The sequence below is a fragment of the Rhinatrema bivittatum genome, chromosome 1, assembly GCF_901001135.1.
Source record: "Rhinatrema bivittatum chromosome 1, aRhiBiv1.1, whole genome shotgun sequence".
Lineage (NCBI taxonomy): Eukaryota > Metazoa > Chordata > Amphibia > Gymnophiona > Rhinatrematidae > Rhinatrema > Rhinatrema bivittatum.
Window position 1 is genome coordinate 488,640,310 of NC_042615.1, and position 72,089 is coordinate 488,712,398.

The 72,089-nt window shown below is 44.9% G+C and overlaps 1 protein-coding gene across 5 annotated transcripts; it reads right to left on the bottom strand.

Annotated features, from left to right (window-relative positions):
• Positions 1 to 12,971: 12,971 nt before the first annotated feature.
• On the bottom strand, positions 12,972 to 52,913 carry MAGIX (MAGI family member, X-linked). Of its 5 annotated transcripts, XM_029608125.1 has the most exons (7): positions 52,609 to 52,913; positions 51,791 to 51,994; positions 51,302 to 51,393; positions 24,115 to 24,276; positions 21,175 to 21,313; positions 20,803 to 20,893; positions 20,173 to 20,308 (listed from the first exon to the last, which is right to left on the bottom strand). In XM_029608125.1, coding segments are annotated over exons 1-7 (738 nt in total). In that variant the 5' UTR covers positions 52,658 to 52,913; the 3' UTR covers positions 20,173 to 20,307. The 5 variants fall into 5 exon arrangements, with proteins under 5 accessions (XP_029463953.1, XP_029463976.1, XP_029463972.1 ...); XM_029608093.1 differs by lacking the exon at positions 20,803 to 20,893 and having other exon boundaries at positions 12,972 to 20,308; positions 52,609 to 52,903; XM_029608116.1 differs by lacking the exons at positions 20,803 to 20,893; positions 52,609 to 52,913 and adding an exon at positions 52,178 to 52,412 and having other exon boundaries at positions 12,972 to 20,308.
• Between the last annotated feature and the right edge of the window lie 19,176 nt (positions 52,914 to 72,089).

Here is a 72,089-nt window from a genome sequence, read left to right on the forward strand (position 1 = left end):
TTCTTTCCCTCCACAGGCCTGTTTTGTGACTCCTTCAGTCTCTCAGATCCAGATAACTTTATTGGCATGTCAATTTTACATGTGTCGCCAAAATAATAAACGTCATTAATTAATAATTCATTTAAAAATATATATCCTGGGATCACGTGATGTGGTGAGTCAGGAGGATGCGTCTCTCCTCGGCTCCAGGGACCTGCTCCAACAATCCCGAATAATCTTTGCAGTACTCTACTCAAAAATACCATCGGAACGAGCAACAACGAAGGCTTATGTCTATAGTCACATTATATGAACAGAGTCTCCACGACTATGACGACTGCTGCTGCTGATTCCAAAATGGCAGCCAGGAGCAATGGTGCTAGCCCACATCTCACATCTGAAATAACAATCATTGATATTAAGGAGGTGGTGCGATAGGCTTTAGACGAAAAACTAGCGGGTATTGTGACTCAGTTGGGAGAAGTCCAGGAGGCTATAAATGAAATAAACCCCCGCATAGATTGGGCGGAAAGCAGGATCTCGCAGCTGGAAGATGAAGCAATTGCAACTGAAGGTAAACTGGTGACGCATGGGAAAAATATAAGTGACTTATAAAACAAAATAGATGATCTCAAAAATAGGGCGCATCTCAATAATCTTAGATTTCTGTGCTTTCCTGAGTCAGTCGAAGAGAGAACCCTAAGTGAAGTCTTGGAAAAATGGCTTCCCAGTGCACTGGAATTCCCGGCGTTACAGGGTAAGCTAGTAGTGGAGTGGGCCCATTGGTTAGGCATAAAAAAAAGACGCGGCAAGCCGACCAAGATTAATCATAGCTAAAATCATGAATTTATGCCCATAAACAAGAAATTTGGCGTGCCTTTAGAACAAAACCAGACTTAATGCATCAAAATAGTCAGATAAGAATTTTCCAGGAATACTCATTTACCGTTTCTGAGCTGTGCAAGAATTTTTCACTAGTCTGCTCCGTGCTATACAATTGGCATTTGAAATTTTCTTTACAATACCCGGCCAAGCTCAAGGTCTGGCATGCAGAGCAAATTTATCAGTTCGACACACCAGATAAGGCCAGAGACTTCCTAGATAAACTAGGAAACTAATACATTCAATCCAGCACATACGTGACTCATCATCACTACTGGACTTTGCCTTCAGATTAGGACAACCTAGTTCAGGACAATATTGCGTAACTTGCTGAACTCTGAAAGTTATACTTGACTTTTATTTTAACAGCGTTTTTGAAGTGAGTGACAACGGCATTATCAACACGGAGCATTATGACTTTATGTAAATCAATCGCCGTGGCGGGAAACCGCAAGATATGGACAACAGAATTAATGCGCAATTTCTCCCATCAAGCGGATTAGCGCAGTCTTGTTAGGGTTCCTGCTGAACACTTCTGCTTTCTTTTGGCAAAATTTTGAACCATCTGCACTCTGTGTTGGGGCGGTATATGGATTTAGCCTCTGCCCTCCACTCGCGGGAATGGCGAAGAATTTTCCGACATCAGCAAGACTGGAGAGGTGCGGCAGAGAGATGGTAATGATCTGGACAAAATACCACCGAGACGGAGGGCTGCGAGACATGGGTTGAGAACTCCATAGTGGCACGCTCCCCTTCGCAGCTCTTCGCAGATAAAATAAGGCGACCCGGCCAGCTCACGGTGAAGACTACAGATCCTGAATCTTCATAGAGGAATACCTTTTTGGAAAACGACAGACAGTGAGCGGATCATAGCTTTGTACATTGCAATCATCTGCTTTAAATATGGACCACCACCAGTAAAAGGAGAGCATCGGTCACCCACAGTGGACTCTTACTCTGAATATTTCCCATCATCTTTTGGGGGGAGTATACACTTAATTGTGAGTCTCCACAGTTTCTACAGGCTCACTGAGTAGCAGATGTGGATTAAATGCAAGATTACTGACTTTTTCCATTGGAAAACGCTCCAGGAGTAGGGCCCCTGGGCACATCAAACTTGATCCCTACACCTCATAATTGAGGACATGTCTAATTGGAATAAGGGATTGGGGACTATTAGGGGGTCTAATGAGAGGGTTTATACTGGGAGGGAGGGGAGCAGAAGGAAAAAGGGAGAGGGGAATGGGAGAGGGGGGCAGGGGGTCGGTGGGGAGGGGGTACTTTGGCTGCCCTTCTGATTTTTTTTGTCTCATCATAGTTAGACCTAGACTCAACTATATGGCATAATTCAGAGATGCTTAGCATCATACGAATGCTCTATCATCTATATATGTACTTTCACTATATCAGACCTGGGAAGGCTAGGCTGGGAGCCTCCCGGTTCTATACTATATTATCAATAACTTATCCATTTATAAGTTTTAAATATCTCTGATCTGAATAAATTAATCTCTTGGAATGTCAACAGTCTAGGTTCTCCGGTCAAAAGAAAAAAGGTACTCTCTCATCTTAAATGCTTACATGCAGACATTGCGTGCCTGCAAGAAACCCATCTCTCAAGAATGGAAAGTACGAAATTACAAAGGGAATGGGTGGGGACATGTATCTTTGCTGAAGCTGTTGACTGGAAGGCTGGAGTAGCCATATTGATTAACAAAACCACAAACTTTCTTTTAAAGGGGAGTGTCGCAGATCTGGAAGGGAGGTACATCTTAGCTATGGGAGAATGTTTTGGGATCCCTATTACTATCTGCAATGTATATGTGCCCAATGCATATTCACACACATTTGTTGTGCAATTAGTAAATACCATCAACATCCATTAATATGGCACTCTTTTCATGGCAGGTGATTTTAACTGCATTGCTGACCCAACTCTAGCAAAAAGCCAGTGCCAACACAAAAGATTAGCTCATCTGGGAAAACACGGGATAAAGGCATTGCTTTCCTCTGTCGACATCTCAATCTATTTGATATATGGAGAATATTACACCCCGAAGAAAGAGATTACATGCATGTCTCAAGGTCCCACCTCTCGTTGTCACGCATAGATTACATTTTAGGTGCCAAAGATTTTTTTCCACGCATTCAAAAAGCAGACATAGAAACCCTAGCAATTTCCGATCACTCTCCAGTCTCGGTATCCTTACGATTACATCCTGAGGTTACCCCTTCCTCTCTGTGGAGGTTCCCTTCTTACCTCAAGCACGACCTCCAATTTAAAAAATTCCTCAAAGACAAATGGCAAGATTTTTTCTCCAATCAAACACAAAACAAGCCCCAATAACTCAGTAGTCTGGGGAAAAAACAAACTTGGGGTCGTGATCAATATGGACACTCGAGATAAGTTGTGAAAGTTGTCTGGCTCTCTTGATGTTGCTTGAAATTAAGTTTTTGTGGTAACAACCCGATAGGAGACCTTCATGGTGATTGCACTTAATTTTTAAAGAAATTACAAAAATAAAAAAAATGAAGTTTTGAACATATTAATAAAATTAAAAGTGGACCAAAGGGACAACACAGCTTGTTCACTTTACCAATTTGTATCCATGAAGGTCCAACAAACTTTATAGTGATCCTGACTGCAAATAGAAAAAAATTACTACTGGGGAATATTGTGGTGTGTTTTTAAGATTTCTTTCTCCACCAACCAGCAACATATTACGGAGGCACAATTATTCTGGGAAAACGGGAAAGCAGTCCTAAGAGGAGAAATCATAGCATATGTACACTCCCAACTTAAAACCATAAATAATGACATTCTTAAGTTAGAAACTGACTTAAAACAAGCCAAACTGGACCTTAACCAGAATCCTTCAGACTCCAACAGAACAACATTCTACCAACAATTAAGCCGTTTAAACACCTTACTACACTTTCGAGCACAATGTGCATTGAGGCGTGGGGAAATAGCCTTTTATAAATATGGGAACAAGCCGGGGAAGCTAATGGTGAACCTGGTGAGAAATGCATGACAAAAATCATAAATACTTCGTATGAAAATGAGTCAAGGTGACATAACCACCAAACAAAAAGATATCAGCAAGACATTACGATGCTTTTATGAGATATTATATAGAGCAGACCCAGTTGCAGAAAGAGGAAAAGAAGAAGCTTTCTTTCAGAACCTACCACTCCCCACTCTTTCCAGAGTACAAACTGACTTCTTAAACAGGCCAATTCAGGCTATAGAGGTACTTCAAGTCATCGCCTCCGTTCAAGCGGGGAAGTCTCCGGGCCCTGATGGCTTTCCCTATGACTTCTACAAAGTCCTCAGTGCTCAGATTGCAACACCCCTGACTAACTTCTATATTGACGGATTAAAACAACACGCTTTCCCTAAAGCTTTAATACAGCCCATATCACAGTTCTACCCAAGCCGGGCAAAGACCCTTTAATGCCTGCTTCATACAGACCTATGTCCTTACTCAATTGTGACCTAAAAATATTAGCCAAAGTGTTGGCTGAGCAGCTAAATATCATACTTCCGTCAATTATATCTCCTAGCCAAGTTGGTTTTGTTAAAGGCCGGAAGGCAAATGCCAACATTGTCAAACTCATAACAGCATACGCTATATTTCAGTCTCAAAATATTCCAGCCCTAGCCATTGGCTTTGATTCAGAAAAAGCATTGGATCATGTGTCCTGGACATATCTATTCTCTATTCTCCGCCGATTTGGATTCCGAGATGATTTTCTACAATATATCTCACTTCTCTATGATAATCCATATCCCACATAATTACAAATGGAATTCTATCAGGAGATATAGCTATTCAGAGGGGAGTTCAGCAAGGCTGCCCATTATCACCCTTACTTTACATCATCTCAATCGATCCGCTACTTCGCTGTTTAGAGGCCTCCCCAGATGTGAGCGGTTTTGGAAAACCGCCATACCAATTTACTGTGGCGGCTTTTGCATACGACGTGTTGGTCTTTCTAACGGACCTTCTTATATTCCTCCCAGCAGTCCTATAGATGCAACACCAGTTTGGACGCTTTGCAGGTCTAAAAATAAACCAGGACAAATCGGAGGTTATGGATGTGATGGGCACAATACAGCAACGTTGCCGGGGGGCCTTCCCCTTGAAATGGGTGACCAATTAATTTAAATATCTAGGAATCAAAATCCCACTAAACATACATGATATATATAGAGCATACGCCTCAACAACTTTAACACGTTGGAGCTCCTTGCCGTTATCCCTAATGGGGCAGATTCAGGGGAGAAGAAAAACTGATACTTCACGCATATCCAGCATAGCTCTCTGCTTCAACGGCAGGGGAGAAGAAAAACTGATACTTCATGCATATCCAGCATAGCTCTCTGCTTCAACGGCAGGGGAGAAGAAAAACTGATACTTCATGCATATCCAGCATAGCTCTCTGCTTCAACGGCAGGGGAGAAGAAAAAAGGATTCGCACTCACAAAGCGGGGAGTAGCTGGCTTGTTATGGCGGTTACTCCCCCAAACCAAATAAGCCTGATACTTCACTTTCAATGCATATCCTGCTTCAACGGCAGGGGAGAAGAAAAACAACCAATAAGGGCTGAATAACACAGTCTGGGTAAAACAAATAAGCATGGGTGTAGCTTGCTTATTGCGGCGGTTACTTCCCCTACTACCCGTAACTAATCAAGCTTGATATTTCACTTGGTTGCAGCTCCATCACTGCTCTCTACATTAATGGTGGGGGTGGAAGGGAAATAGAACCAAAGAGCTAAGAGAAATAGATAAGTATGAGAAAAAAAATGTGTGAAGCTTGCTGGGCAGACTATGTTTCTATGATACTTCTATCCAAATGGCTCTATATATTGCAAATGCTTCCCCTTTGGATGACACAACGGGATCATAAACTCTTTTCTCAGGCGTTGAGACGCTACCTGTGGCAGGGCAAATGGGAGAGGGTGTCACAAACCATTCTGATTAGGCCCCTAGAGGAGGGTGGTCTGGGATTACCTAATCTCCAATATTATAATTTAGCGTGCTGTTTACGCTATGTGCGTGACTGGATGTTTTCCCAATCACGTTACCCCATATTGTCATTTATTGGATTGGTACGGTATTCCATCTCTCAATCCTCTTCTCCAAATAAACACACAGCTTCTTCCTATGCATCTAAAGCCTCAGATGCTACTTCATTCATGCAGGTGGGCCTGGTGGCAGTTGTGTATCAGCAACCTAGTCGATTATCACCACTGATAACCATAGCACATAACCCTCTGTTTCCGACAGGCCTGGCTGCCAGCCCATTTCAGAAATGGTACAAATAGGGCCTAATGTATATGTATCAGTTGTATAATCCCGATTCCTAAGAAATACTAGCATTCTCCATGTTACAACTTCAATACCAACTTCCTGATTCGGACGCTTACGCTTGGCTACAGACTAAACACTTTCTCAGAAGTAAAACACATCAATTACAAAACTCCTCAACTACCTGCCTTCTCCGGGAGGTCCTGAGAGGGGAGATAACTAAATGTCCTTCCATCTCAGTGTTCAGCAAAGCGATCATAAAAATCACTGCAAAGCAATGCCTTAAGGAGCTCTACACAAAATGGACGGAATGGCTGCAGTTTCGGTATCATTTCCTGACTTTAAAACAGCCTTTACTAGATGACCAGCTGTATCGGACAATATTGTTCTAAGAGAATCCTATTATAAATTTCTATGGCAGATATATATCCCTCCAACCCGAGCTTATCAGATGAAAATTACGAATTCTAAATTATGTCCAAAATGCAAGATGCTGGAGGGTACCTTCTTTCATTGTTTTTGGGAGTGCCCCATCATATTATCCTTCTGGAAGGCAATCAAATGGAAATGTGAGAAGATACTGCAGATTTCCCTGCCAATGTTCCACAGTTTATGGCTCTTTGGAATATCTAGTTGGGCCGGCGGCAAGTTAAAAACAGCTGACAGCTTATTTCTCACTAAAGCGGGATTGGTGGTCTGGAGAGTCATTTTAGCACATTGGTTAACAGATCAGAGACTTGATAGCGAGCATTGGTTCCAAAGGAGGCTCTGCCTATTTGCCTTGGAATATGTGGTAGCACAAAACGCTTCCTACAAAAAGCATAATCTCCATCAGAGTGTGTGGGCTGCCTTTTCCCAATATATATCCCCAATAACGAAATAAGGAATGGGAGCACAAGAAATAGGTATTCAGAACAATTTAGAGGTATTGGTCTGTCTTGTACAGCCCTGCCCTACAGCATGTATCCATTTATTTACTAATTGTATTCCATTTTATCCAATCGCATTAAATTGTATTTCATTGTATTCACTAGAGAGTGATTGTGATACGAAGCCCCTGGGTATGGGTACACACTCGACCATGGCAATTGAGTATGATACTACCAAGGACTATTCTCAAAGAGGAGGCAGATTCCTCTATGCTGACCCCAACTAACTAGAAGGACGAGGGGCACTGGTCAACTCCACTCAGGAAGACAAACCAGCTAGACCATTCAGAGATAATAGGAAATAAGTAATGGATGATGGGCATAACACAAGCATTGAAAGAATACAAATGCCACCCAGCCCAGATTTAAGGACAGCCAAAGGGAGGGAGGGAGGGGTAATGTTTGGGCAACAAGGGTAGTGGGATAGGGGTACTAAGATTTAACAGTTTCAAAGGTTCAAAGTTTGAATTTCAAAGTTTGAGTTTACAGATCTCAATGTATAAAGCCATTGAAGTCAACAGTTGTGAAACCACGGCTCTTTACGTGCCAAGCTGAATGCACACCTAGGTCTAGAGGCCAAACATCTGTGGTATAACATTTAATTAGCCTCTCCAATACCAGCAAGCTGAATACTTACCATGCTTGGAATTTGGGGCCATTCAGTCAAGCTGTCCTTTCACTAAACTGTTACGCTGTACTTAAACTTACATGTACTGGATCATATATATATGTACTAGATTATACGTCTGATTTCCATATTTGAGACGTGTTTATCTCGTGTCTTTTACAATTTTTGTACTCCAAGTTCTCCTTCTATAAAATGGAAAAAAAAAAACCTAATGATATTATAAAAAAAAAAAATGTATATCCTGCCACTGCATGAGGTAAAGTACATAATAATTAAAAGGGTAGGAACAGAAGGAAAATGTCATAGACAGCATCAGGGAGGGACAGGTCTCAGGTTTTGGTGCTGCTCTGTGTTGTCCCTGGTCAGGTTTCATTTCTGGCCTGGTGGCAGGATACCACATATTGCCACTTTCTCCTCCCCCCCCCCCCCCCCCCCCCCCCCCCGCCCAGGATTAGACAGCTTTTCTTGTTCATTCTTTTTTGGGAGGTTTTGGATTTGCTCTGTCAGCTTTGGGAAATGTGCACCTCTGATCTGTTTTACTCAGCACTGGAGGAAACGCATTTTTGTTCCTGTTCCTCCAGTGTTGCACTGCATACAGAGTCTGTCTTCTTGGGGTTTCCAGTTTAGGTTTTTGTGCATCTTTCTGTTTCTAGTCTATAATCTCTAGTCTATAATCAAATTAGTGAGGGTCTGCCTGTTTTTGTTGGGGTTTTTTTGTATTTGTAATTGAAGTGAGCTATTCTGCTAGAGAGTAGCTTCTTTGGAAGGATCTGTAGCTGTCCAGCTTGTTCAGTTTTCCAGTTTGCTCCTCCCGATAGAAAGTCTAGGCTGGACAGTAGTCATTTGAGCTCCTGGTGTTAGTGCTGGATTGGTTTGATACTGAGTGTGTTTTTTCCAGGGGGGTTTTTTTTCCCCCTTCCTGCTCTCACTCCTGACCTTGCTAAGTATATACTTTGACCACACTGACATCTTCCTAGCACAGCTCTGGTCCAGCTCCTGCCTCTCCTCCTGCCAGCGCCGCATTGGCCTCCCTATTTCCGGAGAAGGAGTCAGTTGTTCTGAACTTTGCGTGGCCTCTTGTATTATTTTTCCTTTTCAGTAAAGTAACAGTGTCAGTTTGTTACTTTAGCTGGCAGAGTTACACAAGTCACTTCAGCTGTGCTCTTCACTTTTAAAGCAGAAAGACACTTGCTTACAATTCCTTTGTAACCACTTCTCTTATCCAGCCACACTGTAGTGATAATCCAGAAAGTTGCTGCGTTCAATTTATATATTTTTTTTTAATTCAAATGAGTCGACTTTTATCATTAGATCACTGCAATTCAGTCCTATCCCCATTCTCCTCTTTGTGATCTTTGTTCATCGGGCAAGTTGCTCTTATTTGTGCCCTTCTCCACCATCGCCATCGTCCAGTTCCGTACTTTCCACCTCTCTAAGCCAGAGTCTGTGCGTCCTGCTCCCTGGCTTTATTCAAATCCACTCTAAAAACGGATGTTTTTGAGGCTGCTTTAGAATCTTAACTGCTTCTCTATGATAAAATACACTTCTTGTTTGTCCTGTGCGGTACAACTCCCTTGACTAGATGGCAAGCTTCACAGAGCAGGGACTGTCTCTTATGTGAATCTGTACAGCGCTGGGCACACCTAATAGCACCTTATCATTTTGAAATGATAAGTATTAGTACAGTATGATATTAATATAGAAACATAGAAATGACGGCAGAAGAAGACCAAACGGCCCATCCAGTCTGCCCAGCAAGCTTTCGCACACTTTTTTTTTTTCTCATACTTCTCTGTTACTCTTGGCCCTTAGTAACCTTTTGGTTCTATTTCCCTTCCCCTTAATGTAGAGAGCAGTGTTGGAACTGCATCTAAGTGAATGTCTAGCTTAATTAGTTAGGGGTAGTAAGCGCCGCAATAAGCAAGTTACACCCATGCTTATTTGTTTACCCAGACTATGTAATTCAGTCCTTGTTGGTTGTTGTCTGTATATAGATCCACTTTTCTTCATTCCCCCTGCCCTTGAAGCAGAGAGCTATGTTGGATAAGCATTGAAAGTGAAGTGTCAGACTTTCTCCCCTGCTGTTGAAGCAGAGAGCTATGCTGGATATGGATTGAAAGTGAAGTATAAGGCTTATTAGGTTTGGGGTAGTAACCGCCATAACAAGCAAGCTACTCCCCGCTTTTTTTGTGAATGGAAATCCTTTTTTCCACATTACCTCTTGCCGTTGAACTTCATTCATTTGTTTAACAATTAACAGTACTCTCACCTCTTGTGTAATCAGGCCCTGCTCTTGTGCACATGGGCCCCGGTTTCAGTTCCTGCCCGGCTCTCTCTCACACACAGCCGCTCAACTTCCAAAGGACAGTTTTTTCCATTTCATTTATTAAAATGTATTAATCGCTTAACGCAAACAGGTCTAAGCGATTTACAAGTGATACATTCATAAATATAATAAGTGGCATAAAAATACAAATAAAAACAATGAATCTAAACCGCACATAGTAGTCAAATAAGGAAAATCTTACAGAGGCATTAGGACAAGCTCAGAATCCCGCTGCATTCTAAAAGTAAGGCAGACTAGCCTGGTATGGAAAGAAATGCAACCAATGCAAACTCATTCCCCACTGGCTAAGACAGCCACACTCCATATATGAGGACAATGACGCAGTGCTGGGCTCCAACTGGTTCATTTTATAACAAATTTAGCAGCTGAGGCATTCACATCTCCTATTCTCCTACCTCACAACATTCTCTTCTTTATAATTTAAATTTACTAATACGAACTAAATCAAGAACCATGAATACTGATCACAAATGAAAAAAAAAGTCACACCCAGCTTTTATAAAAGCAACTCTGAAATCATACAAAAGAGCCAACATTATTAAAGTTGCTAGAAATAAATAAATCATTTCTCTTTCATATCGACTGATAACATTTTAGTTGAACAACTCACTTTTTAAATGTCAAAGTTGTACCCTCACCAGCTGTCATATTGACAAGTTCCATAAGAAACTATGAGTAACCTTGTAAAAACCTACATTGTATTTAAAATCAAGTTATTACTTAAATAAATCTGACATCATTTTAAATTATAACCCTCATATTCCCCACCCAACCAAATTCAGGGCATTATTTATCAAAACTCAGATTTTCAATGAAGAAAATTGAAGTTTTTAAGTATCAAGGTTTCAAATACTCAATCACCCAATCACCATAGAAAATAATTTAATTAAATTAATTAATTTATTTAAAGCTTTTCTTTACCGACATTCGTCAGGGATATCATGCCGGTTTATATCAAACAAGGGATAGGCTAAGAGGTGAAAGCAGTTACAATAAACAGGGAGCAGAAAACTGGGAGTTGAGGAAGTAATATACGTAAAAGCAAAGCAAATAGGCATAAATAAGACGATATCAAATTAAACAGAGAATATAACATGAATTAATGAGGGAACTATTTACGAATAATGCGACATTGTCTTACGAAACGAATATCTGCGGCACTTGCGTGAGTGAGAAGGGAGTTCGATAGTTTTGTGCACTTAGCTGAGGTAGGAGGGCGGGAGAAAGGGTGGGCAGGAGGTACTAGCGGGGGAAGGTTGAGGGGGAAAGTGATGCACGGGAAGGGATGTGGCAGTTTAAGGGTAGGCTTCCTTGAATAGCCATTTTTTTTGAGTAATGTGGCTGCCTTACCACAGGCCGCCCAGCTTTAATACATGAACTTTAAATGACTTTATGAGGAGTACGTTTGGAAAGTCCTCTTTTAAAAATGAGCCATGGCTCGATTTTGTAGGGCTTTCTGGGAGCCAGGTCACTGCTCATTCGGTTAATCCGTAGTCCCGGTCGTCCCTAAACTCTTTTAAGAAATAAAAATGGACATCATCGCCCTAGGCATACATTGACCTGCATCGCTATCCTGAGGTGACCCCTCACTGCCCACTCGCCCATCGTGAATATGCTGCATCCCGCCGCCAATGTCGGCATCACACCTGTGGCTTGCCTTTGCCGTGCACACCCCATCCCTCTCAACCTGCCGTCTGCACAGTCTGTCATGGCTCCTGCCGCCTTGCTTGCAGCTGTACTCACTGCTATGGTCCTGCTCCTTTCCAGCCCTGCAGCATGATTCTGCTTTCGAGGGGAGCCGCCACTGTTCACCCCCGGTTGGCTGATGCAGCTGGTAGTGGCTGTAACAGCTCCGGTCAGCGGTACTCAACCGCCACGGCTATTACTGCTGACAGTGGGCCCCCGTCTCCCATAGGCATCTGCTTCTTGTCTCTGTCACTGCTGTGACCTTTACGGAGCTCTGCCAACCTAACTGGGAGCCAGAATCTAAAAAACAATCTCTTTGGGCAGATTAGGCCTCTTCCCTGACCTGTGCCAGACTTCTTAAAGGGCCAGCACTCACCAAAAGTGGGGGGAGACGTGCCTAGTCTGCAGAACACCATCCCTTCGGAGAGGCTGCTGCTGCTGCTGCTGCTTGCATTTGATAATCAGGGGAAAAGAGGTGGAAAGAAACTCAGATACCAGAGAATTAAAGCTACATTAAGAAGCATGAATAAAAAACATGGAATGGAAAAATGCACTAAAAAAAGAAGAGTGTCAGGGCAAAAGAGTGTTTTCACAGGCTTCCAACTGGGGACTGCCAAGTTGAAAGTCAGTGCCCTGCTTATAAGGCCACAGAGACGCTCAAACTGAGGCAGGTTAAAACTATTGTTAGCCTGAGATATTGCCCCACCTCCGAGGATCCGTGCTGGTGCTCAAGGGTTGAAACAATGCTTTCACTAGCAGCTGCTGATTGGGATATATCATAGGCAGCAGAAAGGGGGGGGCACAGAGAACATGCCCCCCCTCCTAAAATTCAGGCCTCCACCAGCAACAACCGCTCCCTTCTCCTAAATTTCCATCCGGCTCCCTACTTACCGAGCATATCTGGAAGCTGAAAAATGCAAGAGAGTGAGACCTCTGGCTAGAGTGCCATGTTTGCTGGTTCTTCCCCCTCCCTCCTAAGAGCTGGCTCTTTTGGTTCAGTTTCTCCCCTCTTCCCTCTCCATTCTCCACCCTGGATAATCTGATGTCATCACAGACGAGCTCTTTGATGGAATGAGAACAAATCACAGCCAGCAAAAAGGAAAAAGAAAGCAGGAGCTACAACTTTATTTTCACCCTATAACAGGCTGATAGCAGCAGAAGAACAGAAGACAAGGCTAGGGCTATGTTTTATCATCATTAATCTTTTTTTTTTGTGCTGTGCCAGGGCTCACATAAGGCCCCAGGATCTCCTGAGGTTTCCACACAGAAGGGAAAAGAAAGTCTTTTCAAGGCCCTAAGGGATATTTTTTCCCCCTCACTCAGAGACTCTTCTGCACACCAGTCCGTCACACACACCCAAAAAAAAAAATCACTTTTTACGCCAAGGCAGTTATACAAAATAAAGTTGTTATTGAACTTATGGCAGAAAAAGAACAAAGTCCAAAACACAGTACACCTAAGGCTAGTGCACTCCAGCAACACAAGTCCAAAAATACCGTAAAATCCAATACTGTCTCTTTCGGCCCTCCCAGTGCCTTTTGGGTGATGGAATCTTCTCCTCTTTTGTGTTGCTCTTGCTTCCGTCCCTCTCCAGAGTACTTGATTAAGTAGCTTGCTCAGTCTTTTAACTCTGCAGATTTTCCCAGACAGATTGTTTGTCTCTCCTCTGACACTTCTCTGGCATACTCATCCAAATGGCTCGGTTGAATTCTCTTCATCTGGGTCTCCTCAGAATCCGCTAATTTCTCAGGGACAATCCTTCTGAGCTCTCTCTGTGGGCTCCCAGGAATTCCCCCCTCCTGGAATCCTGAAGTTCTTCCCTATGGAGGGATAAGGCCCATCTCCACAAGGAGCATCACCTGTAAACTCATTCCTGTGGGTAGGATCGGTTCTCAACTCCCCAAGTCCCCTGCATCACATGACTTCAGGGGGTTTTATGTACTCTTATGTACGCGTCTCTATCACACTAGGGGGCAGGGTCTGAATGGAGACATCTGACACAAGTGCTGGCAGGGTGACTTGTAGAGGCCACAATTGCCATAGCAACCAGGGGCAAATACTACTTGAAGGGGCAGATTTAGGGCTCCCTGTACATATAAGTTTAACTGCCTGGCTAGTCCACAGTGCTGGAGAGTGTGGTTTCCATGGCTTGCCTAAGCATGCCTGGTAGACGTGCTTTCTTGTTTCTCGCTTTTAGGCAATAGTATATTCAGACATTTCTCAGACAGCTGGTTTTAGGATTGGCCCTCGTCTGGAATTGGGTCTTTTGGGTTCTCGGAAAGAAATGCTGGCCTCTGCCAAACTAAAAAAGGCTGCTAGATTTGTGGCTGCAAAATTTTGGAAACAGTCCCCTGAAAAGTTGGCATGCCCAGTTCTTTGAAATCGCTTGTGCAGAAACGTTGACATGTTCTCTGAAAGAGGAGATTGCTAAAAATACTTCTATATGGGGAAGGTTTGGGAATTTTTATTCCATTTCTTTATAAAGCATTTGTTTTTTGTAAAGGGAAGCTATTTCTAGATGCTTGCTGTTAGAGTGTCTTAACTGTAGCATGTCTGTCAACTACTTATTTCCTTGTATTGGGTTGTTTTTGTTTGTTTGTTTGTTTGTTTTTTGCTGTTAAATCTTTTTCAGAAGTAAAGAGTTAAAAAAAAACTGACTTGGATAAGAAGCAATATCCTACAAATGGCCCAGCTTCTATGGCTCCTCTCTTAGTGCAGGAATGTACTGTTTATTATGTAGTACTCCACCGAGAACTAGTTTGCCGGATTGGTGGACTGTAAATGCTTTTAAATAAAGAAATAAATGGCTGAAAGCCAGGCTATATCCTTGGTAGTGTGGGCAGATTGGACAGGCCGATTGGTCTTTTGCTCTCATCTACCATGCCACTGTATAACAGAATTAAAGAAAACGGCTATAAGCAGAGGATCCTTAGTAGCAAAGAAGTGAAGGGAAAAGCACAGATCAGCTGGGGTCTCTGGCATGGTAACAGGAAATAAATCAGACAGAGACTAGATGGGCCCCATGGTCCATATCTGTCATCATATTGTATGTTTTTAAGAGGGAGTAGTAACAGTCACTCTTTGGCCTCCAAGTGTGTCCATTTTATTTGCACATGGCATGGCTACCTCCATGAGCACTGACATGACAATCAGAAAAACTGAAAGTTATCAAGGCAATGGGGGCAAGTGGGTTACATCCTTGGACACAGGGAGCCCAATTTTCTAATATGTCTGCATGGCCCCCATCTGCATGCGTAGACGGGACCACGCAAAAGGTGAAGTACACAAACTGTCACAACTGACTCTTTCTATCAGGCATTCTCTTCCATCTTCCTTACAGGCATGGAGAACAGCCAAAGGAGCCTCACTCAGTGGCCTCCTAATAAACAGCCTTCTAATTCATCGCACACTGTTTTGCTGTTTTCAGCAAAGACAACGCAGCATGACAACAAAGGTGGGCTTGCCCTCAGATGTCGAACGATGAGTCATTGCCACGTTTGCAGTTAAATAGGTTGAGCAGTTAGAACTATTTGTGACACTACGGCGGTACTCTATAGGATGTGGTTCCAGGCAACCTTATATACACGGGGAAAACTAAGGGGTAAATTTTAAAAGAATTGCTCGCATTAAAAGGGCTCATATACGTGAGAATCTGGGTCGAATGCGAGCGGCTCATATTTTATAACGGCCCAATTATGCGCGAGCAACCGTTTGCACACAGGAAACAGGGGCAGAGTCAGGATGTGTCAGGAGCGTTCCGGGGTGGGGCCAGCATTTACACTCATAAATCCATATTTTAAATCTGTTGGGTGCAGCGCAAAGTGGGCTGTTATTGATGCATATTTACTTCTGCTCTTGATGAGGTATAAGTCTGCAGAAAACTAGTTTTAGGCCAAAAACCACTGAGTGAGGGGTCTGGGTAAATAGGGGGAAGTGTAGGTTGAAAAACCAGAGGGGTCTGAATGACGTAGAGATAAGACTGGGCAAACTGGTGGACTCCTTGGTCAAAATGGCTATTTCCTTCACGTGTGCATGTTTTAAAATCTGCTTACCTGTGCAGATTAAAGCTACAAAATTCCTAAGGAAGATACGGAATTTACGTTTGTTTATGTAGCCGCTTAAAATTAGAATCACACATACGTGCATCTGGAATATTTAAAAAAGGTACGTGCACAATTGCACAGATGATTTGAAAATCCAGCATATGTGCACTCGCGTGTCTGGACACTTGCACGCTTGTTTAATAGTTACCATCTAAAAGTTTTAAGACAGAGGATTATTGAACTTTGGCGTTGTATCTGTTGCCAAAAAATGGAAGCGCCTTTAGTATCTCGTTCTGTGGCTAAATATGTGTTTGGAGAATTAAAATTTTCGGTTCTTGAAATACCTCAAGAAGATATTTGCAATGGAGATTATGACCAGTTGTTGCTTTGAAGTGAACAGAGATAGATTTTTTGGTTGGATATAGTTGATCCCTATGGACTCAATCAGGAAGTTGATTGGTCCATTTTTCTTTGTTTGTTCTTAGTACTTCAATTTTGAATTTCCCACTGTTATTTGACACTGCCCACTGATTAATTTTGATTGGATGTTGTTTGTTGATGCAGTGGATTGGAGTATATTCTATTGGTTGCATTAGGAATTTTGCTATTCAATAGAATATAAATAAGAATAAGGCATTTGAGATGAGAAATAAGCTCCACCATGTTTAGTACTTTGTAAGTCTATGAGTCCGATGTGTATGTCTGTTCTTGCAAAGTTATGTTTTATAGAGATATTCTTGTAAGATTACAGATAATATATATCCCTCCTTTGTTGTTGCAGGCAACAAGCAGGCACAGAGATGCTGAAACACAGCCAGTGTCTGGTGCTGTAGATATGGGTGATTTTGGGTTTTAGGCAACATTCCTGAAGAGTGCTGTCCACACAATTAGATAAGTAGTGTTTTTGTTAACAATTACTACATCCATGTAGTTTTGAGCTTTATTTGAGACACAAACAAAAATATGAAATAGATTTGGGGATATATTTAGGATAGCAGTAAATGATTATATAGTAATGCAGAAGAATGATTCTGCCTAGAGCTCATTGTGGGCATAAGACAGCAAATTCTTTTAAGAGTTCTCTTTCTCTGGGTCCTCTTTATTTATCAACTTTGAACATAAGAACATAAGAAATTGCCATGCTGGGTCAGACCAAGGGTCCATCAAGCCCAGCATCCTGTTTCCAACAGAGGCCAAAAACCAGGCCACAAGAACCTGGCAATTACCCAAACACTAAGAAGAACCCATGCTACTGATGCTATTAATAGCAGTGGCTATTCCCTAAGTATAATTGATTGAAATTTTTGTTTATTACTCATTGTGAAAGTGGTTTATATACTGAGTTATAGTAGGTTGCTGTGCTTAATATTTTTTGTAGTTGGCAAAAGGATCAGTGCTATACTCTGCCCACATTTCTTCTGGCAAGTAATCAGTACCAGATGTACCAACATTTGATTCCAGGGGTTCAATACCAGCTTCTAACGCAAATGGCTCCGTCCCAGGTTATGCCCATGTTTCCAGTGCCACAATCAATGCCAAGCTCTTCTCCCACTTAACTCTAGGGCAGCAGCAACATGCATTCTTTTAATTCCAATGCCAAGGATGGAACACCAGGCTCTGACTATATTTCACAGGGGATCAGTACTAAGGGGAGCGCACACTTCTGATGCCAAGGGATGAGCATCAAGCTTTACCCACATATGTAATATCCATACATCTGCTCTTACTGGATCAGGCCCAGGCTGTATCCACATTTTTAATGCCAAAGAACTACCAGGTGGTGCCTGAAATCACAGGCCACTTTCGTGCTGTGTCTTGCACTGACTGCTTCCAAGGACACAAAATCCTCCAGGTGTCGAGTGGCATTTCTTCTCTCTCTCTCAGCCTTCCCCAGTTCCCTGAAGCAGAATCCATGCCCCGAAGAAGCCTGCCAGCTTTGACCTCAGTATCTCATCTACATATGTTTCCCCTGCCTCCGTTCATAGCTCAAGAGAGAAGCCTGCAGCAACCAGCTCCAAAAGACATTTATTAATGGCACTTGTTAAAAAAATACATATGTGTGTGTGTATATATATATATAGATATATATTAAATACATCTTCTATGAAGTATTATAACTTTAGCGAAATCAGTGATTGTCATATTAATTGAAAAAGAAGGCACACACAAGTCAGGTGTCCTAAGCATTCATCAGTGACAGGGCAAGACGTGAGGTGTCCTAAGCATGCATCTGCGTGACAGAGCAAGAAGCAAGGTGTGCCAAACATGTACATCTTTCCGATAGGGCATGAGGTGAGGTGTGCTGAGTGTGTGCCTATGTCACAGGTCAGGAAGTGAAGTGTCCTGAACATCAATCAGTGTAACAGGGCAGGAGTTGAGGTCCCCCAAGCTTGTGCCTGTGTGACAGGGCAGGAGGTGAGGAGAACCAAGTATGCAGCTATGTAATGGGATACTGATAACGGGAGGGAGGGAGACAGTTGGAGGGTCTGGGTTGCTCTGCTAACCCTGGCAAAATTGTTATCAGCACTAAGAGTCCCTGCTGGGAGGCTTGCAGGCTCCAATCATTAGGGTCCTCACTCCTGTTTGTGGCTTCAGTTACATGGGTACTGTACCATAATCCCGTTTCCTTCTCCCCACTTCTGAGGCTGTTCACTGCCCAGGGAGATTAGATGGCTCAGAGCCTGTGGTATACTGGGCTATGATGGACTGCGGCAATGGCTGGGTTCAGCTTCTGGAATGAAATGACAAGGCAGAAAGAGATCGCAGCTGGAATGCAAGTTCACCTGCATGACACTGCATCCATGGGAATCCATAAAAGGGCCGTGTCTGTGCCTATCACCCAGTACCTGCATGTGAACAGTAATACATCCATTGCCTATTAGGGTTGCCACCTGACTCCATGTCATAAGGAACAGGTTAAGCCAGTCCTGGTTTGACCCTACGGTATGCGGCAGGGACTTGCAATTCTGATTACCCATTGATTTACCTATGGAAATGTATTTGTTTTATAAATCCCACGTTCTCAGCAGGTAACAGATTTACGTGCATAATTTAAAATAAAAACTACAGATTTCTGCATGCAATAGGGTAAAGTTGGACTGGATCAGCTTGTTCCTTCTGCCTTGGGAGCCAGGTGGCAAGCCTATTGCCCATGTCACCCATGCGCACACCCATTTGGCGTATGTGTTCATGTGCTTATTTTGTCTGTATGCTCTCTGCATCCTTCTTTTTTTTGCTTGCGGTACCCTGTGACTCTTATCCCTCCCTGAGGGATAAGGCTCAGCTTGGCTCCAGAGTTGTTGGCCGGCTTCAAATTTGCCCGATAAGGTTGATCCAATCCTGGATTCACCCCATTGCACTTGGAAGTCTTATTTTTGTTAGAGACGGCAATAAGGAAATCAGCACTACAAGTCTCTGCATGCAATGGGGTAAACCCAGGACTGGATCAAACCTGTCAGGCGAATCTGGAGCCAGCTGGCAATCCTACTTGGCTCTCTTCATGAATTTTCCCCATTTGTGGCACTGTAGTGCTCTCCGCTTCTCTCACTTTCCATCATCACATCTGCCCGTAACCTTTCTCAAGCTGCTGCTGCTGCCGCCGCACTGGTAAAACCTCTCGTGATTCCCCTGAGCGGCAGTGGTCCGGAGAGACACTCACAGTGAGTCCTTGTTTTATAGGTTTCCCTCATCATTCCCATGAGCAGAAGCAGGGGAAGTCCCAGAATGCTTAAGTGAAGGGAGAGTAAGCGAGAGATCCAAGGCCGAATCTGAACATCTTCCAGGGCTTGTACTTAGCTGATCCGCTTTGGGGTTTACTGGATAATTAAAACCTTTTGATAACAAAGTGTGCAAAGGGCGAGCAGTGAGAGGACATACGGGCCAGTGTGAGCGAAGGCCGAGCCCCTGAGCCATGGGGGCCATACAGCCGGCCACCACCCGCTGTCAGCTAGCCAGGCACGTGGCTGCTGCGCAGGGCCTGATGCAGGCGCTCCCTACTGGGCACCAGCCAGGGCCCCGGAACAAGAGCTGGCTGGAGCCAGGGCTCCAGGGTGACTGCAGGGATGCCGCCCCTCTGTCCGCTCATGAGCGTGCCTGCCAGCATTTCCTCTCCATGCAGGGGGCAGGCGGACTTCCTGTGATGTTCCGCCTGGTTGGTGAGAGCGCCCAGCAGTGCCTCCTCATTCCAGGCTGGAGAGACAGATTTCTGGTGAAGCTTCCCCTGCTCTCTGCCCCTCTCTCCCTCTCTCTGGCTCCTACAGGGGCTTCCCGCTGCCGTCCTCACAGGGCTGCTCTCATGCTTCCCACCCTGTCTTCCTGCCGACCCGCACTGCAGGGGTGCCTCCCGCTTGTCAATTCCAACAGAGGAGGACGACTGTCCCTTCTCCTCTGGGGACCCGGTTTCCCATCCCCGGTGGCCGCTGCTCGGGTCTGCCATTGAATCCGGCTCGCGCACTTCTCGTAGGACCTCGGTGCTGGAACTGTGGCTGTGCTCACTGTCTGCAAAGAAATGAAGGAGAAACTCCAAGTAAAGACACTTCATCAACCCCATAATATCCATCAAGAAAACACCCAGCCCCCCCCCCCTTTTCCCACCAGTCCTGTCCCTCGGAGATAATATACCCAGCCCCGCTCCTTCTGTTCCAGCCCCTGGGGACAATGCGCCAAGCCCCATTCCTCACTAGCATTATCACCTGTGGAAAACAAAGCCCGCCTCTGACTCTCCTGTACCATTCCCCAAGGATAACATAACAAGCCTCGGCCCCTTCCGAACCATTTCTCCCCCCCCCCCCCCCCCCCCCCCCCCCAAGGACAATATCCCCAGCGCCATCCTTTCTGAACCATTCCCCGGGAACAGCAAGTGCAGGCCTGCCCCAGCCCCTGCCCCTCCTGTTTCATCCCCAAGGATATCATAACCCAACCTCTGCGAGGATAACATGCTTTGCCCTGACTCCTCCTCCTTAGGAATCCCCTCAATTCCCTGGAGTACAAACCATTTATAGTCTGAGCGCCCGATGAGATAGAAGCAGGGTTCCCCCTTTCTGGAGTTAATAACACAGAGACACAGGCTGAAGATCTCCGATCCTGTGATGGTGTGGGGAGGGAGGGGGGAGGGGGGAAAGGCCAGGGCGACAAGACGAAGGAGAGAACAAAAAAAAAAAAAAGCGAGAGAGAACAAAAGAAAACGGACAAAGGGAGGGAAAGCGTGAAAGAGGCAGACAGTAGAGACAAAGGAGAAGGCAAAAGGAGAAGCAGAGGAAAGAAAGGAAACATGATGAAAAAATATTGCAGAGAGGAAAGAAGAGGCGTGAGTGAGCAAAGTTCACAGCTGTCGCTGGGGATGGGCTGAGACCTCCCACACTCACCATGGTCTGGGATAAAACCATTCCCTCGCCTCAGCTGCAAGCGGACTGTGGCGCCACTGCACCGGATCAGCTCCACAGCGTCCGAATGTTTCATCCTGCTGGTGCTCCTGCCGTTTATCTCCATCAGCTGGTCACCGACCTGTAACGTGGAGTGCCAGCAGGTTACACCTGGCTGATGAGAGCACCTCACCCCCCTGTAACATGCAGCAATAACATGCTAGCCCTGTAACATATACTGACAGCTTGTTAAGCCTGTGTAATAACAGCATAACAAACCCTGTAACACACAGTGACAGTAAGTTACATCATTAATACAGATCAGCAGTGTATCGTCCATAAAACCTCGAGGGACGGTATATCAGCGTTATGTAACGAGAGCATATGACACATACAGAACCTGAAGGCACTGCAATGGTCTCCCAACTTCCCTGGAGTGCTCTGAGACTGCTGTCTAACTCTGTGGGTGGTGGTGTGAGATTCAGCTTGTCTCTCTAGGTGTGTCGTGAATCTGCTGTCTGTATCTAGGGGAACGCTGCTTTCTGAAGGGTTTGGGAAGAAGCTAGGTCAGTTGCATGCTGGGTAAAAATTAGGCGACCTGCCAACTGGTAATGTCCTTACACAAAATGCCAGATGCTCTCAGCTCATCCAAAAGGAAAAAAAATCCACCCATATATGTACATACATACTTGCAAATACATAGCTATAAAAATACAGATAAACTAGCTATACAAACACACAATTGCATAGTTAGATACAAACGGACCTTAACACGTACCTGCATAGCCAGAGATACACAGAGCTACACAGATATACAGAAATATAGAGAAAAAAGTATTAAGCCCATAGCCTTGTCAAATTTCTGCACTCAGCAGAGCTACTCATGGCTACCAGAGCCAGGGCCACCCTAGCCTCACCACTGTTTAATAAAAGAAACATTAGACCACTCCCTCCTTCATCCCCTCTCAAGGACCTCTTTGTTCCACTTCCTCCTTCACTCTGCTTTCCCTGTATGCACTGTATGCACATAAACTCTCTCTCATAGGTACCCATTCCCTCTCACACACATACATGCTCATTCTCCCATACACACTCTCATGTGTTCATTCTCCCATACACACTCCCTCACGGGCTCACTCATTCACTTCTCTCCCTCTTCTATACAACACTTGCAAACTCACACTTTCACTTTGGTCTCTCTCTCTCATTCCCACATGCACTCATTCTCTTCCCCCCCAACTCATCGATAGCAGTCTCCTCCTCCTTCCTCCTCCCCTGCTCTCACTGGGGCCGATGCAGTGTCGGGCGCTGAGTTCAGCACGTCGCTAAACACAAGGTTGGATGCGCGTTTTGGATGCGCTAGACATACGTCCAATGCAGTATCGGGATCAGCGCATCCAAAACGAGTGTCCATGCCGGCGCGTAGCTAATAGCGCTCATCACATGCAAATGCAATGTTGATGAGGCCATTAGCTAGTACCCCCCCCCCCCCCCCCCCGATGTAAAACAAAAATGTGCGCCTGACGCGAACATTTTAACCCTTAAAAATTAATGCCAGCCCAGAGCTGGCGTTAAGTTTTGAGGCACTCCAAACCGTGCTCAGAAAAGCAAGAAAAATACAGCTTTTCTCTGGTTCCTGCTACTTAATATTGTTGCGATACTAAGCAGGAGGAACCACAGAAAGCTGCAACGTGAAAAAAAAAAACTGATAGCGGTCAGGTTAGGAAAAGGGGAGCTCAATTTACGAGGGTCCATTTTCCTAACCTGGTGGCCGTGCACGGGTTAGGAAAACGGATGCTCAGAAAATTTAGCGACAGACACCAGGGCGATGTATCCACTGGGCGTGCCTTTTAGCGCACCAGCTCATTTGAGTATTCCATCAAGGGCCCAAGAAAGGGGGTGTGCGTGCTTCCAGGTTGGATGCATGTTTTTTGCATGCATGATATTGCAACAGGCCCACTGATAGCAGCCTCCTCCTCCTTCCTTCGCCTCCCCCCACCGTCCTGAACCTGCCAACGTTAGCAGCTTCTTTCTTCCATCCCCGCAAGGCAGCAGCCTTCTCCGTCAAGCCCATGCAGCCACCTGGATTACTACCTTCTTCAGCCACTGGGTGCGGGCCAGTGCTGCCTTGTTTCCTTTTCTGTCGCACGCGCACCAACGTTGCTCCTCCTGCCTCCCACTCACATGGCCCAGCTGATTTCTTCTGGGGCCCGCTTCTAGTTTCTGCAGCAGGATCCGGAGGTCTTTGGTGTTAGCCCAGAGACCCTGCAATTACCTTACAATTCCGGAGCCTCCGGGCCAAATCAGGAGAGTTTCCAGGAAGGCCCATCCCCCGCAGAGGGACCTCGCTTCTCCTAAATCATGGGAAAGTGTGTGTGTGTGTGTTCATAGGCCTCGCCCCCCTCTGGCTTCCGTGTGAGAGACGGGGACCTGTAAGTAAATACTAGCCCAGTCCCCATTCTCATTGCTTGCTACTGTCACTGCCACTGGGCCTGGGGGCCCAGGACAAGCTCCATTAGCCAGGATAAATGAGGTTCATGGCGGGAGGGAGTTGGATGGAGGTTGTTAGTCCTCCCCCCCCACCCACACACAAAGATTCTGGTGCCCTTGCCTGCACTTTTCTGCTCCTCTCAACTGGGTTCACGTCCAGATGCAGAATAAACACACAGTACATACACAAATGCACATACAGAGATACACCTTTCATCCGTATCTTTCTGCTCCGCTCTGCCAGAGAAAAGCATGCACACTCAGCCACCCGCATCCTCCAGCTCTTTTCAGCTTGGCCCCCTTCCAGGTACGGGAACACATGGATACCCAAATAGCCAGGTGGGCAGGCATACAGGTCACTCTGACTTGCATGCTCAAGCTCCCCCTCTGCTGGAATCCCCATCCTGACACAGGAACACACAGCCACACAGACACACATTCGGTCGCTGTCACCTGTATCTTCCGACTTTTCTCCGCCGGGCCCCCTTCCAGCAATCCCAGGACGTAAATTCTCATCTTGTATTCACTGCCTCCTCTCAGGCTGAAGCCAAAGCCAGTTGCTCCCCTCCGCAGCTCCACTGTGTACTGCCCAGACTCCTGCTGGGCTGGCGCCAGCTGTGAACAAGAATTTTCTTACTATCAATGCCTATAACTGTCAGGACCTTAGGGGTGGCTGCCTCTCCGGGAGGGCAATAAACCTGCAGCCCACATAAAATAGTTTTATGACACTTCTTGTCCCTGAAGCTCCTTTTTTTTTTTTTTCCTGCGGGCCTTCCCGGTCTGAACACTTCTCCAGCAAGGCTTAAGATTACAAAACCCAATTCACCTTTCACTACAACCCCACTTTTGCATTTCCTGCTGTCACTAATATATCTCAAAGGGTTCCTAGCTCCTTGCAAAAAGAAACAAAACAATCCAAGAGAGCAGTACAGTATAGGGGTGAAATGTTTCTGTACACAAAACAAGAGAGCAGGATCTGGGGATTATGGTACCTGACAAGCAGGTGGATGTGGTGAAGGTAAAAGCCAGAAGGATGCATAAGGAAGAAGAAGAGCCTGCTGGAAAAGGGAGATGATACTGCCTCCGTGATATATCTACCTGTCTCCAGTCCTTGGAAACTATTTCTGAAGCTAAAGAAACAGTGAAAAGGTGCGAGAGTGGACCTGTCAGAACTTCCCTAAATTTGCCTTAATATCCTCAGATGCATCTCACCTGGGCCCCATGGCTTTATCTACTTTCAGTCCTGCTTGCTCTTCATGAACACAGCCTTCCGAAAATTGTTTTGGGGTCTCCCCCATTTCCTTTCCTATTTGTGGCAGTTTTCTGCCCCTCTCTCAATGAAAACTCAACAGAAATATTTGTTGAGCAACTCTAGTTAGCCTCTACATATCCCTCCCCTTTTACCTTTGAGCCTTAGAATCGCATTATCTGCACTTCCTCCTGTCACTAATATATCTAAAAAAAAAAAGGTCTTGCTCTATGTTTCTAATTGTTTTTTTTCCCCACAGAATGCAATCCTTCAAAACACCATCAAAGTTAAAAGATTAATTTGGGTGGGATGGTTCTGACTATTTTAAGTGGTAATAGAAAGGAGACCGATGACAGGAAAATTCTTATTCTCCTACAATCTCCCGACAGTGCAAACCGATAGCATTTAGCACAGCAGTGTCTTATAGGATGGCATTAAGAGCAGCCTGGGGAACCCATCTCCCAAAGGCCACACCTGCTGATGCCCATTTGCCCGCTCTGTCGCTCTTTGTGAAGGTATGAACAAGGCCCCCTGCATGGCTGCTTTATGGTCCACCTCTACAGAAGCGAATGCCTTTCCTGTGCAGAAGGTGGGATATTGCTCTGGAAGAGCTCGCTCACAGGTGACCTGGAAGGATCCTGCGTGCTGTTCTGTGAGCCTCGGCAACGCCACAGCACATCTGTCTAGGGCTGAAATATGGAGAGGCTGACGAGGAGAAGGCAGAGTTGCTTGTCAAACATTTCTGTTCAGTTTTCACGGAGAGAGGGCGTGGAATAGGAGCACAGAAAACGGCCACAAACAGGAATGGATAACTGTAAGGAGCGGCAGTTGCTACCCTTAAGGGAAACATGGGGGTAACCTGCACAGCGCGGCAGATACTACAACCATAAGAAGCTTGCTGGGCAGACTGGATGGATGGACCATTTGGTCCTTTTCTGCTGTCTTACAGCACCAAAAAGTGCAGAGAGTTGCTCCGATTTCCTGAAAAATGTAAATTTTCTTTAAATAAAACTTCAGAGCTCTTAATGTATAAAGAATGAAAGAATATTTTGTGTTTAGAGACAACAGGGAAAGAACAATCTCTTGGTTAATGTGGCGAGCAGAATTAATCTTAAGAACAGAACTGAACATTTCTCAGTACAACCTGATCTGGAAACAACTAAATAAACACAGCTGCTGAGGACAAGGTTTGTAATTCACTCAGCAGCCTTCTTGCTAAGCAAACTGCAGCCAAAAATGCTACCTTGATAGAGAAAAAATAGAGAGGGTGAATCCGGGGGTTCAAGCCATGGCTCCATAAGAGCATTCGATACAACATTCAGACTCTGAGAAAGTAGTAGCCTCGTTACCTTACATCATTGAAGCTTTACTGCCCTAAAACATCTGGACTCATATCAGGATATGAAAACAGAGGTATTCTATCATATATGCCTCCAAGATAGGGAATGGCAGCCACACATACCCACAGTGTGCTCATGGCTAAGCTTAACTCCAGGCCTTGAAGCAAAAATGTCAAAAAGTTGCTTACAGAAGACTTTGAGTCTGTAACATGTTTGTTCTTGCACCAGTTTGCACACTATTTCCAAACTATGTAACAGAGTCTGTTTGTAGATGCTTTCATAGCTGCTAACAGAGACGACTCTGTCAGAGTAGCCTTTACACTTCAGTCTTTTCCTCTCAGTTTCTAAACCATGTGGATTTAGATACTCTGGGTTTTGCTGAGGGTCCTTAATCTGTTCTGTCCAGTTCTGGAAATCATGGATGACTGGACCAGTATTAGAGTCATCTCTGCTTTACTTGCTCTTACTCTTTGCTAAAACCCATAGCAGCATCACCAGCAGAGAGTTATTCCTGAGGGGAACAATTTCACCCTTGGGAGAGAGGTAGTAATTGGCTTGAAGGAAAGTTTACCCTTCAAATGGGCTGGAGAGAGTGTGAAATATCTAGGGGTTAGGTTAGGGGCGGATTTAGGGAAATTATTTGATATTAACTATGGCCCATTGGTGAAGGGAATATTTGCTGATCTGGAGAAGTGGGAGCGGCCATATCTGTCTTGGTTGGGTAGAATTCATGTTATTAAGAAGAATATGCTGCCTAGATTCTGTTATTTTTTTCAAACCCTCCCGATATTTAAATCGATAGGGTTTCTGTAGGATTGGCAGAGAAAGCTCTTTATTTGGAAGCGGAGACCACCAAGAGTGGCGAGGGAAGTCCTGTATCATACTAAGCATCAGGAGGGCTTGGAAGTTCCCAGCCTTACTCTTTATTATGCTGCCTCCCAGCTGAGAGCTTTACTTGAATGGCACTGTAAGTCTAAACGCAAAATGTGGACTGTGATGGAGCAGGATTTTGTGGGTTTACCCTCCATGGAGTATGGAGTCTGGAAAATTGATAGCACTAATGGAAGCCTGAAGAAGGCCTCCCCATTCTCCCAGGTCGCACTTGCAATTTGGGCGAGGTACAGAAAACAGTTGGTAGGGGACTCTTCAATCTGGTCCCGTTCATCCTTTTTATTCAATAAATCGTTCCCCCCCCCCCCAGGTGATGGAGAAGTCTACAGTAGACTCCTGGAGGCGAGTGGAGATTGAATGGCTGAAGCAGGTGTGAGATGGGAGATCAGTATATTCATTTGATACGCCTTCTCAGTTGTAGCCATTAGCAGAGAAAGATAGAGTCGCCTACCTTCAATTGTTATCATTTGTTAAGTCTCAGGGGGCACTGAAAGAACTTCCAAGAAGTAAATCCATGTTTGAAGTCTACTGCTGTAGAATGGATAAAGAGAGTAAGGTAATCGCTAAAATATATGCGTTGTTGTTGGGTGAGATGACTAAGAAACTAAAACATGTGTTAGCCTGGGAAAAGGATATGCAATTGCAACTGGAGCTTGCTAATTGGGACTTATGTTATCTAATGACTGGGATGAGCTTAATTTTCTCAGGAATAGTAGAGAATGGTTATAAATTGCTTTATTGATGGTATGTCACTTCGGTCAGAATGGCTAGGATGTTCCCGATGTTATCTGACCGATGCTGGCGCCAGTTTGGGGAGAAGGGGCATTACTATCATATCTGGTGAGAATGTGCTAAATTGATTATTGAAATATGATCCTGGCTATCATTTTTTAGATCGCAGGATGCCAGAAACCCTAGATTATTATTACTTTCTATAGATTTGGGCACAGTCAATGAGAGGTTTTGCCGCCTGACTCAATTCATAATTGTGGCTGCGAGATGTGAACTGGCAGCTTGGTGGCGTAAACCTGAGACTCCTCAGAAAATCAATGTTCAGTTTAGACTGGCAAACCTGTATACTATCCACTATGATGCCTAAATCTCTTTCCTGGGTGGTAACTCCTAAGATAGAACTTAACATTGTGTGTAAAATTGTTGGCCCAGTGTGCTGTGGCAATCAAAAAAGCAAACAGAATGTTAGGAATTATTAGGAAGGGAATGGAAAATAAAATAAAATGGAGGATGTCATAATGCCTCTGTATCGCTCCATGGTGAGACCGCATCTTGAATACTGTGTGCAGTTCTGGTCACCGCATCTCAAAAAGGATATAACTGCACTGGAGAAAATGCAGAGAAGGGCGATCAAAATGATATGGGGCATGGAACGGCTGCCCTATGAGGAAAGGCTAAAGAAGTTAGGGCTTTTCAGTTTGGAGAAGAGACGGCTGACGGGGGTGGGGGATATGATAGAAGTCTATAAAATCATGAAAGGACTTGAACAAGTTAATGTAAATCGGTTATTTTCTCTCTCAGATAATAGAAGGACCAGGGGGCACTCCATGTAGTTAGCAAGTAGATCATTTAAAATAAAATTGAAGAAAATTCTTTTTCACTCAGCGCATGTTTAAGCTCTGGAATTCATTGCCAGAGGATGTGGTTACAGCAGTTAGTATAACTGGGTTTAAAAAAGGTTTGGATAAGTTCCTAGAGGTTAAATCCATAAACTGCTATTACGTTAATTGATAATCAATAGTAGCTTGTGATTTATCTAATGTTTGGGTACTTGCCAGGTACTTGTGACTTGGATTGGCCTCTGTTGGAAACAGGATACAGGGCTTGATGGACCCTTGGTCTGACCCAGTATGGCATTTCTTATGCTCTTATATACTATGTAAAGATTGACAGCACATCTTCATGATACCCTCCCAAGATTTGAAAGAATGCGGGCAACATATATCAGGATGGCAGGAGGCTCAGAGTTTAGGGCCTGGACTCTTGATGGAGGATAATATGTGAGTTAGGGTTCCACTCGTACACACAGTTAGCCATTGAGTCTTGGGATTCATAGGGGAGGGGAATAGGGAGTAGGTGGGGGTAATGTGATGGGGAGTTGAGGGGTAAAAATAAATCCAGCGTTCAATGGGTGAGTTTTATTGTCACATATCTTTATTAGATATTTCCTGTATGTCACAAATTTGTATTGGAAATTGATAGTTACGGAAAATTCTACTGCACTAGTGTTTCTTCTTACACTGGTATGTGTCTTGTTGTTGTGATCTTGACCTTGCTTAATAAATAGCACATTACAAAAAAAGAAAGAAAGGAAGGATTTGATTCACTAGTCAGCCTGCGCAGCTCTGGAAAAAAAGAGCCTGTGGCACCCGCCGGGCTGAGAAGAGGAGGCTGTGGCACCCATCGGGCCACATGGGCCCCAGAAGGCAAAGCAAGGGCAGAACAGAAAAAAAAAAAGGCTGTTGCGTCCGTCAGCCCGCACGACCTCGAAAGAGACGGCAGCCTTCCGGGCTAGGAAAGGTGGAGTGAGTGCAGTGAGTTTGAACCTGTGAAGAACAGTATGGGGGTAGAACCTGAAAAGGTGAGGAGACGAGAGAGAGAGAGGGAGAGAGAGAGCAAGCAAATGGTGGGCTCTAGTTTGGAGGACAGATCTGGAAGATCAATCTGGAGAGAGATGGGGAAATGGGTGAAGGTGTATGTGTGTGTGTGGTGGGGGGGGAGTGTGTGTGTAAGTGCAGTGGCTGGAGCCTGGGAGAGGGAAAGGGAGCAAGTAGAAGCAGTTTGGTTAATGCTGGGAAGGAGGAAGGTAAGGGGGGAAGAGCTGGAGCGGGGAACTGAGGTTGGAGAGAGGGAACTAGGAAACGGTTGAGCCTCAGATTGAGAAGGTTGAGGCTGGGAGAGAGGAAAGAGCTGGGGGAGAAAGATCTGGGGGGGGGGGGCAATGAGGTTTAGACTGGGGAGCGAGAACTGGGGGATCAAGACTGGGAAAGGGGTGAAGAGAGAGAGCTGGGGGATGAGTAGGGAGAAAGAGGGTGCTGTGGGGAGTCGAGCTTTGGTGGGGTGAAAGAGTGCTGAGGAGTCAAGACTGTGGGAGGGAGGAAGCGAGCAAGCTGGGAGGGAAAGAGAGAATGAGAAGGAAGGCATTGGGCCTTATTCTATTACAGTACTCCTGTGGGAATTATGCACAAAACATTTTTTTAAATTTAGCATTTTTTAATAACTGTTTTTCCTATTGGATTTTAAATTAAGTATCTCTCAAAAACAGCAATTACAGAATGTTAGGAATTATTAGGAAGGGAATGGTGAATAAAACGGAGAATGTCATAACGCCTCTTTCTCCTTGGTGAGACTCCACCTTGAATACCCAGAATGCAGTTTTGGTCACCGCATCTCAAAAAAGATAGTTGAACTGGAAAAAGTACAGAGAAAAGCGACCACAATGATAAAGGGAATGGAATGATTCTCCTATGAGGAAAGACTAAGGAGATTAGAGCTGTTCAGCCTGGAGAAGAGATGGCTGAAGGGAGTGTGATAGAGATCTATAAAAATCATGAATGGAATAGAATGGGTAAGTGTGAATCGGTTATTTACTCTTTCAAAAATTAAAAAGACCAGGGGATACTCCATGAAGTTCGTAAGTAGCACATTTAAAACAAAATGGAGAAAATTCTCTCTCACTTAATGCACAATTAAGCTCTGGAATTCATTGCCTGGGGATGTGGTAAAGGTTGTTAGTGTAGCTGGGTTTAAAAAAGGTTTGAATAAGTTCCTGGAGGAAAAGTTCATAACCTGTTATTGACCAGATAAGACTCTTCTTTACTGTGTTAATATAATTTTCCAGTCCTGAGCACCAGTGGGCCAGGAACTGTAGTGACGTGCATGGTGATGAGGAAAACCTCAGCATCCAGCAGTTGCAGAATTGCCCCCCCCCCCATACACACACCCCATTCTTCAAGCTCCAGTCGTAACCCCCCCACACACACACACACACACACACACACACATACACTCTGTATCGGGGGCAGGACTGCTCTGGCTGATTTGCCCCAGGCCCTGCACAGGTTAGCTCTGGTGTCAGGATTCATACGACTGTGTTAAAAGTGTTGGCTAATACACAATTGGCCTTTGCCCAGACACACCTGGCAATATCCGTTGGGGTTACCATCAAATAAGTAGAAGAATCTTTGGCATGGTGACCGTCCAGAATAAATATGGATACAGACAAGGGTCTTCTCCTACATGTTCAGATTATCGCCGATGTAAGCCTCACAGGGTGAGGTGCTACTGTCTGGCACCAAGCTGCTCACGGGAAGTAGTCCCCCAAGGAAAAATCCCTGCCTTCAAACATCTTAGCAGTGAGAGCAGTCTGTCTAGTTTGTCTGTCTCCGAGAGCATTTCAAGGTGTGGAATAGGCAACAGGAGGATCAGACAGGGCGAGGATGGTCAGTTCTGTGCACAAGGACAGGGGCATAAGGAGTGCCAGAACGATACAGGAGAAGGCACCAAGGTGAATCGCTGGCAGGCTCATTGCTGGACAGCAAATGCACAAGCAGACTAACTGAGTCACCCTAAGACTGGGAAAATGGGAATGAAGGAATTTTCAAAGCACGCAAATCTCCCAAGGTTCTTTAGTCATTATGAGGACGGGCAAATAATTGCCATGGATGGACCAGTCCAAGAGTGGAAAGTATCATTTCTGTATTTGTTTATTCACAAAATTAATAGCCTGCTCTAGACCATGTTCATGGCAGACGAAAAGATAGCAAACATACAAAATAATCAAACAAAGGCTGGAGGAAGTGACATCATCGGGGAGATGGATGCCTGAGTACGGAGCTCCTCTCCCTGCCTAGCTTATCGTGAGTAACTGGAGCCTCTAGAGCAAATTTTTCTTACCAAATTGGGTGGACAATGCTTCGGGCAGGAAGTGTGATGGCCGCTAAATGAAAATCTGTAAATTTTTGCCAGTTTTCATGTCAAAAAAAGTACCACTGCTGAGGATGGGAAGGGCTGTGATGGCGGCAGCCCTGAAGGCCTCGTGGGAGACTCGAGTCCCGAATGACGCACAGAATATTCCCTCGGCAGACCTCTCTTCTCTCTCCAAATTCAGAAATTGGTTTTGCAGCCTGAGAAAGGACTTGAAATTTATAAAAGAGAATTAGTGGGGATGATGGAAGAAACTGAAGAAGAGACAGCTAGCCTGGGACATCGGGTGGATGATTTCGATAACCGGATGGAATTCCAGGCGGAGGCCGCTAAACAGCTCCAAGAAGTTTGCTCTGAGCTTCAAGACGAAAACCTCTTCATGAAAGAAAAACTACCTGATCTGGAGAACCGCGCTGGGAGGGGAAATCTCCGTTTTCGGGGCTTTCATTAATCACCGGAAAACGCAGACTGCACAGCACTGATAGTGTGCATCTGTAAACACCTTCTTGCCACTTCCACTCCTGATGGTGAGAGTGATTCTCCTGATATTAAACTAGACAGAGCCCATCGGGCGCCTGGTGGGCCTAATAACAATCGCATTGGAGACACCATAGTCTGTTTTCATGATTTCTCAGTAAAAGAAAGAGTGGCCACAGCTGCTAGAAAGCAGCTTACCTGGACATGGGAAAGACAAGAAATAGCAGCCTACGCTGATTTATCGCAAGCCACTTTGCAGAATAGACAAGAACTGCGAAAAGCTGCAGCTTTCTTTTGCGCAAAGGAAACATCAAATACAGATGGCTACATCCGTTTGGCTTTATCCTTTTTTAATGATGGAATGACATCCAAGATCCGCCCCGCGGCCGACGCCATCTCCATCCTTAAGGATCGAGGATTTGTTGGCTCTCCACAGCTGCCGAAACCAGCTAAAGTTTCTTCATTCGAGGGAAGCACTTCCAAAATGGCAACGCGTGGGTAAACACAATAGCAGACTGAGGAGGCACACAGGAGGGACCTCAACTGCAAATAACATTATCTGACTTTCTCTGTTTGATGGGTTTCTCTATTGTTCCCATCAAACAATTATTCTCTGATCAGAGGTTTCTTCATATTACCACAGTACTATATTTGTTAACTGCTTATCTCTCTGCTCCATGTGATGTTGATGTTTTATTCTGTTTTCTTCATATTGCTCTCAGTTTTCTTTTTCTAGGTGGGGGGAGTGTCACCACCTCGATGAACATTGATGGGAGAAGGCGTGGATGATCTGCGGGGAGGTTTCAGCAGAACTGTTTAGTTCTCTGCGGGGGTATTTTTTGGGGGGAAGGTGGGGTGGGGGTACCTTTCAGCCCTTCTATAAGAGTTTTTACTCTTTTATATCACTTCTTGGTAGCATTGCTTATGTTAAAGGCATCTGACTCCACATGTTCTCTGCCCTTTTTCACTGCTAGATGTGGGTGTGATTATTGGCTTGGATTCCCCTAATTTAGGCTTATCCCGTTCTCCTTTTTTTTTTTGCTCAGAGTATAGGTGGGTTGTTTCAGGGCTTATATTGGTTTTCTTTTCATATACTTATATATGCAAAATGTCCTCTTTTCAAATAGCCTCTATTAATACTAAGGAACTCAATTCCCTATTCAAGAGAAATATGTTTTTCAGAGAAATGGAAAATCTTCGGGTGGCTATAATATTTGCCCAGGAGACCCACCTAAAGAATAGGTACGAGTACCTGCTTCATTCTTCTAAATTTTCCCATTGTTTTTCACTCCTAGTTGTAAAGGCACCAAGTATACGAATGTCAGTATTATGTACTCTAGGGGTTTTATTTTCGATTGTAAACTATGTGTTAAAGATCCGATAGGTAGGTATTTGTTAACACAGATTTTGGTCAATGGTATTCCATATATTTCTGTTAATATATACACACTAACAAAGATCAAGGGATATTTTTTAAGAACCTACATCAGCTATTACTTACTTCTTGTTCTGGTACCTTGATACTTTGTGGAGATTTTAATTTGGCTATAGCCCCTGCTCTAGATACTTCACAGGGCTTTTCTTCAGTGGCTCACTATCATAGGGAAACATTAAAAGAACTTATGGAAGATTGGCACCCGATCGATGTCTGTAGATCTCAAAGTTTTAGCCAAGATATTAATAGGCCACTTAGTAAATTTATTGTGCAACTTAAATATCAAGATCAGGCGGGTTTCATTACCTGGGAGAATGGCGGGGGCCAATGTGCGTAAACTAGTGAATATAATGTGGTGGGCTCATGGAGAAAATATAGCTTCTATTTTTCTCTCTATTGATGCTGAAAAAGCATTTGATATGGTGCATTGGCCATTTTTATTTCACACTCTAGAGAAAATGGGTTTTGGCAAGACCTTTTGATCCTGGATTCACAAACTTTATGATCGGCCAAGGGTCTGTATTAAAATTAGCAGGGTATTCAGATTTTTTTCTAGTAGAAAGAGGTACTCGCCAGTGCTGCCCATTATCCCCGCTGCTGTTTGCTATTTTCTTGAACCCATGGCTATTAAAATTCAAAATAATCAACTCATCTCTGGTTTTCAGCTGGGTAAACAGGTAGTCAAGCTTTCTCTTTTTGCTGATAATATCATGTTTACTATTACTGATCCCCATATCTCTTTGACGGCTGTAGAAAAGAGAGTTAGGTGATTTTAGTAAGATGTCTGGCTTTATGGTTAATGGGAAAAGTCCGAGATTCTTAATATTTCCTGTGATCAGGGCACAGAGTCATCTCGTCGTTTGAAACATCTGTTTAAATGGGCCTCATGTAAGCTTGAGTACCTTGATGTTTACCTAGGTAAACACCTGAAAGATTTATTCGTCTTAAACTATCCCCCTCTGCTTGAGAATATTTGACAGGATTTAGAAAAAGGGGATCGTTATCTCTTTCCTGGCTGGGGAGAATAGCAGTTGTGAAGATGAAGGTTTTACCCAGACTGCTCTATTTGTTCCAAACTTTGCCAATTCCTATATCAAATAGCTTGCTAAAATCCTGGCAAAAGAAACTCTTTAGTTTCGTTTGGAAAAGACTGCCTCCCTGGATATGCAGATGGGTTTTGTATAAATCTAAAAGTGATGGTGGTCTTGGAGTACCGAACTTCCTGTGTATTATGCTGCCGCCCAACTTCGCTCAGTGATTGATTAGCACAATCTCTATATTACTAAGCATTGGATTATAACGGATGAATAATGTGCCCTTACTGGCTATTCTTTGGCAGCCGCGACACGCATGGTGGCATCAAGTACCCGTAATACCCTGAATGTATGGAAAATGTGGAAAACTAAATTCATGGGGGTCAAGGTAGTATTTTTATTCCATATATTTATTTCACAACATTTCCTTTTCCTCCTTGTATCCCCTTGTAATCTTTTCAAAACTTGGAAAGATTGTGGAATTTTTCATCTGGAACATTTTTGGGAGGCGGGTAGGTTGGTTTCATGTAATACTTTACAATTGGCAGACAAACTTCCTCAATCTGAATTCCTCACTTATCAACAATTATAGGACTTCCTATTTAGTACCAAGGTGGGATCTCATTTAGAACTTGGAAAATCTCTTTTTGAGGGCTTTTGTGCTAAGGCGGGTAAAATGAAAAGATTTGTATCTAAAATATATATGCTGTTGAACTCTAAATTGAAGGATAAGTCCGCTCCTATCCGAGCTTGGGAAAAGGACTTGGGGTGTGAGATTTCAGAGGAGGACTGGAATGTTATTTTTCCCAAGATTAGCAAATTTTCAGTCTCATCCTTAATAATGGAAAATAACTACAAAATGCTATATAGATGGTATTATACACCTGAAAAACTACACATATAGCCAAGTCTTAGTGGTCTCTGTTGGAGAGGGTGTACTCTTATAGGATCTTTCTTCCATATCTGGTGGGACTGTCACATTATTTCTTTGTTTTAGCAGCGAGTGATGATTCTTATTTCTGAGATCATGCGGCAGATTTTAAAAGCCCTACGCGCGCCGAGCCTATTTTTTTGATAGGCCCAGCGACGCAAGCAAAGCCCCGGGACGCGCGTATGTCCCGAGGCTTGAAAAAAGGGGCGGGGCTTGGGCAGTCCGGGGCAGGGCGGAGGCGGGGGCGTGGCCAGAGGCCTCCGTAGAGCCGCTAGGCTGGGGGATCGCGCTCCGGCACACAGGTAGGGCTGGGGGATGGGTGGGAGGGGAAGGTAGGGGAAGGAAAGGGAAGGGAGAAGAAGGTGGGGGGGGCGGAAGGAAAGTTCCCTCCGAGGATGGAGCAGCCTCGGAGGGAATGGGGAAAGCCATCGGCGGCTCCCTTGGGCTCGGCGCGCACAAGGTGCACTAGTGTGCACCCCCTTGTGCGCGCTGGCCCTGGATGCGCGCATGTTATAAAATCGGGCATACATTTGCGCGCACAAATGTACACCCGCATGTACGTCTTAAAATCCGGCCCTATTTCTGATAAAGTTCAGCTGTAATGTAATTTCGTTTGGGGACCCCGTGTGCGCTGGAGGGAACATGCTCAGTGTTGGTTCTAACACATGGGGTCTATTCACGTGCCTTGGTATTTAATCTTTTTGCTTTGGAGTCACTAATTTGTTTCGCTACGGAAGGGTGCCCAGCTTTATTTTCATATGTTTTTGGGGGTTTTTTGTAATACATGAGGCTTTTGAGATGGATCTTAGGGATTGTGTTTTGCGTCGTATGTTTTTATTATCCTTTATTGATTCTCTGGATTCTGTTGAAAGAAGAAGGGCTGGAGGGAGGGTTTGGGGAAATAATTGTAAAACACTTGTCATTTCAAGTTCAGGTTATTTTATTGATTTTCTTCATTCTGTATATCTTGGCTGTGTTATTTTTTTTACTTAATGACAACAATAAAACTTTTACTTAAAAAAAATCATCAAATAAAATACTTCCTTTGCATATCCCTACAATTTTATACTTCTGAGGGAATTCTGGGGAAAATTCTTTTTTTAATTCAGCAAAATTCTGCACAATTTATATATCAAATTAACACAATGAACATATGAATTGCGACACTAGGACAAAAACATCCTGTTTCTAGCACTGGCCAATTCAGGTCACAAGTACCTGGCAGGATCCCAAATAGCTGAAACAGCTCGTGCTGCTTATGCTCAGGGATAAGTATTGGCTTTCCCCAAAAAAAGGGGAATGAGAGAAAATTGAAAATCAAAGTCTATTATAGGGGGAAGGGAAGATAAGTATTTAAAATAAAGGAAAACCAAATAAAAGGGCTATGCATTCCAGCTAAAATGAAAAGCCAGACATAAATAAAGTTAATCAGTCCTCTAAAGTTGATAGAGCAATGTCTTTTCACAAATGCTTCTAATTGTTAAGGATCAAAAAAAAAAAAAAAGGTAAGCTGTCAAAAAATAATCTTGCATCTGCAAGAATATCAAGGTTTGGGAGAAGGAAATCTACGTCCATGCTGAGCTTCTCCAGTCACCTCTGGGAAGGTCTGAATGCACCATAAAGCATGAAGAACAGAACGAGCAGGAAATCTGAGAGGCTGACACATGGAGGGAACAATCTGCAAAATTGTGCAGGCAGCTGCAAAGCCCCTAGATTTTACACGAGTTCTCCACCTACCTTTTCTTTGGAAATTGCTCAAGAAATGTGGCCACCCTACAATTTCCACTTGCATTATCATCAACGGATACATTGTAGGCTTGCCACCCTAGTTCTATGCCACAAGGAACAGGCTAGTCCAGTTCTGGTTTTACCTACCGCATGCAGGAAATTGCAGCTCTAATTTATTTTGGGTAAATCCATGGGACAATCAGAACTACAAGTCCCTGCATACAATGGGGTAAAACCCGAGCTGCATTAGCCTGTTCCTTATGTCAAGGAGCCAGGTGGCAACCCTACATGCGTTCTTGCCTCCCCTGGCCTAACCCTGCTCTGGGAACACCTGTACTAAAATGCAGGTAAAAACCTGCGTGCTGTGCAACAAGGTGCAGACTTCAACCAACTCACGGGGTGGACAAGGTTCAACAAGACTTTTTATCCATCTGAGTCCACCTTTGGTGGCAAAAGTGTGATTTAGGGGGGGGGGGGTTTGGAGCTATTATCTGTTCAACTGGGGATGTTAGATGGGCTTGAGTTATGTGGCTTTTTTTTAACAATTTAATATTTATTAAATTTCTATAATTAAAAAACAAAATACAAAGAAAATATAGAAATGTACAAACAGTACAAAAACAACACGCAAGAAGTCATACTTCCTCCATAGAAACTCCAATCTACTGAGCCCACATTTTCAAGAGGTGATTAATACAAAAGGAAATAAACATCCTTCACATGACAGAGAGAAATGGAGAAAAAAGAGGGTAGAGTTAAGGTCCAGCAAATCCCATATCCCTAGATCTCTTCTCCAGACCATTACTAGCCCTTATCAGAAATAAATACTTCCAAATGCTATGGATCATAAAATACAAATTTATTATTTTGAAAAGAAACTAGGATTTACATGGGAACTTGAGGAAGAAGGTGGCTCCAATATTGTCCACCTTCTGTTTCAAAAAAAGAAATTGGTTCCTTCTCATTTGTTTCTTGGAAGAGACAGCAGGAAAAACTTGTATTTTATTTCCACAAAAAGCAAAATCTTTACTCTGACAATACTTGTAGAAAACAGCATCCTTATCTTTCCCTAAACTAAATGATACAATTAAGGTGGCCCTAGTAGGTATTATATCAATAGAAACTTCTAAAAATGATGATATATCAGGGCTCTCTTGCTCAGATAATGATAGTGCCTCACCTTCCCTATTTAACCTTCTTTGCCTCAGCAAGTAATATATTTTCAAAACAATTGGTGTTTGATCTTCTGTATGTCATAAAATATCTATAAGATATTTTTTAAACATTTCCATAGGTTTCACTGAAGGTTCTTTGAATGCATAGAATTTTCTAAGGCTTCTAAACAATTATGTATAAATCAAACTATCTTTGATGGATGAAACACCAAGATTTGAAATAGTATTACCAAGGGAATTGAAACGATTATCCTGTTCCTCAAGTTTTGCCCTTGTTTCCGAGGAGAAATATGAAAGTTGGGAGACAGTCTGGGATAATGTTTGATCCAACTTGGGCACACTTTTCCAGATATCCTTCAATGTAACAAGTCTAGGTTCTCCACTTCCATAGGATTCACCCCAGTTGGGGATATTATAGCTGGTAAAGGAAGTCTAGAAAGTAGAGGTAGAGGAAATTACCAAACATTAAGGTGAATCCACAGAGGATAAGACCAGACTGGCAGAGCCATTCCTGTAGTAACTTGGGAGTTGAATGTTCTGGTTGTAACAAAGAAATATCTGTTTGTACCAAGTCTATGGCCACAGTTCCCATTGGCTGAGGTGGGGGCTGAACTATGCCTGGACTTAGAGAAACCTCTGAAAGAGAAGCTTCAGGACTACAGTCCAATCGTGGCGACTCACCTAAGCGCCGAAGATGGGCATCCATCAGCCCTCGAATGGTCCCAGGAGCAGGAGAAGTTGCCAAGATTTTGCTTTTCCTATTTTTCCCCATCATGCCGAAGGGATGCAAGGTTTCATCAGCCGGTGGGATGCTGGCGGCCATGCACTGCAGCATGGATGCCTAAGTACTAGGCTGGCACTGGCAAATGACATCACGATGGCTTGGGGGGAGGAGGAGAACCTGGAGGACCTTGGAGCTGGCGCTCCCTCCTCTCTCCACTTGCTTCAGTCTCTCCCAAGAGGTTTTGTTTTAGTGGTTGTTTGATCATTTTAATTATCACAGCAGATGGATCTGTGGCTTAGCCCTCCCTAGTGAGAGTGGGGTGCAGTGAGATACAAATCCAGACTGTTAATGTACTATTGTATTATTGTCTTTATAGTTTAAGGATATACTCTAGATATTGATGTATTATCGTATTTTACTGAAATTGATATATTATTGTATTGCATTGATATATTGTATTATTGTTATGATGTATTTGCCCACTGTAAAATCCTTTGGGTCAAACTTTTGTTTCAGGAAGAGGGTACAGAAGTGGAATATAACGATGGGCAAAACAAGGCCACTCAAATTACAGGGCCTCAGGAGAAATCGCCCTGATTTTCCCCTAAGGATGGCTCTGACTGTCCCAGGTGTTACGCCCTTTGGTCGCAGACGGCTGCGACCACTTCCGCTCACCTCTCTCTCTTCTGCTATGACTCCATTGGGGAAAAGTGGCGGCCTCCGCCAGCTACCGCCGACCCTCCTGGCGTTCCCAGGATGGCGTGGGTGCTGCAGACTGCCATCTTGACCCCGAGATCACATAGGCACGCACATAGGGAATCCTCTGGCGCTCCCCGCGCTGCGGGCCACTACCATTCCTGATCTACATGAGGAACCCCGCTGGTGTACCCTGTGCTGCAGACCCCTACCAAGCCATCTCTATGAGAGGATCTTATCGGTGTACCCCGCTCTGCAGACCATTACCGGATTGCTACAAGGAGGTATTCCCTCTGGGTATACCCCATCCCACGAACATTGTGTTTATCTCTGCACTACCCACTCCTCGGGCTGTGTCTCTCTCTCTCTCTCTAATAAAGACTCTATTTCACAGCTGTGTCTGAAGCCTACCGAGACCATGCCTCCCGACGGTGAGACTCACAGGGCTCCTCCCTGTGGGTGGTACCATCGGTCCTGTCAGCCCAGGGGTCCACAAACATACAAAACCCTAACACCAGGGCATTATCATTGAGACCTACAATCTGCATGCAAAGCCCTACAGTCTGCTGGTTGAGTTAACAAATCTCCAGCTTTGGGAAAAGATATCCTGAGAAGACTCCAAGTGCTACCCAGCTGATAACCCAATGGAGATATCACCCCACTGCAAGTCCATCAACATTCCAGATAAGTCTGAGCCCTTATGAGGATGTCATTCAGATACGAGAAGACCAACAGACCCTAAGCTCTCAGGTTTCAGTGAGGATCACATAAACCTTGGTGAAAATTCTTAAAGCTGAGGCAAGGCTAAAGGGGAGAACTTTGTACTGAAAGTCCCGTTCCCCTGGGGCAAAGCTGAAGTACCTGTAATCCCATGGAGCTATGGGAATATGCAGGTAAGTATTCTGAAGGTCCAGAGAATACAAGAAATCTTGAGTCTGACCACCTGAATTAGGGATCGGAGAGATTCCATCCAGAAATGGCAAAAATCAAACAAACCTTTTTAGCCTATTTAGGTACAGAACGGCACAGAAGCACCACCTTCCCAAACACACGCATTCTGGGGACCAGAAAATATTTTAAATAGCTCCCTGCAAACCTCTCTGCCAGGGGAACTGGGATAATGGCCTGACCAGAACTGTGTTGAACAAGGCTTTGGCCTTTATTACATCTCTGGGAGCCCTGGAGGCCATAAAAAAAAACAAACACCAGATCACATCTAGAACCTACTGGTCTGAAATGGATTGTGCCCAGATATTTTAAAAGGCTTCAAGCCATTCTCCCTTAACCTGAGGCACCAGTTTCCGGCCGTCAGAAACCTCCTCTCTGACTGGTTCTGTTCTATCACGTGTGCCTCCCCTTCTGTGGATGTTGCTACCTGTGAAAAGTCTGGACTGGTTGGGCTGGACATCGCCCTAGGGAACAGAAATAAAGAAGGCCTCGTTTTAGCCTTATCCTGGGGCAGAGTGGCATTTTTGCTGTCTACGGACTCTTAACTCTATCCTAGCTGCAGCCCAGTTGCAGGCCCAGAATAATATGCATCCTGCTGGGTAGAAAGTCAGTGGGGCTATGGTAATAGCTGAAGATTAATAAAAGAAACAATTTCAAAGTTCAAACACATGGCACTAAGAGGCAGATGCTATTATTCCCATCTGCTTTTATGTACAAGCTCCCCTGCAGTGAGAGCGGGAGGATCAGAAGGGTGCCTATACGGAAAATCTGAAGAGGCAGGCAGTTGGCTCTGAGCAGCCAAGGTTAAGTATGTGGGCTTTGTTGGCAAAAAGATGCCGAGAAGCAGCTCATGGGACAGTTTAGCTACCCATGATTTGGGGGATTAACAGCCCTGGCTGGCTAGACCAAACTGAGAGTCGTGCAGGCTTTAGTGGCATTTTGCTAGCTATGGGATTAGGTTGATTCCTGGCTGTCTGCCAGCAGATCTGTATGGTAACAATACTGAGGACACCGTGATGTTGTGCTCCCTGGCCTCGTTGGCTCCACGACCAGGCCCTGCTTACCTGGCGCCACCCTCTACCAGCACTGCCTCGAGTTCCTACTCTGTCTACCCGCGTCCTCCACGGGCGTCCCCGGCTCCCTCACGGTCTTTGGCATCGCAGCTCTCTTCGCGCCGGGGCACAGCATCGGCCCATGCATGCGCATGAAGCTCAGTCTAATTTAAAGACCGATTCTGACATCACTCGTGCAAGGTATTTATACCTCAGCCCGGCCTCTAGCTCAGGGCCTTGGCAATCGGGTCATACACTCCGGTGTCTCTAGTTTGCCTTCCTGCATTCCAGTGTCTTGCTCCTGTGTCTCTTGTTCCAGTCTCTCTGTTCCAGCGTCTCCTGTGTCTCCTGTTCCAGCGTCTCCTGTTCCTTCATCTCTCCATTCCTGGTAGTACACTTCGGACTGATCTCACGGTACTGACCTTTGCCTGTTCTCTGACTACTCCTGCTCGCTGCCTGCCCTGACCTCTGCCTGGAACTCCGACTACTCTTGATTGCTGCCTGCCCTGACCTCTGCCTGGAATCCCGACTACTCTTGACTGCCACTTGGAAATTGACCTTCTGCTTGACCTGACTATGCCCGGATTGACCTCTGTTACCGACCCTGCTTTGGCTGACCATTCTGAACTGATACTCTGGCCTTGATCCTTGCCATACACTCGGACACTCTCTTCTGGCCTGCTGCGACCTCTGGTCTTGCCTGCCTGGACACAGACCGCGCACCTTTGCTCGTGGTGGGCATTCCCTTGAACTATCTCTCTAGGAGACCCTGCGAGGCCCACCTAAGACCAGGTGATCCAGGTAACCAAGGGATCAACCTGAGGGAACCCCGGGATGCTATTGGCGAAGCTCCAGCTAGCCTCTGTCTCCTGTGCTCCACCTCCTGGTGGCAAGCGCTCTCCGGGTTCGACTGGAGGGCCGTACCAATCCTGCATCAGGCCAAGGGTCCATTCCCAGCGCAACACATGAGGCACTGAGAAAAAGCCCAAAATAGACCAGCAGAAACCCTGACAGACTAAAGGGATTCAGGAAGTGAAGAACCCTGGAAAAGTTCTGGTAGTAATTGCCAGAGTCAGTTCTTCCATTAGTTGAAGGTTGCCTAGACTGCCAAAATTTTGAGGATGGCAAAAACCTCCAGGTGCTAACCACCCACTTTTAAGGCAGGTCACCACAAGACAGAAGGTAATAGTACAGGGTAGATATGAGGGCTGGAGACAGACAGGAAGCAAGGTGGGTGGGGAAGATGTGCAGGCTAGGTATAGAGAGAAAGGGTATTCAGCAAGAGAGAAAGAGAGAGAGAGAATTCTTGACAGGAAGGGATGGAGAGAGAGGATGCTGGGCACTCCAAAAAAGAGGGTGGAATACAGACGCCTAAGGATTTGAAATAATGCCCTTCATAAGCACAGGAAGGGGTGAAGAAAATAACATATGAAATCAGCTCAATAGTCCATGTTTCAGCAAAAGGGCAGAAAAGGACACCAGGAGGAATAGTAAGCCAAGGTGTAACAGCTGGAAAACTGTAAGCACAAATGCTTATAGTCTGGGCAACAACAGTCCAGATGTGCAGGTCCTAATGGTGAAGGCACGCTTGGATATTGTTGCCATTACAGAGATATGGTTCAGTGAGCCTCGTGAAAGGGATATGGCCATACCAGACTATAGCCTATTGAGGAAGGATAGCGAAGACAGAAATGGGAGGGGGAGTAGCTCTTTATATGAAAAATAATTATCCAAGCAACCAAAATGCAGGCAGTGCTGTGACCTGTCTTGAAAAGATGCAATGGCAACTTCCATTTACAATGGAGTGGTCCTACTGGCCCCCAACTAAGACAAAGGAACTGGACAGAAATTTGTCTGGAGACATCCAGAAGGCGGGAAGGAAGGGATTGGAGCACCTCTGCTGCAGAATCTGCAAGAGGGTAAGAGATAGTGGATGCCCTTCATGGGGCTCTGCTCATACAAATGGTGATGGGTCCCACGAGGGGAGGGGCGATACTGGACCTAGAGCTAAAAAAATGGCGACATTATCTCTACTCTACTCACCCCTGAGCGCCAGTAACCATCAGATGTTATGGTCTGATACGCCAGCCAAGATGGAGGAAAGTCACATGAAGGTCAAGGTGCTGGGTTTCAAAAACACTAATGTTGGTAAAATGGGGAAGTGCCCGGAAGAGGAGCTGGAAGGCTGGGAGAAGACGGGTGAAGTGGAAGAACAGTGGGCCAAACTATGAGGAGCTTTAATAACGGCAACACATCTTTTATGTCAGAAAAGTAATTAAAGTAAGAGGAAAAGGAAACCAGTCTGGCTCTGCAAAGAGGTGGCTTCAAAAATAAAGGCAAAGATCGCAGCATTCAGAAAGTACAAAAGAACCCACCAGTCGTGGTCCAATGTTCCCAGTAGCCTAACTTCCACTCAATAGATCGGGCGCCCAAATGAAAGTCTCCTGAATGGAGGTGGCACTCACTCACAGCTGAGAAGAACATTTTGACCAAAAGGCAGATAATGAGTTATGGTCGGGATAGATATGGGATTCTAGCAAAGCAGTTATCAGAGGGAACTGGATATCTCTTAATTAATCTTTTCAGAAAGCCAGGGAGGGCCAGGAGCAGGAGATCCTGGAGGAAAAACATTTGGTACTGTTCTTGACTCCTCCAGGAGCAAATATTAAAAAAAAAAAAAAAGAGCTCAGCTTAGTTCCCTTTAGATACCAGAGTAATGGGAAGTATTAAACATACAAAACAAATGTACTACAATAAAGGAAAGGAGGCTGGAAAATTGCCAGCTCATAATTAAAAATCCGTCAGCAAGCAGAGACAGATCTGTGCACGAAACAGAAGGGCCGGCCCAGAGGCTCAGCGTCGGTGTTGCACCCCGCCCTGGGGGAAGGTCCCCAATTTGATCCCCGGGTTGGCTGGAGCTGAGGCTGATGATGCAGAGGGCAGGGAATCGTGGTCCTTGCCTAAAGGGTGACGCCAAAAGGCTCATCACTGCTGGGTTCCGGAAGGCGCTCTGGTGCGCGGCTGCCGGACGAGGACCTGATGCTGTAATGAACTGGAAGGGGGAAGTTGTGACTGAAGGCTTAATAGTGCTGAGATCTTGGGCCCAGTTCCAACTGAGCTGGAAGTTCAAAGGAGCAGGAGGAAACTACTGGGGCCCCTCTCCCACCCCCCAAAAAAAAAAAACAAAAACAAAAAAAAGAAATAAAAAGGGCTCTGACAACATAAGGCACGTCTTGAACATAATACATACAGTCAAGGAAAATCAGATGAAAAATGTAATCCTCCCTATAGATGTTGCAAAAGCATGTGACAGAGTGGAATGGCATTATTTGAACTCTGTTTTCAAAATAATGGCATTGGAACCAATCTTTTAGGCTGAGCTGAGAGCCTGTACAGCCATGCTAAGTTTGGACTGGCTGGATCATTCCAGTGCAGCAGAGAACCAGACAAAGGTGCCCTCTCTCTCACTGGCCCTGTTCGCCTTTACCATGAAACCTCTTGCTAGTATAATCGGAACCCATAAGGACATGAGAGGATTTCACGACAACGATGGATACAAAATGCAAGGCCTATGATTTTTGCAGACCATTCTGCTCTGACTCCTTGCAGGACTATTTCGCATTGCTCAAAGCTCTGCAAAGAGTCTTGATAAGAGTTTGAGGAAGATCTTGGAATTAAAGTTCACGAGCAAGTCTGGGATGCTGCCCTTGACTCCTGATTGGCAAACTGAAGTGACTGTCACTTTAGGCGGCTTGATAGGTTGCTGCTCACCGAACTTTAACCCTTTACCGGCAAAAAAATGAAACAAGGCCTCCAGGCATAGCTTCTTTTTGACCCACCGTGACAGGGAAGAATAGACATAACCCCTACGTTACTTCAGTGTTCACGGTCCTAGATACTAGAACATCTTTTTAAAAGAACGTAATAAGACTATATCCAGATTCATTGTGGGAAGGAAGAAACCCAGATTTTCTACAGTATCAAGACAACAGACATTAAGAACATAAGAAAATGCCATACTGGGTCAGACCAAGGGTCCATCAAGCCCAGCATCCTGTTTCCAACAGTGGCCAATCCAGGCCATAAGAACCTGGCAAGTACCCAAAAACTAAGTCTATCCCATGTTACCATTGCTAATGGCAGTGCTATTCTCTAAGTGAACTTAATAGCAGGTAATGGACTTCTCCTCCAAGAACTTATCCAATCCTTTTTTAAACACAGTTATACTAACTACACTAACCACATCCTCTGGCAACAAATTCCAGAGTTTAATTTATTTATTTATTTATTTATTTCTTTTGTATACCGACATTCGATCGAGATATCACATCGGTTTCCAGAAAACAGGTTGAATAGAGCCGGAACTGCCCTATTTTACATTGTAACAAGAGAACAGTTGATTAAACAATAAATATAAGGAACATTGTAACATATGAATAATATTAAAATTAAATATTAGTGGGTATATAGAAATGGCAAATAGCCTATATACAATATGTACAATATGACTTGGTTATGAGTAGGGTGGGGGACAGGGAAGAGGGAGGTTACGAGAAGGGTGGGGGGACAGGGAAAAGGGAGGATAGAGAAGGGGGGAGGGGTTATGCGTTCATGCAGAGTAGAAGTTATGCGGTAAGGCTTTCAAGAGCGTTTATTATAGGATGTTGGGGTTCAGGAGGGAATGCTTTCAAGAACAGCCATGTTTTGAGCTGTTTTTTAAAGACTTGCGGTGAGGGTTCGTTTCTGAGCTGTGGGGGGAGGGAGTTCCAGAGGGTAGGGCCAGCTATTGTAATGGCTCGTTTGCGTGTTGTATTGAGGTGAGCATTTTTAAGAGTTGGGATGGAGAGGAGACCTGAGTTGGTGGATCTGAGATTTCTTTGTGTGAAATATGGTTGGATGTTGTTGTTTAGCCAGACCATTCTGTTGTTGTTTATTTTTTTGTGAAGAAGGGTGAGGGTTTTATACTGGATTCTTTGTGTGATGGGCAGCCAGTGGAGGTCTTTGAGAGTGGGTGTGATGTGGGAGGATTTTCTGTGATTGGTGATAATTCTGGCGGCGGCGTTTTGTAGAACTTGGAGGGGCTTGATGTGGATTTCAGGAAGTCCAAGGAGGAGGGAGTTGCAGTAGTCGAGTTTTGAGAAAAAAATTGATTGTAGTACTGTTCGGAAATCATGCGGTTGGAGGAGAGGTTTGAGTTTTTTAAGTGTTTGAAGTTTGAAAAATCCATCTTTGATTATATTGGAGATGTGTCGTTTAAAGTTGAGTTGGCTGTCGATGGTTACTCCTAGGTTTTTTGTGGATGGTGTGAGTGAGGTTCTTGATAAGTTTGGCATCCCAGTGTTGTTTGCGCTTCCTGTGTTGTTTGAGGGGGTGCTCTCGAGGGGGGAAGCGGGACGGTCGTCCTGGATGTGAATGATTTCTGTTTTGGCTTGGTTGAGGCAGAGAGATAGTTGTGATAGCAGTTGAGATAAATTTGAACTGAGTTTGTTCCATCTTTCCATGGTGAGTTCAATGGATTTGGTGATGGGGAGGAGAATTTGAATGTCGTCTGCATAAACGAAGAAGGTGAGGTTGGCATCAGAGAGGTATTTGCATAGTGGGAGGAGGTAGATGTTGAAGAGGGTCGAGGATAGTGAAGAACCTTGAGGGACGCCATGGGTGAGGGGCACTTGGGATGATTCAGAAGAGTTTGTCTTGACAATGAAGGATCTGTTAGAGAGGTATGATTTGAACCAGTTGAGTGTAGTGTCTTGCAGACCGATCTCTTTAAGTCTGGTGAGGAGAGTTCTGTGGTTGATGGTGTCAAATGCGGCTGATATATCGAGGAGGATCAGTAGAAATGTCTTGCCACTGTCTCGGCCTCTGAGGATGGTGTCGGTGAGGGAGAGGAGGAGAGTTTCTGTGCTGTAGAGTTTTCTGAAGCCGTGCTGTGTTGGATGGAGAAGATTGTGGGCGTCGAGGTGGTCTGTGAGTTGATTGTTGACAGTTTTCTCGATGATTTTTGCTAGGAATGGGAGGTTGGAGACTGGTCTGTAGTTTGCAGGATCAGATTTGTCGAGTTGCATTGTGCATTGGGTAAAAAAGAATGTTCTCCGATTAGTTTTAAATGTGCCCCATGCTAACTTCATGGAGTGCCCCCTAGTCTTTCTATTATCCGAAAGAGTAAATAACCGATTCACATCTACCCGTTCTAGACCTCTCATAATTTTAAACATCTCTATCATATTCCCCCTCAGCCGTCTCTTCTCCAAGCTGAAAAGTCCTAACCTCTTTAGTCTTTCCTCATAGGGGAGCTGTTCCATTCCCCTTATCATTTTGGTAGCCCTTCTCTGTACCTTCTCCATCGCAATTATATCTTTTTTGAGATGTGGCGACCAGAATTGTACACAGTATTCAAGGTGCAGTCTCACCATGGAGCGATACAGAGGCATTATGACATTTTCCGTTTTATTCACCATTCCCTTTCTAATAATTCCCAGCATTCTGTTTGCTTTTTTGACTGCCGCAGCACACTGAACCGAAGATTTCAATGTGTTATCCACTATGACGCATAGATCTCTTTCTTGGGTTGTAGCACCTAATATGGAACCCAACATTGTGTAGTTATAGCATGGGTTATTTTTCCCTATATCCATCACCTTGCACTTATCCACATTAAATTTCATCTGCCATTTGGATGCCCAAGTTTCCAGTTTCACAAGGTCTTCCTGCAATTTATCACAATCTGCTTGTGATTTAACTACTCTGAACAATTTTGTGTCATCTGCAAATTTGATTATCTCACTCGTATTTCTTTCCAGATCATTTATAAATGTATTGAAAAGTAAGGGTCCCAATACAGATCCCTGAGGCACTCCACTGTCCACTCCCTTCCACTGAGAAAATTGTCCATTTAATCCTACTCTCTGTTTCCTGTCTTTTAGCCAGTTTGCAATCCATGAAAGGACATCGCCATCTATCCCATGACTTTTTACTTTTCCTCGAAGCCTCTCATGAGGAACTTTGTCAAACGCCTTCTGAAAATCCAAGTATACTACATCTACCGGTTCACCTTTATCCACATGCTTATTAACTCCTTCAAAAAAGTGAAGCAAATTTGTGAGGCAAGACTTGCCTTGGGTAAAGCCATGCTGACTTTGTTCCATTAAACCATGTCTTTCTATATGTTCTGTGATTTTGATGTTTAGAACACTTTCCACTATTTTGGAATGGGATGGGCCACGAGGGCTTTGGTGGGTGACCAAACATCTGCAGAACTGCTGCAGGAAATCCAGGGCCAGGTTAGCTATACAGCAGCTGTTCGGACACTCTGAAGAGGAGAGCAGCAGTACATCAGCCATATCCCTCACCTCTAGCAGCGCTGGCTCTGACCGTTACTTTGTATTGCACAGTGATTTTGTACAGTCAGGTGATTCAAAGCAGCAGACGGGCGAGGCGGTAGAGGAGGAGGAAGCTGCCCGAGGCACCACTGCTCTCCTGCCAGCGGAGGGAGGGAAGGTGGTTGGTAGGAGGGAGAAAGGAAAAGAGAGAGACAGGTGGGGGCAGGTGGACAGAGGGTAGGAAGGGAGAAAAACTTTGTCCCACTGCCCCTGGTTAAAGATAAAAAGCAGGAGGCCTTAGCCATCCCAGATTTTAAATTCTATTACTGAGCGGTTCACCTGTCAAGTACACTGGACTGATATGGAGGATCCATGATCAAACACTGGATTAGTAATGAAGGGGATTTTATGGCTTCCTTATGGAAGTCTCCAAAAAAGTGATTTTTTTTTTGTCTCAGTTGGCCAAATTGCCTAGAAACAACCATCCACCAAATTCAAACCGGCATCCTTTCCCTTGTCACTAATGCCAGTATGGAATAATCCGGAATTACTTACTAGTACTTTCTTAATGGAAAATATCTGGTGGCAAGCCCGGGCAACTGGGTGAGATAGATATTTTACAAGGGATCCTTACTAGACATGGCAAGGACAAGTGAAAAACTAAATTTAGAAAGCATACCTGTATTTAAACAGTTACAACTGAAGTGCTTGCTAGCAAGGGTGCCTTTAAGAGTGGGGTGCAGTAGGGAACGCATCGGTTTTGAATGATAGGCTGCAGAGGGGGATCTAGGCAAAGGTCTAATTTTGAAATCTTACTCCATTTTGCAAGACAACTCCTCTAGTGAAATTAGAAAGTGTGTGTATGTGAGGAGAACGTGGGTCATCAAATTTCAGATCATGGCTGGGCAGGCAAAGCTTTGGAAAGGGAATTCATTAAATCCACACAAGTGGCAAACAGTCCTTACTCACAATTTTGATGATTCTTGCAGTTTCTCCCATGGGCCAGCATGGCATCCACTGGGGAGAGGAGACCTCTACATGGTTTCTTGTCAGGGTCCTCAGTGGTGAAGGCAGCGGCCTCTGGACCTGACAGCCTCAGCCAGCAGAGGGCTGCAGCGGGGCCAGCTTAGCTGCCACAGCGGGAGCTGCTGGTGTGTGCTGGGGGGGGGTAAATTCCAAGGGATCTCTTTCCATGGGCCAGCGCTGAAAGTATCACACGCCTGCCAAATCCAGTCAGCTCAGGCGGCCCACGTGTTACCAAGAAGGTTCAGCTGCTGCTCCTGCAAGAGGAGGCTTTTTAAAATTAAAGCATACTGCGCTCTCCTGTGACTAATACCACCAGAACTGCAGGCCTGCGGCCCTTCCCCGTCAAAGACCTGCAGAAGACCCCCGAGGAAAGACTGAATGAAATAGGAGGACGAGGACCCATATGAGCAAGAAGTGATATAAAACTTTTCTGTGGTGGCTGCTCTGTTTCACTTCCCCGAGAGGCGTCGGTTCTGACTGCTGGGGAGCGGCACAGGACTTAACCACTTGCTCACACAATATGAGGCTTTGGCGTAGGTAGTGGCCCAGTCTGTCCCTCAATGCTCATTTCCCGACCACCTGCCCCTCCCACCCTCCCCATCGACCCCCTCAATGTCCCAGTGGAAACCTGTTGGGATCAAGGCCAGTATGTTTGCTGTTATGAGTGAGTCTGGTACCTGAGGCTTGGGGGCGACAGACCTCTGCATCCTATGAGGGATTTGGCTGCTGTCAATCTCAACCTCTGCAGCTTCAGTCACGCTGGCAGCTCCTGAGAAGAAGCAGAAACATCTATTGAAGAGTGAGAGACAGCAAGGGGAACCCCAGACATAAAGTGAGGCTATGCTGTCTCTCCTGATTCACTTGCCCTTGGCCCGTCTCTCTTTTCCTGGCCCACTCCTCGACCTGTCTCTCTTGCCTGTCCACTCCCATGCCCCATTGGTCTGTTATCGCCTGCCTGGGTGCTAAAAGCTCCCGTTCCTCTCTCACCTGGTCTTCCAGTTCAGCTTCCCTCTCCTGCTTACTAGCCCCATAGCCCTCTTATTTGCCCACCCAGGCCAATGTCCCTTGCTTGGGAACCCGTTTAGCCTGTCTCTTATTCCTGGCCCTCCATTAGACATATCCTTCATGCCTGGACCTGACCCCAATCTTTCTCTTGTCTCTCTTGCCTGGGTCTCCAATCCGGGGCAGGATCCGTAGCCGAATTTTGGTGCCTGCCTGTCGGAAGAGCTGGGCTATCTCCCCATGTGACATGCCAACGATGGAACGGCCATTCACCCCCTCCAGCCGGTCCCCGACTTGCAGCTTGTGGGCACGCTGGGCAGGACTGCCGTGACGGATCTCGCTAATCCTGTGCGGTATTAGGGAGCCAGCTGCAAAAACACAAGCCAGAGACTGTACAGTGAGCACAGGGTGAGGGGTAGGACTCTCCAGCAATGCCACACAAATGCATATCCTCACAGCACACAGCACATACTTGCTGTCTAGCAGCCTGGGGCGTACTCGTACAGAACAAGAGCTCTCGGTGCACATTCCTACGCACAAGTATCACCCACATGAATTCCTGCAAGGGCTCCAAGCACCATAAGGAACAGTGGTGACCTCTGAATTCAGTAAAACTCCAGCTAGGCTAGTGGAAGAAATCCATGGTCCTCCACCTGCTGCACCCTGGCAGGCCTGTCCATCTGTCCTTATTTCCAGGGCCCCTCATTGTTTACACCAAAATTGGCAGCTGGTGAAACATTAACAGCAGCCACTGTTATTGGGAATACCCCCCCCAGGCTGCTCTCTCTTTGCAGCTCCCTCCCCTTCTCATTCCTCTCCAACTTTCCTCTCTCCCTTTTCCCACTTTCACTCTCAGCATGCTCCCCGCACCCCCTTCTTTGCACTCCCCACCCTCCCTCTCCGGCGCTCCCGGGGGGAAATCCCTGGCTGGAGTTAGGGAACTAAAAGCAAAAGCCCGGAGGAAAAGGGGGCGGCTCTTTACGTCTCAGCTCCTTGGCATTCCTCAGCACGGACTGAACCCGCTCGAACATGGTGGCGGTGGCGGTGGCGGTGGCGGGCGCTCTCCCGGCAGGCTGGCGCGAGCTGGGGCTGCAGAGGGCAGGAGCGCGGGCAGTGACCGCTGCCAGCCCGCCTCGGCGTCAACAGGTAGCAGAGCTTTAACCTCTGGCGTGCCGGCGAGGAGGCCCCGCGCCCACAGCCACGGCAAGGCCGGCAGCGTCCTGCGGTCGGTGAAGTCCGAAATGGCAATTTGGCGTCATTTCTCTGGCACTGAGGGGGGAGGGGGAGGACGGAAGGTGGCCTGGTTTTCTGCCTTATACGGGACACTTCTCCTTTGTTTGTTTGTTTTAATTAAAGAAAGTGCCCTATGTATACTAATCGGAACCCCCCCCCCCCCCCCAACTTTCCTAAACTCCATTCCGTGTGTATTTCATGGAGAAATTCACAGCAATGAGAAGGGATAAATTGCTCCTATTTCACTGTCTGGCAACCACTGGAAGCTTGCTAGAGTTCTAAATTATCATCTCTTTAGCCTTTGCATGCCATTCTGATTATCTTGGAGTTTAAGAGATTGTTTTTTGGTGAGCATCTCCCTCAGTTACAATCATACATACTGAATTTAACTTTAGAAATCTGCCTACATCTGTTCCAGCACAGTTTATGCAAATACTAAGAGGTGGGTGGGGTGTCCACAAATGTTAATCAATATTGATACTGGAGGACTCTTTATAGCACATTTGAATTGCACAAAGCACCCAAGTAGGATACAATATATGATAAGTGTAAAAAGCTTAAACATTATGAGGTTAATATTCAGAAAAGCAGAAAGCAAACAAGTTATCCAGGCAAAGTTAGCTGGTGTTCAGCAGCGTAAGTCTCCTGATGAATAGACACCCCTAAAGTTATCCAGATAACGTTAGCCAGATAACTTTAAAACCTCACTGGATATATTTATTCTGAATATAGACAGATAACTTAAAAAAAAAAAAAAATTCTGGGCCTACAGGTCTGAACCCTCAGTCCCCCAGGCCCTCCAAAATTCTTTAAAATAAGTGCTGGCATAATGCCCGATATGTCTCCCATCCCCCAAATAAAAAAAAAAAGCGGGTCATAGCCACCTGAGGCTGGCCTCCCTCTCTCCATGATATTTAAATCAAAGGCATCGAGCCCGCCCTGCCGCCCCTCTGCAACCTCTACCCGCGCTGCTCTAGTCCCACACTCAAACTCGAGCCAGTACTGGCTTGCCATGCTCCTGTCTGTTGCCAGTATTGCTCTGACAGCAATGCTGGAAATGTGCTAACAAAGGGGGTCGATTTTAAAAGTGTTGCTCACACAAAAAAAGCCCACATGAGCGAGTATGCGGGCCGCACATGAGAAACGCAGGATTAAAAAGCTGTGATTTTACGTGCGTATAAGCGCGTGCGCAAGCATAAATAAGGAGACGGAAAAGAGGCGGGGCCTGAGTGTTCTGGGGTGGGGCCAACAGTTAGATGCGTCATTCTGTATTTTAAAACTGGAGGCTGCAGTGTGTGGTGGCTTGTTAGCCGTGTAACTTTACTGCTGTTCCTGATGAGGAGCAACTCTGCAGATCTCACATTTTAGGACTTACATGACAAGGTGAGGGGTCTGGGTCAACTGGGGTGGGGGGGAGACATTCAGGATGAAGAACCAGAGAGGTCTGGAAGATCTCGCGATTAACTGGGCAAACTGGTGGACTAATTGGAAAAATGGGAATGTCGCTCCCGTGAACATGTTTTAAAATCCACTTACATACATATGTTAAAGCTGGCAAAGTCCCATGGAAGATACGCAAAGTAAGTTACCTTGAGTAACCTCTTAAAATTAGAAGCATGCATACATGTGGTAAATCATACGTGCACAGATGAAATAAAATTCCAGCGTATATTCACTCGTGCGCTGATATGTGCGTGTACTGGCTCATGTTTTGCTCGTTTTAAAATTAGATTGGACATTGAGCCTTCTGCCTACCCAGGGCGCCACCATTGCTAAAACCAGCCATGTTCCCTTCTCTCATTCTCAGCCTCCCTTATGATCTCTTCTTCCCCTCCCTTCTGCTCCTTCCAGGTTTCTCTCTACCTTCCCACACACATAGATTTCTCTCCATCTCCTCTCTCTCCCATTCTTCTCTGTCTGACTCTCAGGTTCCCTTTCCATCTCCTTTCCCCTCAAAATTTATCTCAATTTCCCAATCTAAGTTCCTTCTCTTTTCTCCCACAAGGTTCCTCTGCAACTTCTCCTCCCCTACGATAGTCCTCTTCAGATTCCTCTCAATTTCTCTCTTTCTTTCCCTGCAATTCTTCACCATCTTTCCTTCCCCCATCTCCCCGGATTCATCTTCATCTCCTTCTTTCTCTTCAGAGTCTTCCTCCTCCTAGGATCTTCTGCTCCTCCCTTCCTCCAGGGTGAAGGAAATCAAAGGCATCGAGCCCATCCTAAGTTCCTTCTCTTTTCTCCCACAAGGTGGTTCTTCTCCAACTTCTCCTCCCCTACAATAGACCACTTCGGATTCTTCTCAATTTCTCTCTTTCGTTCCCTGCAATTCTTCACCATCTTTCCTTCCCCCATCTCCCCGGATTCATCTTCATCTCCTTCTTTCTCTTCAGAGTCTTCCTCCTCCTAGGATCTTCTGCTCCTCCCTTCCTCCAGGGTGAAGGAAATCAAAGGCATCGAGCCCATCCTAAGTTCCTTCTCTTTTCTCCCACAAGGTGGTTCTTCTCCAACTTCTCCTCCCCTACAATAGACCACTTCGGATTCTTCTCAATTTCTCTCTTTCGTTCCCTGCAATTCTTCACCATCTTTCCTTCCCCCATCTCCCCGGATTCATCTTCATCTCCTTCTTTCTCTTCAGAGTCTTCCTCCTCCTAGGATCTTCTGCTCCTCCCTTCCTCCAGGGTGAAGGAAATCAAAGGCATCGAGCCCATCCTAAGTTCCTTCTCTTTTCTCCCACAAGGTGGTTCTTCTCCAACTTCTCCTCCCCTACAATAGACCACTTCGGATTCTTCTCAATTTCTCTCTTTCGTTCCCTGCAATTCTTCACCATCTTTCCTTCCCCCATCTCCCCGGATTCATCTTCATCTCCTTCTTTCTCTTCAGAGTCTTCCTCCTCCTAGGATCTTCTGCTTCTCCCCCTCCTCTCCTTCATGTTCCTGTCTGTTTCTCGGGGCACACTAGTGACAGGCCAGCAGGGATAGTGAGTGTGTGACCCCTGTCCCCTCAGCTGCGCTGCCGTCAAGGTGTGTATTTCTTTTTTAATCAGGAAGCATAGGAGGGGAAGGAAGAGCAGTCTCAGTGACTGGGAGTGCACGAGTAGCCCCTATCCCGGCCAGATCTTGGGCGCAGGGGGGGGGCACGCTGGGAGGCTCGCAGACAAGGTATGGCTCCCACACCGAGGCGGGGGGGGGGGGGACGGACACTCAAGGCAGGGCTTTCTCACGCTGGAGCTCTTCTGCTCGCCAGCCCAGCCACTCCCAAAAAATCACCACACTGACCCTGAAGTTGTTGTTCAAATATAAAAACTCTTTACTGACATTGGTGAGCAGGTAAAAACAAGTCCAAAAGCTCTGCACACCAGGTAATAATGCACCACACGTCCAGAATTCAGTGCAAAAGATAAACTCTGTCTCTTTCAGAAAATCTACCCCTTCTTTTCAAATCTGCTCCAAGGGGCAGGGACCCTTCCTCCCCTGTGTCTGTCTCCAGTACCTGTTTGGTGGGGCAGGCTATCCTCTTTCCTTTCCATAACTTCTGAGCTCTGTTGTCAGATGGGAACTTCTCTGCTCGGTAAGCCTCCTTTTCCAAGAACTCCCTCAGAAAAGCAGTCCTCCTTAAAACACGCTCCCCCAAAACTCTCTCGGGCAGGGATGAGGTATCGTCCTTCACCTCTCCTCCCAGATTTCTTGTCTGCACACACACTGGAATCCCAGGCTCTCCCTTCTCCTGAACTCCTAGACTATTTCCTATCAGTATGACCTGGCACTACTGGATGTAGGATTTTGCCATCCCATTGGCATATTTGGTACTTTTAACTCCCCCACCTCCAGGAAGGGTCTGCCGCAGGGTAGCAGAAGGCTGCTCTCTGCTGAGTGAGATTCGGCAGAGCTGGAAGCCAGCCTTCTGCCCCTAAATGTTTGCCGTCCTAGGCACAGAACATAAGAACATAAGAAGAACATAAGAAAATGCCATACTGGGTCAGACCAAGGGTCCATCAAGCCCAGCATCCTGTTTCCAACAGTGGCCAATCCAGGCCATAAGAACCTGGCAAGTACCCAAAAACTAAGTCTATTCCATGTAACCAATGCTAATGGCAGTGGCTATTCTCTAAGTGAACTTAATAGCAGGTAATGGACTTCTCCTCCAAGAACTTATCCAATCCTTTTTTAAACACAGCTATATTAACTGCACTAACCACATCCTCCGGCAACAAATTCCAGAGTTTAATTGTGCGTTGAGTAAAAAAGAACTTTCTCCGATTAGTTTTAAATGTGCCCCATGCTAACTTCATGGAGTGCCCCCTAGTCCTTCTACTATCCGAAAGAGTAAATAACCAATTCACATCTACCCGTTCTAGACCTCTCATGATTTTAAACACCTCTATCATATCCCCCCCTCAGTCGTCTCTTCTCCAAGCTGAAAAGTCCTAACCTCTTTAGTCTTTCCTCATAGGAGAGTTGTTCCATTCCCCTTATTTATTTATTTATTTATTTATTTATTTATTTATTTAACATTTTTATATACCGACATTCATCCAGGATAACATATCGGTTCACATTGTAACACAAAACAAACGCAAGACATGGCGCTTTACATTGAACAATAAAACATGATAACAAGGCATTAACGAGGGTGGGGGAAAAATAATAAGGGGGGTTTTGCATTATAAAATATAAACAAAGTTTATCATTTTGGTAGCCCTTCTCTGTACCTTCTCCATTGCAATTATATCTTTTTTGAGATGTGGCGACCAGAATTGTACACAGTATTCAAGGTGCGGTCTCACCATGGAGCGATACAGAGGCATTATGACATTTTCCGTTTTATTCACCATGCCCTTTCTAATAATTCCCAACATTCTGTTTGCTTTTTTGACTGCCGCAGCACACTGAACCGACGATTTCAATGTGTTATCCACTATGACACCTAGATCTCTTTCTTGGGTTGTAGCACCTAATATGGAACCCAACATTGTGTAATTATAGCATGGGTTATTTTTCCCTATATGCATCACCTTGCACTTATCCACATTAAATTTCATCTGCCATTTGGATGCCCAATTTTCCAGTCTCACAAGGTCTTCCTGCAATTTATCACAATCTGCTTGTGATTTAACTACTCTGAACAATTTTGTGTCATCTGCAAATTTGATTATCTCACTCGTCGTATTTCTTTCCAGATCATTTATAAATATATTGAAAAGTAAGGGTCCCAATACAGATCCCTGTGGCACTCCACTGTCCACTCCCTTCCACTGAGAAAATTGCCCATTTAATCCTACTCTCTGTTTCCTGTCTTTTAGCCAGTTTGCAATCCATGAAAGGACATCGCCACCTATCCCATGACTTTTTACTTTTCCTAGAAGCCTCTCATGAGGAACTTTGTCAAACGCCTTCTGAAAATCCAAGTATACTATATCTACCGGTTCACCTTTATCCACATGTTTATTAACTCCTTCAAAAAAGTGAAGCAGATTTGTGAGGCAAGACTTGCCCTGGGTAAAGCCATGCTGACTTTGTTCCATTAAACATGTCTTTCTATATGTTCTGTGATTTTGATGTTTAGAACACTTTCCACTATTTTTCCTGGCACTGAAGTCAGGCTAACCGGTCTGTAATTTCCCGGATTGCCCCTGGAGCCCTTTTTAAATATTGGGGTTACATTTGCTATCCTCCAGTCTTCAGGTACAATGGATGATTTTAATGATAAGTTACAAATTTGTACTAATAGGTCTGAAATTTCATTTTTTTAGTTCCTTCAGAACTCTGGGGTGTATACCATCCGGTCCAGGTGATTTACTACTCTTCAGTTTGTCAATCAGGCCTACCACATCTTCTAGGTTCACCGTGATTTGATTCAGTCCATCTGAATCATTACCCATGAAAACCTTCTCCATTACGGGTACCTCCCCAACATCCTCTTCAGTAAACACCAAAGCAAAGAAATCATTTAATCTTTCCGCGATGGCCCCATCTTCTCTAAGTGCCCCTTTAATGGGCGCCTGTTGACAAACGCAGGGTAGCCTGGGTCCCCGCCACCTTTTGTGGACAGGAACAACTTCTCTCTTTCTCTCCTCCGCCCGGAGCCTTCCCTGTGGCAGCACACTCTGCGAAGAGATGGATACCCTGAGGACTCCAACTCCTAAAATCCCGTCTCCTTCTCAGGTACTCCTTCATCACATGGGTGCAGCCCTTTCATTCAGACTGAAAAACCCCTCCCACTAGGGAGTGGTTCACCTACTAAAATACACCTACTTACAGTATTATCACTACAGGCAGAGGGTCTGAAGGAGACCTCTGGCACCTACTGCCGGCTAGCTGAGGTAGATGCTGCCATATCAGTAAGGGGCAGAATTTGGCACCCCTTACATGTGCTTACTGTGTCTTCAGGCTACCTCTTGCTGTCACTGCCACAGATCTGATTGCCTGGAGGGAGAGGAGACGGAGGGAGGTTGGCCTTTTAAACATGGGAATGTTTGTTACAGCTTTTAACAAGAAGATGTCCTGTGTTCCGGGGATGCGTTAGTGTCCACCACACTAAGCTGTGAGGGAGCACTGACTGGGGGGGGGGGGGGGGGGGGCGGGGGTGTAGAAGGGAATGGTGGAAAAGTGCTGGCTGTGAGGGAGCTATAGGGGATGGTAGAGTTGCTGAAGGAAAAGATGGAGAAGTGCTGGCTGTGGGGAGGAGTCGTAGGGAACGGTGGAGGAGCGCTGGCTGTGGGGGGAAGCTGTAAGGAATGTATGTGTGTGTGCCACTGGGGATGAGGAGAGGGAGGTGTGAAGCTGTTTGTACTGATGGTGTCGGTGTGGATTATTAACCATAATGCGTTGGCCGCTGGAGGCTGAATGAATTGCTGGCAATGCTTTTGCTGTTTCATGGAGTGCACCAGGTTCTCATGGAAATAATATTTAAAAAATCTCCCAATTGTTCTCTCCGGGATCCCCAGTTTCCCCTCAGCACTCTGTAGCATTGCCGCATCCAGCAACCTCAGGGGAGGTTTAAACTGTGGGCTTATCATGGCACTGCTTGGGGAGAGGCGAAGAACGTGGCAGACGGGGGCTGCCTAACAGGAGTTGCATTCACAGGAACATTTCAATCCAGAGCCTGAGTACACTCACAATGAGAGCTCTGTGCTGAAGCAGTATCCATGGAAACACACCCCCTTATCTCTGACTGGCAGGCACGGGCACACATGCAGACGGAAACATAGGCCTGCGCCGCCGAAAGACATACACACAGAGAGAGAAAGAGAGAGAGAAGGACCGAAAAACAGGCCTGTGCTGAAACACACACACAGACACGAGCATTAGTGTACGTGACTCAGAGACACGTAGACACAGAGAACCGGCTAGCGCCAAAACAAGGACAAGCAAACACACTGACATGCTCTGACACAGAAGAAGCAACAAAAGGGATACAGGAAAGTTGCAGGTACAGACATGGATATGCTCACATAGCAGAGAGGCAGAAAATAACTGAAGAGAGTAAAATTCGGTGGCCAGGCCTCACTGAGTTACCTCCACATGGTGACCTCTCTGAACAGCATCTAGACCAAATCTCAGCAATGTAACCACTACTATTTAAGTAAGAAAAGAAGCAAAAATCAATTGTTAAAAATCCTGGCCTGTCTCCTTGCACTTTCTCTCTGGATATAGGTACCTGGCAGGCCTCAGGCCTATGTTTTTTAGATCAGTTTCTTGAGGATGGGGTGGATAAGTCATTTACACAGCTTAGAACTGAATTTCAGATTCCTGGATAAACCAGATATTTATATTTACAGATGCGACAGGCCATTTTGCGATTGCCCACAATTGAGCCTAGCTGGGAGCAGCGTGAAGGGATTGAGACGGTTATGAGCTGTGAGGGGAGGGGGGGGGGAAGGTGACATTTGATTTCTGTGTTATATATTATTGTCAGAGCAGATATTGTAGGAACTTCCACAAATCGAGGGCTAATTGCTCAGTGGAACGAATACCTAAATTTGGCTCTGGATGCTAAAGTTTGGAAGTCCATATGGAACTCATAATAAAAACTTTAAAAAATATATCTGAAGCAAGAAACTTGTGAGGGAGTCGGTTGGACTGTTAGATGATCGAGGGGTTAAAGGGGCTCTTAGGGAAGATAAGGCCATTGCAGAAAGACTAAATTAATTCTTTGCTTCCATGTTTACTAATGAGGATGTTGGGGAAAGATGGTTTTCAAGGGTGATGAGTCAGACGAACTGAACCAAATCACTGTGAACCTGGAAGATGTAGTAGGCCAGATTGACAAACTAAAGAGTAGCAAATCACCTGGACCGGATGGTATGCATCAAAAATGAAATTTCTGATCTATTAGTTAAAATTTGTAAACTATCATTAAAATCATCCATTGTACCTGAAGACTGGAGGGTGGCTAATGTAACCCCAATATTTAAAAAGGGCTCCAGGGGCGATCCGGGAAACTATAGATCAGTGAGACTGACTTCAGTGCTGGGAAAAATAGTGGAAACTATTCTAAAGATCAAAATCGTAGAGCATATAGAAAGACATGATTTAATGGAACACAGTCAACATGGATTTATCCAAGGAAAGTCTTGCCTAACAAATCTGCTTTTTTTTGAAGGTGTTAATAAACATGTGGATAAAGGTGAACCGGTAGATGTAGTGTATTTGGATTTTCAGAAGGCGTTTGACAAAGTCCCTCATGAGAGGTTTCTAAGAAAACTAAAAAGTCATGGGATAGGAGGCGATGTCCTTTCGTGGATTTCAAACTAGTTAAAAGACAGGAAACAGAGAGTAGGCTTAAATGGTCGATTTTCTCAGTGGAAAAGGGTAAACAGTGGAGTGCCTCAGGGATCTGTACTTGGACCGGTGCTTTTCAATATATTTATAAATGATCTGGAAAGGAATACGACGAGTGAGGTTATCAAAGTTGCGGATGATACAAAATTATTCAGAGTAGTTAAATCAAAAACGGATTGTGATGCAAGACTGGAAGATTGGGCATCCAAATGGCAGACGAAATTTAATGTGGACAAGTGCAAGGTATTGCATATAGAGAAAAATAACCCTTGCTGTAGTTACACAGTTAGGTTCCATATTAGGAGCTACCACCCAGGAAAAAGATCTAGGCATCATAGTGGATAATACTTTAAAATCGTCAGCTCAGTGTGCTGCAGCAGTCAAAAAAGCAAACAGAATGTTAGGAATTATTAGGAAGGGAATGGTTAATAAAATAGAAAATGTCATAATGCCTCTATATCGCTCCATGATGAGACCGCACCTGGAATACTGTGTACAATTCTGGTCGCCGCATCTCAAAAAAGATATAGTTGCGATGGAGAAGGTACAGAGCAGGTACAGAGAAAGGCAACCAAAATGATAAAGGGGATGGAACAGCTCCCCTATGAGGAAAGGCTGAAGAGGTTAGGGCTGTTCAGCTTGGAGAAGAGATGGCTGAGGGGGAATATGATAGAGGTCTTTAAGATCATGAGAGGTCTTGACCGAGTAGATGTGAATTGGTTATTTACACTTTCGAATAATAGAAGGACTAGGGGGCACTCCATGAAGTTAGCAAGTAGCACATTTAAGACTAATCGAAGAAAATTCTTTTTCACTCAACGCACAATAAAGCTCTGGAATTTGTTGCCAGAGGATTTGGTTAGTGCAGTTAGTATAGCTGGGTTAAAAAATGGTTTGGATACGTTCTTGGAGAAGTCCATTAACTGCTATTAATCTAGTTTATTTAGGGAATAGCTACTGCTATTAATTGCATCAGTAGCATGGGATCTTCTTGGTGTTTGGGTACTTGCCAGGTTCTTGTGGCCTGGTTTGGCCTCTGTTGGAAACAGGATGCTGGGCTTGATGGACCCTTGGTCTGACCCAGCATGGCAATTTCTTATGTTCTTATATGCCTCAATATGTATTTCAATATGTTTGAAAAGCTGTGAACTTATGTTTAAATTGTTACATCGTTTATACAGAACTCTTGTAATTTTTGCAAAGTTCAGTGCTGCTAGTACTTTGTGTTGGAAAGGCTGTGGGAAAGGGGGATATATTTACACATGTGGTGGGAACATGAGCACACTCAGTCCTTTTGGGGTCAAGTAATAGATAATATCTCAGCTATGTGTGGTCATGGTCCCCCTTTGGATCCCTGCCTATGTTTGCTGGGTATAGGGTCTATGCGGGGATATAGGAAGCTGTCTAATTGTCTGCTGCATGCAGCACGTCTAACAATTGTACAGATGTGGAAACAGGCACCTTCTGATTCGTGTAGGGAGCAGAAGATGGCAGAGATCGCTGATCTTGAAAGAATCACAATGGCTCTTCAAGAACAAATGGACAGATATCTGGACATTTGGTCCCCTATTGGAGGTTGCGAGCTAATATCTCGTCCTTCTCAAGCTGATGGAGCTACATTTTTTATTTGTACTTGGTCGTTTTTCATCACTGTGTAAGAGATGATTTATTGGCGATGTGTCGACTATGGGATTTGATTATGTTGATGGTAATAGTGTGATTTGTGAAATAAACAGTTTAAAAAAAATGAAAAGAAGCAAAAAGACAAATCCATATTATCCGCATGTTGCACAGGTTAAAAGATGCCCCATTCTTGGCATTCCCACTGAAGCTAATGATGATGGTAGCAAAAGTGCAGAATCTTCAGTGAAGATAATACCCTTGATGTAGCTATAGGCAACACTGAACCTGTTCATAGATCCATTTCAGCAGGAGAAAAGGGTTAGGTTGGCCGTTGTAGTTGGCGATTTGATCATTAGCAATGTAGATAGCTGGGAGGCTGGTGGGAGTGAGGATCACTTGGTAACTTGCCTGCATGACATAGGAAGCTGGAAGAGGGAGGTTCTGGAGGATAAATTTAGGCTCTTAGGTAGGAAATTGAAATCCAGAACCTCCAGGGTTGCATTCTCAGAAATGCTCCCTGTTCCACACGCAGAAGCAGGCTGAGCTCTAAATGCATGGATGAGATGATGACAGTGGCATATCTAAAGTATTTGGCACCTGGGGCAGATACTTCCTTTGGCACCTCCCCCATATATAATTTTAAAATTTCCTAAACTTCAATAAAATATTTCAAAATAGCAGACATATCAAATAGCACCCAATAATTAAAACTGATAATGATTTAAAAAATCTCCCACTCTCCATATCTGTCATCCTAAGATTGTCATAGACTGGGGGAATGCATACACACACACACACAATATGCCCCTTCTCTCTCACTCACACACACACACACACACTCACACACACATACATGCTTGGAGGCCGATGCAATAAAGTGCACCCAGGCTGGTGCACAGGTTAACGACCGTTGGGCGCGTGTTTTGGACAAGCGTTTATAACCCCCGATGCAATAAGGGGATCAGCGCCTCCAAAACATGCGTCCAAACGACGGCATAGCAAATAGCGCTCACCACATGTAAATGACATGAAGATGAGGCGATTAGCTATTACCCTGCAATGCAAAAAATCACTGTGCCCCAAGGTGCACTTTTTAACCCATCAAATATGATGCCTGCACCGGAGCAGCCATCTTGCAGTGCATCAAGGGGTTTACTTAAAAACAAAAGATACTGCTTTTCTGTGGTTCCTCTTACCTAGGATTGTCATGATTCATGTAGAAGGAGCCACAAAAAGTAGCTTCCTGAAAAAAATAAAAGGCTCGAGCATCTGTTTTGGTAACCTGAACACAGCCACGTCTCCTAGACGCCCAATGACAAATATGCGCTAGGGATGCATAATTTATCTGTAGGGGGTTCGTTTTAGCACAGTAGCCTTTCATACTCACATACAGACAGGCACCCTCTCATACACACACATACAGGCACTCTCTCATACAAACACATACACAGGCACCCTCTCATACACAGGCACTCACTCTCACAAGGCCAGATTCTCTCACACACACATTTTGGCTCCTTCTTAGGCTGCTGGCTGCACAGCAGGGCCTCTTCTGCCGCTGGCCCCAGGGAAACTCTAGCTGCACCAGAGGGCCTCTTCATCTGCCGGCAGTTTGGTGGAAACACTGACGGCACCGCAGGGTCTCTTCATCTGCTGTCGGTTCGGAGAATATGCTGGTGGCACAGCAGGGTTTCTTCCGCCACAGGACCTCACTTTTGCTGGTGGGGAGTGGGAACCCCACCAGCACATCACTTCTTCGCATCGCCACAGAACCTTCCAATATGCTGGCAGCACTGGCTCCCCTTCCTCTGTTGTCACCCAGAGCGGACTGCCCCCTCGCTCCCCCTTAGTACGCCACTGGACGATGGTGCAGTGAAGAGGACTTTAGTTTTGTTGGGAACTGGGGAGCATTCAGGGGAAGGGAAAGCCTATTCCAACGGATGGGCTCCACCTTAACCAAAATGGAAAGAAGCTGCTGGTGCTAGCTTTTAAAAAGGAGACAGAGCAGCTTTTAAACTAGAACATGGAGGAAAGCTGACAGTTGCTCAGCAGCACATGGTTCGGAGAGAGGTATCCTCAAAGGATACTAGCAACCTCCGGTTATGTAGGACAGCAGTAGGGTCATGTAACTGCTGAGCTCTGCTGGGGTTGACCTGAATCAGCTGTGCAATGTGTTCTAGTCCAGAGTCTTTTATGTTTTTGTTAGTTTTGTTCAGAAAGGTCTACAAATCTATATTTTCTTTATTTATTGATTTTTATATACCGACGTTCATGTACTCACATCACATCGGTTTTTACAATTAATCACAAATGAACAGTTAAGAGCATTTGCGTTTCCAAATGTAAGAAAATAGTCATAAATACATAAAATTCATAAAAATCTTAATAAACAAACTAAAAGATAAAATTATTAGGTAAAATAGCAAGATATTAAAATTACTATAAGCAAAGAAATTCAATCTGTAATTAGTAAAAGGCTTGCTGAAACAGCCATGTTTTGACACCTTTTTTTTTTTTAAATCTTGATGCTTGTTTCCAGCCTGAGTTCTTGTGGCAAAGAGTTCCACAATTGAGGCCCGGCAATGGATAGGGCTCTTTCCCTGACAGTATTCAGATGCGTGGATTTCGGAGATGGGATGGGTAGAATACCAGTGCCTGTAGATCAGGTTGTTCTTAGTGGGGGTATGGAAGTGTAAAGCCGCAGAAAGCCATTTGACTTTATCATTGTAGAGGGTCTTGTGTATTAAAGAGAGGGCTTTGTATTGGATACGGGATGTAACATTTATTTATTTATTTATTTCGGAGCTTTTATATACCGAGGTTTAGCGGTTAGCCTTCACCCCGGTTTACAGTAGAACAAGTTGTTACATCGAACAAGAAATGGAACATAGTATGGCAAAAATTACATCGAACTATTAGAGGAATATATTAGAACAAATCTTAATCTCTTGAACAAGGGACGCATCATGGTCAACAAAACTTTAACAGCAACAATGAACTGAGAAACAACTTTCTGAAAACAAGACTATAAGGCAGAGAGATATGTATGTCAAGGTGGGAGGCCGGAGGGAGTAAAGGAGGGAGGGGTAAAGAAGGAACGGACAACCAGTGAAGATCTTTCAATATTGGTGCAATGTGATAGGACTTTCTGGTATTGGTCAGAATTCTAGCGGCAGAGTTCTCTGCTTTTGTGAGAGGTATGTCCACAAAAACCCCTGCATCCAGTCAGAGACAAGTCTAAGCTAAGGAATCTTAAGATGGCGGCAGATACTGAACTAGCTCAGCTTGATTTGAAAGAAAAAAAAATGTCTAAGAATGTGACAGTGGCTAACGCTGATAGTTTGAACAAACTACAATCCTCGGAGGATGAAATCTGAGATAATCTGGATAAACACACCACTAAGCCGAGTGAATTAGAGAATCAAGAGATGACCATGGGATCAAATTTCCACGCAGCTGGAGGCACTGACAAGCAAAAATGCAACGCTGCTAGACAGGATAGATGATCCAGAGAATTGTGGAAGGAGAAACACTCCGCTGATCAGATTACCTAAATCCGTGAAGGATGCAGATCTTTTTTTTAACTCATACAGGTTTGGTTGCCAGAGGCCTTGGGCCTTTCCTTAGTAACAGGAGCCTGTGCTGGTGGAGCGTGCTCAGTGCTTGGGCGTGGTGCGGGACAACATGGCGCCCGCCAGTCCAGTAACTATAAGCATCCTCCTCTAGGCAGACAAGTTAAAGCTGATAACCGCCTAAAAAAAAAGAAATTTGGGTCATCTAGAATGGACATATACCATTGCTGTTCAGTGATTATTCCTCAAAAGTGTCTGTGGCCCATGAAACACTTACTCCAGTATGCTTGGAGCTTTTCAGCAAGGGAGTTAAGTTTTCCTTCTTGTTTCCAGCTCGAGTGAAAAGTGATCAGAAATGGAAACGTTTTAATTTTGCAGTCGCAAGAGCAAATTGAGAAGCCTATGTATGACAAATCTCTGATACTGTTGAGCGATGGAAAACTTAAAGTGTTGTTTCACTCCTTCCGCACTGTTTTGCAACCGAAACACTGTGCCATTGTGCAAAGTCCTTTCTAGTGCAGTACGATTTTGTATTTCCTGCACAAGACTTGTTCCGTATTTTTGTACATTTTTCTTTATGTGGTGCTACTGCTTGCTCTGATATTGCCTCTGGACTGGGGTCAGAACAGCACAGTGGGGCATGTGTTTACTGTTGTTTGATAATTGAGAATTCTTCTGCTTAATTTCAAGGATTTGGTGCTTGGCTTTTCTATTTTTTGCTTATTATCATGGCTGAGTCACTGTGGTTTGTTTTTTTTTGTTCCGGATATTATCTTCAGCCCTGAAGGGTGCATGGATTGGGAAGATGGAAGAAGATGGTGTGCAGAAAGGACCTAATTGGATGCAGTCCCTTGGTGTGTTGTGTTCCTCTGTATTTGTGTCACTGTGGTGTCTTTTTATGTGGGTTGTTTGTGGTGCGCATGGGCTGATGATCAGGATTGATGGTAGGGTACTATGGTTTCCTTTTTCCCCACAAAACTTAATTTTTCTACACATTTGGCTTTGTTGCTTATACTGGCTGGGTGACTTGGCTAAATATTGTGGTCCAGCTCTACGCTGATATTGGTGAGCTGGTGAAATTGTAATGTCTCAGGAGATTTTTTTGCATTGGCTTACATTCAGTTCGCATCACTTAATGATGACAATATCCATTCACCTATTAAGTGAAAAAAAGGGTTTTAACCATGTTTAGGAAAATATGATCCCAAATTGTGTTCTCACAGGAAATGCAGTTAATTGGTAAAGAACATAAAAAATGTCTGCAAGATTGGATGGGCCAATATATGCACTCCTCATATTCTAGTAGACAAGGGGGTCTGATAATTTTGTAACATAAAAATTTACCATTTATTAGTGAAAAAACTATCAAGGATCCTGAAAGAAGGTTCATAATAATAAGTGGATCCTTGGTATTATCGCAAATATGTGTTTTGTAATGTCTATGCACCTAATGTGTATTTTCATTCTTTTTTTTTTCTCACTTCGTGGTTTTGCTGAGTCAGTTTTTAGTTTACTCCCTAGTACTTAGTGGAGATTTAAATAATGTGGTGGATGCTAGCAGTGATGCTAAAATTTCCTAAGATGTCACAAGACAATGTGGGTTACATTGGCATCAGTTTCCTGTTAAAAGAATTACAATTACTGGCTGTGTTGTTGCGGTCCCAGTCGCAGCAGCCACGACTAGGCCCTTACCTCCTTGGTCCCGGCCCGTCTCCGAGGGTCTGCGGCCTGTTTCGCGGCATCCCCGCGGGGGGGGGGGGGACGCCGCCGAGAAGCCCTGCCTGGACGCCTTCTCCCTAGGCGAGCGCAATCCGCGCTTATGAAGGCCGTTTCCCACCACTGGAAGCTCCGCCCTATCCATGACTTCAGACGCCGCGGCTTGTGTAAGGCCGCCGCGGAGCCCAGGACTTTGCCTTGCAATGGGGTTCCTTGCGGTTCTCTGTTGCTCCGTGCCCCGGAGTGTGCTATTGCATTAGCGACTCCGTTCCTGCCTGAGACTCGTTTCACTCCGTGCCCAAGTCTTGCTTCTGTCTGGCTTGCTTGCAGTAATCTGTTCTGCTTCAGTTCCAGCTTGGTTAGCTTGGTAGCCAGTCCTGCCTCAGCTCCTGTCTTGTTCCAGTAGCCAGTCTTGCTTCAGTTCCTGTCCAGGGCCGGTGCAAGGGTATTTGGCACCCTAAGCAAACCTTACAGTCTGGCACCCCCTCCCTATACACAATTTTAAATTATGCATTTATGACATATTTTACATGAAAAATGACATTCTGAGGTAAAATTAATATACAAGTTGTTGTGATAATTTCATGCACTGTTGTGATGCCAACAAGAAAACTTTGCATCTTGGAATTCATATGGCATCATACCTATTGTGATATATTTCGGCATGGTCCTCCCGTATCAACACAGTACTATCTGCCAACACTCAAAGAATAACAACCCTACCTATGAAAAAGAATACCACAAATATTACACCAGAATCTAAAATACCAATACACCTCCTATCAGGAAAACAGAACAGGCTAAGCCACTACAGATCCCTACAGAGAAACCACATGCTACAAGAATGCTTCATCTCAGTCTTTGCATGCAGAACACAAACTCTCACCAAATACAGAATAAAACCACATAAAGTATAAATAGAAATGTACAGACAAAATCTAAACTGTAAAATGTATCACGCCAGACTCTATACAGTGCAACAATGGAAAAACAAAAATGTCACCATTCCTCGTGAAACAAATCAATAAAATAAAGATATATAAATCATTAATCATAATTATAAAATCATACAAATAAAATAATTTCAAAACAGCTGATGAATAGAATATCCAATAATTAAAGATGCATGCAAATTTTGAAAGCTTTACCAAACACCAATAAAATATTTCAAACAGCAGACACATCACATACTACCCAGTAATTAAAATGGTAGTCAATCAAGAAAAATAAACTTAAAAAGCCACCTTTACTTACCCTCTTCAGCAGTTCTCCTACTCCTTTCCCTTGCAGGCCATACCAGAAGCAGCAGTAGCTGCTGAAGCTGTCCTCACAGACCTCTTCCTTAGGGACCACAACCAGACTCTTCTCTCTCTCACACACATATCAGTCACACCCTCAGGACCAGTTTCTGTCTCTCACACACAATCTCTCCCCAACCAGTCTCTCTCTCTCTCTCTCACACACACACACACAACCAGTCATCTCCCTGATCAGCCGTTCTCACACATACACACGTCACCTCTCTGGCCAGACTCTCTCAATCACACAATGCTCTCGCTCCCTCTTACACACAAGATTTCAATCACACACATGCTCTCTCTATTTCACTTACACACAAGCTCTCAATCACACACATGTTCTATCTCACTTACAAACAGGCTCAATCACACACATGCCCTCTCTCACAGCCACAAGCCAGCCAAAAACATGCTCCATCTCTCTTGCACACACACATTGACACACAGAAGCACTCTCCCTGTCTCATATACACATTACATTCTCACAGAAGCACCTTGTTTTCAAACTTCCAGCATTTTTCACTTTTACTAAAAGTGAAAGTGATGATCCCAACCATTAAATAAGAAAACCACATTCCTATCAGAAGGCGAAATGACACCCTTCCTTCAGGTTCTGTCCTCCCACCCACACAGTACAGCTTCTCTTGTTTTACGCTTCCAGGCAATAAAGCAAGTGTCTTTCTTCAAACTATCAGTCGTATGATTATTCATGTGGGAGATATGGAACTGAAAGACATCCTTAGTCGGCTTCCCTTTTAAATAGGAAGATTCCAGTCTTAGTCATTTAAAAATATACATTTTCTAAAGGCTTAAAAAAAATAGCAAAACCGTTTCAGATTGGAACTATTCTAGTCTTCATGCTTAAATTATGCTTCAAAACAAAAAACCAAACCCCACCTGCCATCAGTATCTTAAATTTGTGATTTTGCTGAGATGAACATTTTAAAAATTTTAATTTTTTTTGCTTTAGTATTTGTCTCTACCCACTTTAAGTTAAATTTTATTTTCCAGAAGAGGGATTCTTAAAATTTAGTAATTTTATCTTTCATCCAACTTTTCAAGAGTTCAGGTATATGTATTATCATATTTCATTTTTTTAAACTGGCAGATTCCTTTCTCACATACACACACACTCACAGAAAGAAGATCGGCGCTGAGACTTAGGGGGCCCCACGACAGGCAGCCAGCTCCCGACTCGCCGTGCCGCCCCGCCAGTGTCACCCTCCCGACACCCCCCTAGTGGTCCAGCGGAGGTCCCGGGAGCGATCTGCCGCTCCCGGGGCCTCAGTTGCCACTAAGCAAAATGGCGCTGGTGGCCTTCAGCCCCTACCATGTGACAGGGGCTACCGGTGCCATTGGTTGACCCCTGTCACATGATAGGGGCTGAAGGTAACCAGCGCCATTTTGCTTAGTGGCAGCCGAGGCCCCGGGAGCGGCAGATCGCTCCCGGGGCCTCCGCTGGACCACTAGGGGGGGGGGGGGGTCGGGAGGGTGACACTCGGGGGGAGGCAGGGCGAGTCGGGAGCTGGCTGCCTGCCGCAGCGCCCCCTAAATCTCGGCGCTTGGTCTCCATCTAGGCGAGTCGAAGGCTGGCAGAATTTTGAAAGGGCACTTTTTGCCCTTTCAAAATTCTGCTGCCTGCCGCGGCGCCCCCTAAGTCTCGGCGCCCTAGGCACAGGCCTAGCTCGCCTAGTGGTTCCGCTGGCCCTGTTCCTGTCTGGTTCCAGTAGCCAGTCCTGCCTCAGCTCCTGTCTGGTTCCAGTAGCCAGTTCCGCTTTAGTTCCTGCTTGCTTCAGTTCCTGCCTGTCTCCTGATCCCTGCCTGCCTGCTCCAGCTCCAGCTTCCGTGATCTCCTAAGTCCCAGCGGCCGGGCTCCTATGGGCCCCTCCCGGGGGAGTGCCGGCTTCCAGGGTGAAGCTCACGTCCAGCTCCTGCCTGGTATCCGCCTCCCGACCTGTCACTCACAGGAGACTATACTACACCTCTCCCCAGTCTCTCACAGGTCTGCCCAAGGGTCCACTAAACAGTTCACTCACAACATGTGTGGCATGCGTTGCACCCTGCCGAGCATGACTTTACTTTTTATTCCGAGCCGCATAATAGTTAGCCATGTATTTGCTGGTTTCTTCTTCTCTTTTCAGATGGGGTTCACTCTGCTTCCTTGTTTTAGATCTTGCCCCCAAGTAGAGCATCTAAATTGCACCTTTGCCCTTCACTGTTTCATGACTGGGAGTTTAAGGA

Coding starts and splice junctions, on each gene's coding strand:
- MAGIX (XM_029608093.1), bottom strand. CDS start 52,657: ATGTTCGAGCGGGTTCAGTCCGTGCTGAGGAATGCCAAGGAGCTGAGA. Junction 51,394..51,790: donor GCCCCGGATTGGAGACCCAG/GCAAGAGAGACA, acceptor GCTTCTTCTCAG/GAGCTGCCAGCGTGACTGAA. Junction 24,277..51,301: donor CTGTCGCCCCCAAGCCTCAG/GTACCAGACTCA, acceptor TCTTGTTCACAG/CTGGCGCCAGCCCAGCAGGA.